We start from the raw sequence: 72,089 nt of genomic DNA on the forward strand, positions 1-72,089 counted from the left end.
CACACACATTAATAGTCCCCCACACCCCACACACAGTAATAGGACCCCCCCCATACACACACAATAATAGGACACACACACATTAGAACCCCCCACAGACTCACATTAATGGACTCCCCCACTGACACACACACACACACACATTAATAGTCCTCCACACCCCACACACAGTAATAGGACACACACACACACAAACACACACACACACACACACACACACACACACACACACACACACACACACACACACACACACACACACACACACACACACACTAGAACCCCCCACAGACTCACATTAATGGACTCCCCCACTGACACACACACACACATTAATAGTCCCCCACACACACACAGTAATAGGACCCACAGGGAAAAGATAGGAGAGGCCAGGAGATGCTGGAGATGAAATAAGAGGAAGCTACAAGCAAGAATGATAAACAGAAATTTGACAGGCTCAAACAGCGCCCCCTGACCTGTGGTGCCCTGTGCGATGACACCGGCCGCACTACCCTAACTACGGCCCTGATACTGGTAATAATTAGATATCCCTAATAGCAGCGCTGAACTAACAGCACTATGGGATAAACTGATCTGAATTTCTGTTACTGTGAGAACACATCAGGGATATTATATATTTTCCCTGCATAATGGATCCCTACTAAGGCCTTGGCCACTTCCTAGCTGTCACTGTTACATCACATGATGCATCACAGTGGGGCTGGAACTCAGGCTGATATCACAGACTTCAGCATTTGGAGTCTTTTGATAGGTAGTTTTCAGGAGAGATAGTTGCAAAATGGCTGTGTGGTGTTACAGAATAGTATTTCTACTAATACTGCTCCAATCAGGACATGGGATGCCCATACCGACAACCAAAGGTAAATTATACCTGTTATTTTCATTATTTTTATCAAGTGGAAATAAATATTTTTTTTCTGGCCAAGTAGAGACATAGGGGGAAATTATTCAAAGTGCGTTTTTACAAAAATGCTCGTTCTTTGGTAATTTTACTGCGATTTTGAAAATATTAGATTACTGAAAAGTAAAACCAGACAGAGGGGCCTATTCATTAAACATAAAAATTCTCTGGAGATAATTAGCTTTAGAACTCTCATGGAGTTCTAGCTAATTATAGATGGAATTCATCATTCCACCTCTCCATAAGTATCTATTCCGAAAAGCTGTCATTTTTGCGATGACAGCTTTTCGGGAAATAGATACTTTTCCCTGCCTACACTACCTTATCGCATCTGGAAACAGTGCTGCGCATGCGCTGTTACATCTGTAAAATCAGCGCATGCGCAGCACTGCCTACAGACAGATGCGTTAAGTTTCGTACACCCCCTCGACCCCCCCGACTTACCTGTCCGCGCAGCAGCCTCCGGCTCCGTCCTGCTGGTCTGTCATGTGGTTCCCCAGCAGACCACATGACAGATTAGAAAAAAAAAAAAAACCTTTTATTTTTTTGTCTAAACTTTCTTGTGCTCTGCTGGGGAGCACACATGTCCGACCAGCCTCCGGAGCCTGAGGACGGAGCAGAGCGCCGGAGGGACTCGTCGGGGGACCTGCACACGCGGATACAGGTAAGTTTCACCTGCTATTCGCCACCTCACAGTGGCGAATAGTAACTGCATCAAATTCCGAAAATTTATAATTTTCGGAATTTGATGAATACCACAATTTCCACATCCCCATACTAATGTATGGGGAGTGTGGAAATTAACGCAGGGGAACTTAGCAAGGAGATATCTGTGATATCTCCTGTGCTAAGTGGCTACATGAATACCAAAATAACTTTATTTAAGGAAAATGTCCTTAAAAACTTTATTTTAGTGTTGATGAATAGGCCCCAGAGTATGTTATAATTGCACATGTTTTGAAAACGCATCCTAACTTATTCACATAACTGCAATATAAAACGTGTGAGTAATGAATGTGTGCTTTTACAAACCACTAAAAGGCGGCAGGTTTTTTGTTCTTTAAACTGCTTGCCTTGCCTCGGCAAGAGCCCAAATCACCATACAGAAATCTCTGATTTATCCAGTGCTAACATTTGATAAATAGAGAAAGTTGAGTGATGTCATTAATTAGGCACCAGTGACAGCAGGACGGCCGGGTACATCCATTGTGCTCTTCAGCACTTACATAGCTGGCAGCATTTCCTGGGACACATTGCTGCTCAGCCACTGCATCTAAGCATGTCCTGTGCGGTACTGTCTCTGCGGAACTTGGACCTGAAGATAATGTAGATTTTTGTATATTAAATATTACTCTTACGTATTGACTTCCAAAGCCCATATTTTAAGAATAGATAATATTATTTACAAAGAAATCAATGAATATTAGTTATATAACAACATTTCCAGGACAAATTATTCCTGGGGATACAGCTTTTAGACCTGGGCCCTGGTAATTAGGGACAATTGGAAACTAAGCACTTGGGGCCTGATTCAGCTTGGATCACAGTTTCTTATATGCATGCAATTGGTCGATTGTTTTGTACTGCGCATGCGTATGCCTCGCTGTGCGCAAACTCGCCATTGCTAACGCATGGACACCAAGGACCCACGCAGTGCATTAGCAAATTGATTGACAGAGAGCATTTGGGGGTGGTGACGGGGGGGGGAGGGTGATTGCATGGGCGTACATAAATTAGCCTGAGCTTGACGTGACCTGGAAAGTTAGAAATTTGTGAGTAAGGTCTGACCTGCCGCAATGCAGAGTGTGGGTTCGATATCCATTGATGTGTCCGATGTTTGGGCGTTGTTATGAATATGAGCATATTTGCATATATTTGCCTAAGACCTGCCTACAGAATTGCACACAAGTTAGCAACTGCGATCCAAGCTGAATCAGGCCCTTGGGCTGGTCATGTTTAGTACAGGGGCAGGTAGTAGCTTATGCTGCTGGCCTCCTATATCAGGATAGCCGGATCAGGCTTTCTAGCTCAGGGATCTGGGTACAGAAATGATATAGCTGCCCCATACTGTCTTATATTACTTATTACCTACATTACCAGCCCTGCTCATGTTACAGGAGCAGCTCTACTGGTTGTATTATTGTTTCAAATTGGGAGTTTATATGTGTGACACGGCTGCATGTGATACCAAGTTTATTCACCTAACTTGTTCCTTTCTTGCATAGATGACCAGATGCCAGATGGATGGCTGATGGCTGCACTGGTCATGATGGCTGTAGGCGCTGTGGGAATAATAGGCCTGTACATTTACATCTGGTAAGTTACTGACTCCTACTGATCGTGTTATAGTTCACTTACCTAGATAAAAGGGTAATATTACTGTATTATTATTACCATAACCAATGAGATGGGTGACTGGTAGGTGCGTATGTCACTTATCTTCACCAGGGGCAGATTTAGCATTAGGTGCACCCTTGTCTCTGTATATACAGTGTTACCAACACTATCCCTGTATTTTCAGTGTTACCACCAGTAATGGATTTTTTAACCCATACTTGCCTACTTTTGAAAAAGCATTTCAGGGAGATTGTAAAAGCAGCACCTATGAGCACGGCAGTAAAGTGGGCGTGTACTGCTACATCTAAATGTAAACGAGCCCCAAAGCAGTAAGATCTACTTGTGGATGAAAACACACCGATACTTTTTATAAAAAATGCATGTAGCCATAGGGATCGTTGTGCCTTATAACAAATGCAGGGAAGTTATACTAATGATCCCATTTGAATGTATATATCTCTTGTTTTTTCTAAATATTAAGGTCCACACACACAATGCGATTTTTTTACACGATTTGGCTGTTTTTGGTCGCTTGGAATGACCAACCGCGTAAAAAGTGCCATGTGTGTGGATGATTATGATGGTCACTATGGTCAAGACCATCGCGACCATCGGGCTTGCGATGAGACCCTTGTGGTAAGGTCTCGTTGCCGCAAGCCCTGGAGTGCTTTTGGCTCTATCATACTTTGGCAAGTATGTTTTAACCCCCCCTCCCCCCAGTAAAATCCACCACTTGCAGGGACTGTTTAGCACTGGCAGTAACTTCACATTAGAAAAGCTCCATGCTAATCACAGTCAAACAGGCAGTGTCAGGGGGAGGTGCTTTCTTCCTTTGTAACTGCCAGTCCTGACTGTAATTAGCAGACAGAGGGGCCTATTCATCAACACTAAAATAACGTTTTTAAGTCCATTTTCCTTAATTAACATTATTTTAGTATTCATGAACACACTTAGCACAGGAGATAACTGATATCTCCGTGATAAGGGCTCTATTTATTAACATTATTTTTACTAAAATAAAGTGAAAAAGGGTGTTTTCACACCCTTTTCACATTATTTTAATATCACCTGTAGTTATTACAGGGCAATTGGAGTAGAATTCGTAAAATTCTACTCCAACCCCTAAGTACCACTTATTTTTAGTAAGCAGATCGCATTTCCCATAATTGTAATTGGAAATGTGATCCGACCAAGGTGGCGTTATCCAGGGTCTCCCCCGGTTACCGGACTCCTACTCTGTTCTAAAAGGCAGAGTAGAGCCCGGAGTCAGTCCCAGTGATCAGCTGTGTGGTCTAAACAGACAGCAAGCTGATATCTGCTAAAAAAAAAAAAAAAGTAAAAAAAAAAATTTACTTACCTGACTCCAGGGACCCGGTGGTCGGGGCTACGGTGATGACTCCCCTCCGGTCAGCTGGTCTCCCATGGTGCTCTGCGGCCCGGTCATCAGGTGATCGGGTCTCAGTGCAGTATGGGATATCAGCTGACCGGAGGCATGGAAGTCATCACCGGAGCACCGATGACTCCAGGTAAGTGCTATTAAGGGAGGGGAGGTCACGGGGGTAGACTGCGATTGCAGGGGGCGGGGCTTAATTACGGGGGTGGGGCTTAGCGCCGGGGGGGTAGCAGCGGCGGCCGGTCGGCGCATGCGCTGGCACTTTGTCACTGTATTTTTTGTGAAAATACCGTGACTAGTGTGCGGAGGGGATTTGCAGGGACAGAGCTTTATCGCAAGCTCTGTCCCTGCAAGGGATTTGTAGTAAATCCCTGTGATATTGCCTGAATGCGCACAATGCGAATTCAGTCGATAATATCACACTACAATCTGCATTACAAATGTAGATTGTAGTAAATAGAGCCCTAAGTCCCCCTGCGTTAATTTACACACTCCCCATACATTAGTACATTAGTATGGGGATATGGAAATTATGGTGTTCATCAAATTCCGAAAATTATGTATTTTCGGAATTTGATTGAGTTACTATTCACCACTGTGAGGTGGCGAATAGCAGGTGACACTTACCTGTGGTCAGCGTGTATAGGTCCCCCGGTGTCTTCCTCCAGCACTCTGGTCCGTAATCTGCCTCCGGAGGCTGGTCTGACAAGTGTTCTCCCAGCAGAACACAATAAAGTTTAGAAAAAAAACAAAACTTTTTTTTAAACTACTGTGGTCAGCTGGAAGAACACGTGTCAGACCAGCCACCGAAGCCGGAGGCGCTGCAGCGGGCAGATAAGTGTGGGGACGGGGGGAGGTGAGCGGAGGGGGTTGGGGGGGGACACAAAATTACCGCAGCTGTAGGTAGTGCTGCGCATGCGCTGGTTTTACGAATGTAACAGCGCATGAGCAGCACTGATTACAGCTGTGGTAAGTTAGTGTAGATAGTAATCCCTATCTATTTACTGAAAACCTGTCATCGCAAAAATTACAGTTTTTCAGAATAGATAGTTATGGGGAGGAGGAATGATGAATTCCTCGGGTATATTAGGTAGAACTCCATGTGAGTTCTAAACCTAATTACCTCCAGAGAAAGTTTAGGTATGATGAATAGGCCCCAGAGCAGTGGCGTAACTATAGAGGGTGCAGGGGGAGCGGTTGCTATGGGGCCCGGCAGCTTAGGGGGCCTGCCGGCCCAGCAAACAACCCCCTGCACCCAGAGCGGTATTAATGGGGCGAGTGGGCAAAATGCTGGTCCCTGCTGCAGTGTTGCCCAGGCCCGGCGACAGGGAGGTACACCTATGCCGGGCCCCGTGAATCTGAGGGGCCCCGAGGGCTCAGGGGCACGAACAGCAGCTGCGGGTCGCGGCTGATATTAAATTATTAAAATTACCACCCCGCCGGCTTCCAGTCTGGCACGTAAGTATGTGTTCACCACCGGACCTCCTCAGTCCCCATCCTAAGTGGCCGCGGCGCTGCGCATAGTGCGTCATGATGTCACTGCGCATGACATGGCTGCGCCGGCCCTCCTGTGTTCCTGGCCTGCCACTGCAACATCCATCCATCGAGGAGCGGGGAGGCAAGAAATCGGAAACGAATGCCGCCGGTCACACAGACTGCCCAGCGCCAATGTGCTCCTCACCTCCAGTCTTCCACTGTCTGTCCACCGGATAATTGTAGGGGTAAGTGCCCAGGGAGAGGGGTTAGCTGCTTAGTTATGAGGCCGCGGGTGAGAGGGAAGGGGTTGTTTGCCCGGGGTTAGCTGCTGTGGAAGGGTAGTTTGCATAGGCCCGGGGTACCCTGTTAGTGATGTGGCCCTGGAGGTTGGTTGCCTGGGGGGTAGGTTAACTGTTCAGCAATGCGGGCGTGGTAGTGTGGGGGTGTCTGGGTCATACACTTTCATCCTGGCTCCTAAATTTTAAGTAAAATTTGTCAAGCTTTGAAATATATATATACTGTATATGTATGTGAATATGTATTTATGTGTATATATATATATATATATATATATATATGTATGTGTGTATATATATGTATATATGTGTATTAGGGGTGAGCGGGTTCGGATTTCTGAAATCCGAACCCCCCCGAGCCCCCCCGATCCGAGTCCGATCCGAGTCAGGCTCGACTTTTCCCGCCTGACTCGGATCTGAAATCGAGGCAAAACGTCATCATCCCGCCTTCCGAGTCTTGTGGGTTTTGGATCCTATATAAGGTACCCGCGTCCGCGCCATTTTCTCACTCGGCTGTGGACAGTGAAGAGGGAAGGTGGGAGTTAGGGCTGTGTAGTGTAGTGTAGTGTAGTGCTGCTGTTGTCCACTACTTCAAAGTCCATAGGGGCTGGCTGTGTTGTGCTGTGCTGCTGTTGTTAATAGGGGCTGTGTCCACTACTTCAAAGTCCATAGGGGCTGGCTGGACTGTGTTGTGCAGTCAGTTCTCCATAGGGGCTGTGTCCACTCCAAAGTCCTGTGCAGTGTCCCAGTCCTAAAGGGGTGCTGTAGTGTTGTCCAGGGGGTGCTCTGTCCATCAGGGGTGCTACCCCCAAGTGCTAAAAAAAAAATATATGTTCTGTGTTTGTGAATTGTGTGCGCAGTAGCCGCACGTGCATCAACAAAGTAGTGCCAAGCGTGCGCCTGTGTCATAAGTAAAGGGCCGGCTGGCTTGACCGTTAAAGGGTGCTGTAACCCCCAAAGTACACTCCAGTCCAAACAAACAAAAAAATAATTTTCTGTGTTTGTGAATTGTGTGCGCAGTAGCCGCACGTGCATCAACAAAGTAGTGCCAAGCGTGCGCCTGTGTCATAAGTAAAGGGCCGGCTGGCTTGACCGTTAAAGGGTGCTGTAACCCCCAAAGTACACTCCAGTCCAAACCAAAAAAAAATTATTTTCTGTGTTTGTGAATTGTGTGCGCAGTAGCCGCACGTGCATCAACAAAGTAGTGCCAAGCGTGCGCCTGTGTCATAAGTAAAGGGCCGGCTGGCTTGACCGTTAAAGGGTGCTGTAACCCCCGAAAGTACACTCCAGTCCAAACCAAAAAAAAAATTATTTTCTGTGTTTGTGAATTGTGTGCGCAGTAGCCGCACGTGCATCAACAAAGTAGTGCCAAGCGTGCGCCTGTGTCATAAGTAAAGGGCCGGCTGGCTTGACCGTTAAAGGGTGCTGTAACCCCCAAAGTACACTCCAGTCCAAACCTAAAAAAAAATTATTTTCTGTGTTTGTGAATTGTGTGCGCAGTAGCCGCACGTGCATCAACAAAGTAGTGCCAAGCGTGCGCCTGTGTCATAAGTAAAGGGCCGGCTGGCTTGACCGTTAAAGGGTGCTGTAACCCCCGAAAGTACACTCCAGTCCAAACAAAAAAAAAAAATATTTTCTGTGTTTGTGAATTGTGTGCGCAGTAGCCGCACGTGCATCAACAAAGTAGTGCCAAGCGTGCGCCTGTGTCATAAGTAAAGGGCCGGCTGGCTTGACCGTTAAAGGGTGCTGTAACCCCCAAAGTACACTCCAGTCCAAACCAAAAAAAAAATTATTTTCTGTGTTTGTGAATTGTGTGCGCAGTAGCCGCACGTGCATCAACAAAGTAGTGCCAAGCGTGCGCCTGTGACATAAGTAAAGGGCCGGCTGGCTTGACCGTTAAAGGGTGCTGTAACCCCCAAAGTACACTCCAGTCCAAACCAAAAAAAAAATTATTTTCTGTGTTTGTGAATTGTGTGCGCAGTAGCCGCACGTGCATCAACAAAGTAGTGCCAAGCGTGCGCCTGTGTCATAAGTAAAGGGCCGGCTGGCTTGACCGTTAAAGGGTGCTGTAACCCCCGAAAGTACACTCCAGTCCAAACCAAAAAATAAATAATTTTCTGTGTTTGTGAATTGTGTGCGCAGTAGCCGCACGTGCATCAACAAAGTAGTGCCAAGCGTGCGCCTGTGTCATAAGTAAAGGGCCGGCTGGCTTGACCGTTAAAGGGTGCTGTAACCCCCAAAGTACACTCCAGTCCAAACAAACAAAAAAATTATTTTCTGTGTTTGTGAATTGTGTGCGCAGTAGCCGCACGTGCATCAACAAAGTAGTGCCAAGCGTGCGCCTGTGTCATAAGTAAAGGGCCGGCTGGCTTGACCGTTAAAGGGTGCTGTAACCCCCAAAGTACACTCCAGTCCAAACCAAAAAAAAATTATTTTCTGTGTTTGTGAATTGTGTGCGCAGTAGCCGCACGTGCATCAACAAAGTAGTGCCAAGCGTGCGCCTGTGTCATAAGTAAAGGGCCGGCTGGCTTGACCGTTAAAGGGTGCTGTAACCCCCGAAAGTACACTCCAGTCCAAACCAAAAAAAAAATTATTTTCTGTGTTTGTGAATTGTGTGCGCAGTAGCCGCACGTGCATCAACAAAGTAGTGCCAAGCGTGCGCCTGTGTCATAAGTAAAGGGCCGGCTGGCTTGACCGTTAAAGGGTGCTGTAACCCCCGAAAGTACACTCCAGTCCAAACAAAAAAAAAAAATATTTTCTGTGTTTGTGAATTGTGTGCGCAGTAGCCGCACGTGCATCAACAAAGTAGTGCCAAGCGTGCGCCTGTGTCATAAGTAAAGGGCCGGCTGGCTTGACCGTTAAAGGGTGCTGTAACCCCCAAAGTACACTCCAGTCCAAACCAAAAAAAAAATTATTTTCTGTGTTTGTGAATTGTGTGCGCAGTAGCCGCACGTGCATCAACAAAGTAGTGCCAAGCGTGCGCCTGTGACATAAGTAAAGGGCCGGCTGGCTTGACCGTTAAAGGGTGCTGTAACCCCCAAAGTACACTCCAGTCCAAACCAAAAAAAAAATTATTTTCTGTGTTTGTGAATTGTGTGCGCAGTAGCCGCACATGCATCAACAAAGTAGTGCCAAGCGTGCGCCTGTGTCATAAGTAAAGGGCCGGCTGGCTTGACCGTTAAAGGGTGCTGTAACCCCCGAAAGTACACTCCAGTCCAAACCAAAAAATAAATAATTTTCTGTGTTTGTGAATTGTGTGCGCAGTAGCCGCACGTGCATCAACAAAGTAGTGCCAAGCATGCGCCTGTGTCATAAGTAAAGGGTCGGCTGGCTTGACCGTTAAAGGGTGCTGTAACCCCCAAAGTACACTCCAGTCCAAACCCCCAAAAAAATTATTTTCTGTGTTTGTGAATTGTGTGCGCAGTAGCCGCACGTGCATCAACAAAGGAGCAGCGCCAAGCGTGCGCCTGTGTCCCATAAGTAAAGAGCCGGCTGGCTCATTTCTTAAAGGCTGGTGTAACCCACAAAGTGCACTACTCTCCAGCAAAAATAAAAAAATATTTTCTGTGTTTAGCCGCACGTATATATCAAATCGATATAACATAAATGGAGGACCAAACTTTCTCCGATAAAAATAAAATAGAGAAAGATCAAGAACCACTTCCTCCTAGTGCTGAAGCTGCTGCCACTAGTCATGACATAGACGATAACATGCCATCAACGTCGTCTGCCAAGGCCGATGCCCAATGTCATAGTAGAGGGCACATACAATCCCAAATGACAAAGTTCAGGAAAATGACCTTGAAAAAAACATTTAAATCAGCTGAAGAGAAACGTAAACTTGCCAATATGCCATTTACGACACGGAGTGGCAAGGAACGGCTAAGGTCGATCCCTAGTATGTTCATGACTAGTGGTTCAGCTTCACATGACGATGGAAGCCCTCCTCCCACTAAAAAAATCAAAAGAGTTAAGCTGGCAAAAGCACAGCGAAGAACTGTGCTTTCTAAGAAGATATCACAAATCCCCAAGGAGAGTCCAAGTGTGGTGGTGGTTGCGATGCCTGACCTTCCCAGCACTGGATGGGAAGAGGTGGCTCTTTCCACCATTAGCACACCCCCTGCAAGTGCTGAAAGGAGCACCCACAGTCCACTTGCTGATATGCAACTTGAAGATGTCACTGTTGAAGTACAACTGGATGAGGATACTGGTGTAGCTGGCGCTGAGGAGGAAGTTGGCGAGGAGGATTCTGATGGTGATGTGGTTTGTTTAAATCAGGCTCCAGGGGAGACAGTTGTTGTCCGTGGGATGAAAAAGCCCATCACGGTCATGCCTGGGCAGAAGACCAAACATTCCACCTCTTTGGTCTGGCAATATTTCTATCCAAATCCGGACAACAACTGTCTTGCCATATGTACCATATGTAAAGGTGAAATAAGTAGGGGTAGGGACGTCAACTACCTAGGAACATCCTCCCTTATACGGCACCTGCAGCGCCTTCATAAAAAGTTACTGTCAAGTTCAGAAACTTTGGCTAAGACCGTAAGCAGTCCAGGGACACCTAAATCCCGTTGTCCTGTTGTATCCAAGCGCCTTCAAACCACACCGTCAACTCCCTCCTCGTCAATTTCCTCCTTAGTCAGGATCGGAAGTCCTGCAGGCCATGTCACTGGCATGACTGACTCTCCTATCTGGGATTCCTCCGGAGGATCCTGCATTGCTACGCCTACTGCTGCCGCTGCTGCTGTTGCTGCTGCTGGGAGTCGTTCATCATCCCAGAGAGGAAGTAGGAACACCACTACTTTTACTAAACAATTGACCCTCCAACAGTCCTTAGCGAGGAGGATGAAGTACGACAGCAGTCATCCTGAAGCAAAACGTATAACTGAGGCCTTGACTGCTATGTTGGTGCTAGACGTGCGTCCGGTATCCGCCATTAGTGCAGTGGGATTTAGACAATTGATGGAGGTAGTGTGTCCCCGGTTCCAAATCCCGTCTAGATTCCACTTCACTAGGCAGGCGATACCGAGACTGTACAGAAACGTCAGAAAAAGTGTCCTCAGTGTCCTGAAAAATGCCGTTGTACACAATGTCCACTTAACCACGGACATGTGGACAAGTGGAACAGGGCAGACTAAGGACTATATGACTGTGACAACCCACTGGGTAGATGTATCACCTTACGCAGCAACAGCAGCAGCGTCACCAGTAGCAGAATCTCAGAAACGCCAGCTCGTTACAAGGCAGGCTACGCTGTGTATCACCGGTTTCAGTAAGAGGCACACCGCCGACAACCTCTTAGAGAAACTGAGGGAAATCATCGCCCAGTGGCTTACCCCACTTAGACTCTCCTGGGGATTTGTGATATCTGACAACGCCACCAATATTGTGCGGGCATTACATCTGGGCAAATTCCAGCACGTCCCATGTTTTGCTCACACAATAAACTTGGTGGTGCAGAATTTTCTGAAAAGCGACAGGGGCGTGCAGGAGACGCTTTGGGTGGCCCGAAAAATTTCTGGCCACTTTCGCCATTCAGCGACTGCGTGCCGAAGACTGGAGCGCCAGCAAACACTCTTGAACCTGCCCCGCCATCACCTGAAGCAAGAGGTTGTGACGCGGTGGAACTCAACCCTCTATATGCTTCAGAGGATGGAGGAGCAGCAAAAGGCCATACAAGCCTATACATCCACCTATGACATAGGCAAAGGAGGGGGTATGCACCTGACTCAAGTGCAGTGGAGAATGATTTCCGTGTTGTGCAAGGTTCTCCAGCCCTTCGAACTTGCCACACGTGAAGTCAGTTCAGACACTGCCAGCTTGTCAGGTCATTCCCCTCATCAGGCTTTTGCAGAAGCAGCTGGAGAAAGTGAAGGAGGAGCTAAGACGGAGCGATTCCGCTCGGCATGTGGGACTTGTGGATGAAGCCCTTCATTCGCTTTGCCAGGATTCCAGGGTGGTCAATCTGTTGAAATCAGACCACTACATTTTGGCCACCGTGCTCGATCCTAGGTTTAAAGCCTATGTGGTGTCTCTCTTTCCGGCCGACACAAGCCTGCAGAGGTGCAAAGACCTGCTGGTGAACACACTGTCAGCTGAAGCGGAACGTGACACGTCAACGGCTCCTTCTTCATTTTCTCCCGCAACTGGGGCTGCCAGGAAAAAACTTAGGTATCCTAAACAACCCGCTGGCGGTGATGCAGGGCAGGCAGGACCAAGTTTGGACATCTGGTCCGGACTGAAGGACCTGGCAACAATTTCTGACATGTCTACTGTCACTGCATATGATACTGTCACCATTGACAGAATGGTGGAGGATTACATCGGTGACAGCATCCAAGTAGGCATGTCAGACAGTCCATACCTGTACTGGCAGGAAAAAGAGGCAATTTGGAGGCCCCTGTACAAACTGGCTCTATTTTACCTGAGTTGCTCCCCCTCCAGTGTGTACTCCGAAAGAGTGTTTAGTGCAGCCGGGAACCTTGTCAGCGAAAGGCGTAGGAGGTTGCTTCCACAGAATGTGGAGAAGATGATGTTCATCAAAATGAATTATCAGCTCTTCCAGGGAGACCAGCCTCCAGAAGGTACAGAGGGACCTGTGGTGGTGGATTCAAGTGGGGATGAGTTAATACTTTGTGAGGATGAGGATGTACACACTGAAGAGGGTGAGGAATCGGTGGATGAGGAGGATAAGGATGACATCTTGCCTCCGTAGAGCCAGTTTGTGCAGGGACACATTAATTGCCAGCTTGTTTTGTGGGGGCCCAAACGAACCAATCATTTCAGCCACAGTTGTGTGGCAGACCCTGGCGCTGAAATGATTGGTTTGTTAAAGTGTGCATGTCCTGTTTATACAACATAAGGGTGGGTGGGAGGGCCCAAGGACAATTCCATCTTGCACCTCTTTTTTTTCTTTGCATTATGTACAGTTTGGGGCCTAGGTTTTCTAACTGCCATCCTGTCTGCCACTGCAGTGTCACTCCTAGATGGGTCACGTGTTTGTGCTGCCCACTCGTGTCGCTTAGCATAGTCATCCAGCTACCTCGGTGCAACCTTTTGGACATAAAAACACTATTGTGAGGTGTGAGGTGTTCAGAATAGACTGGAAATGAGTGGAAATTAAGGTTATTGAGGTTAATAATAGCATAGGAGCAGAAAAACACACAAATTCTGTGATTTTAGCTGTTTTTATGCTTTTTTTCAAAAAAATACAGATCCAAAACACAAAACCCAGAACCCAAAACACGGAAGGGTGGTTTTGGCAAAACCAATCCAGATCCAAAACACGAAGAAAGATCCAGATCCAAAACCAAAACACAAAACACGAAAAGTGGCCGGTGCACACCCCTAATGTGTGTATATATATATATATATATATATATATATATATATATATATACACAGTCAGGTCCATAAATATTGGGACATTGACAGAATTTTCAGATTTAGGCCTCTATTCACCACCACAATGGCTTTGAAATGAAACAAACAAGATGTGACTTAACTGCAGACTTTCAGATATAATTTGAGGGTAATTACATCCAAATCAGGTGAACGGTGTAGGAATTACAATGGTTTCTATATGTGCCTCCCACTTTTTAAGGGGCCAAAAGTAATGGGACAAACTAAACAATCCTAAATCTAACATTCACTTTTGAATACTTTATTGCAAATCCTTTGCAGACAATTACAGCCTGAAGTCTGGAACGCATAGACATCACCAGACGCTGGGTTTCATCCCTGGTGATGCTCTGCCAGGCCTCTACTGCAAATGTCTTCAGTTCCTGCTTGTTCTTGGGGCATTTTCCCTTCAGTTTTGTCTTCATCAAGTGAAATGCATGCTCAATCAGATTCAGGTCAGGGGATTGACTTGGCCATTGCATAACATTTCACTTTTTAGCCTTAAAAAACTCTTTGGTTGCTTTTGCAGTATGCTTCGGGTCATTGTCCATCTGCACTGTGAAGCGCCGTCCAATGAGTTCTGAAGCATTTGACTGAATATGAGCATATAATATTGCCCGAAACGCTTCAGAATTCATTCTGCTGCTTTTGTCAGCAGTCACATCATCAATAAATACAAGGGAACCAGTTCCATTGGCAGCCATACATGCCCACGCCATGACACTACCACCACCATGCTTCACTGATGAGGTGGTATGTTTTGGATCATGAGCAGTTCCTTTCCTTCTCTTCTCTTCCCATCACTCTGGTACAAGTTGATCTTTATCTCATCTGTCCAGAGGATGTTGTTCCAGAACTGTAATGGCTTTTTTAGATGTTGTTTGGCAAACTCTAATCTGGTCTTCCTGTTTTTGTGGCTCACCAATGGTTTGCATCTTGTGGTGAACCCTCTATATTCACTCTTGTGAATTCTTCTCTTCATTGTTGACTTTGACACATATACATCTACCTCCTGGAGAGTGTTCTTGATTTGGCCAACTGTCGTGAAGGGGTTTTTCTTCACCAGAGAAATAATTCTTTTGTCATCCACCACAGTTGTTTTCCATGGTCTTCCGGGTCTTTTGGTGTTGCTGAGCTCTCCGGTGCATTCTTTCTTTTTAAGAATGTTCCAAACAGTTGATTTGGCCACACCTAATGTTTTTGCTATCTCTCTGATGGGTTTGTTTTGATTTTTCAGCCTAATGATGGCTTGCTTCACTGATAGTGACAGCTCTTTGGATCTCATATTGAGAGTCGACAGCAACTGATTCCAAATGCAAATGTCACACCTAGAATCAACTCCAGACCTTTTACCTGCTTAATTGATAATGAAATAACGAGGGAATAGCCCACACCTGTCCATGAAATAGCTTTTGAGTTGATAGTCCCATTACTTTTGGCCCCTTAAAAAGTGGGAGGCACTTATTGAAACTGTTGTAATTCCTACACCATTCACCTGATTTGGATGTAATTACCCTCAAATTAAATCTGAAAGTCTGCAGTTAAAGCACATTTTGTTTGTTTCATTTCAAAACCATTGTGGTGGTGAATAGAGGCCAAAATCTGAAAATTCTGTGAATGTCCCAATATTTATGGACCTGACTGTATATATATATATATATATATATATATATATATATGATACATACAGATATATGTATATATTGTATCTATCTATCTATCTATCTATCTATCTATCTATCTATCTATCTATCTATCTATCTGTATATGTGCATTTCTTATCATTTACGAGCGGACTGCCGGACCTTTTTTTTACTGCTGTATACTGTAAATAGAGATTGATAGCACAATTACAGTGTATTTTATTTGGTGAGACATGTATTGGGAGGGATGTGTGTGTTGTGTAGTGGGGGGCCCCTTAGATATCCGTGTAACGGGCCCCAAGATTTCTGTTGCCAGCCCTGGTGTTGCCTAAGGGGAGGGGACCTGGGGAGTAAGTACCCCTGAGCCCCCCTCTCTAAGAGTTCCCCCACACCACAGATCGGATCTCTATTAGCGATCTGGTCTGCAGCGTAGCGCACCACACTGACCCTAAGATCTTGCAATCACACCCTTGGGAATGTCATATATATTTATAATTTAACACCTTAGGGCCCTCTGGTTAAGACCTGAGTTGGGGGCCCCTTAAAAATTTTGCTATGGGGCCCACAAAGTTCTAGTTACGCCCCTGCCCCAGAGGTTGTTCAATGGGAAGCCACTTCCCTGCAATAACAATAATAAGGGAGGGGGGGTGCAGCGGACCCTTGCCTCTCCATCAAGCTGGGACCCGGGTAATTCCACATCACCTGCCCTTAGCCACAGCTATATATATACAGTACACGGCTGATCACTTATGTTTCCCATTTTATTATTTGTTACTTCTAGGAAGAAACTGAAGGACATAGGTGACTCTGTGAGCATCCTAAAGAGATCATTTATCATCATTACACCAGGTAATATTAGCTAGATTACTATGCAATAAGTACTGACCACAGCACAGACAAAGTCATCTCAGGATCTCAGTATATTGCAGCATATTGTGTCTATAAATTGGCCACATTAATAATGTTATTGCTGGTGACAACGGCCAATCACCCCACAATGAGCAAGATGTCTGATAATAATTTGACAACTATAAGTCTTATACAGACAAGTCCTTGGGGAAATTACAGTATCACCATGCCGCAGGCTTACGTTTGATCAAATTAATTAAATCTTCAATGGCTCAAACTACATTTGTGTGATACAAGCCGGGCCTACTGGGCATGTTCCCGGTCCTCTAGGACTAGGAGGAAGACATGTTGTGTACCATGGTAAAGCTGTCCAATTATACTACAAGTGGCACTACAAGCGCCAGCATACACTGGCAGACAATTCTACATATTGATCCGTGATAGATGTAGAACCGTTCTTTTCTCAGATGAATTCTAGGACTTTATTGTAGATGCAGATTTGTAATGTCTTTAGTCTTGTTCCTCTGTGCCTCCCCCTGTACATATATCCTCCCTCCCTTGTGCCCCCACCTCACCCACCCTATCCCTCACCCTGGACCTGCGCACTTACAATAACTAGGAAGTTAAATATCCTATAGAGAATTACAAATGTATAGGGGCTGCCATACTTCTCATTAAACGCTTGCCGCTACTAGATATATTTGATCAAGCATTTACAATTGTTCTTATATGCTCCCAAACAGAGTCACCAAGCGTCTTGTGAAGAACATATTATGGATGAGAGAGAGGCTGGCACATATAAACAACATTCAGGGTGGCACATCAGATGGAAACTTGCTTGATATGCTCATGGCTGAAGTCCTTTTGGCAGGGAGACACTCACCCCCAGTGGGGATTTTATTAAAATACTATCTGTATTTTAAAACATACTGTATGTGAGTGCATATTGTTTTAGTTTTTATTAAACTTGGTTTGGAGGTAATGGACTAGTTGCTCCCTTCTTCCATTACTTTTGTATATGACACCATGTTGCAAGGACACCATATGAACAGATGACCGTCCATTTTAAAGATGTACCTGACATTTCATCCTGGAATAACACAGCTCCCGGCTCACACTGATATGTGGTATTATTATATAGGGGAGAGAGGACCGTACAGCAGTGGTGTAACTAGGGTCTTTGGAGCCCAGGGCAAGTTGAAGAATGGCGCGTGCCCCCCCCCACACCCCCCCCACACACACACAAACACATAGCCTTCGGCACGCAGCAAAAAAAATTGGCATGGTCACATACCAAAGGGGCATGGCTATTTAAAATTGGGCGTGCCAGCATGACACGCCACTCATTTCTCGTCACTCTGGGAACATTCCTTTCCATTCTATATGCACCTTTCCTATATGGTAGTTTCTCACAATGTGGAACCTCTGGAGAAATGTATCCTGCCTGGGAAGATGGCGTCTTCAGTCGGTATTCACTATTCATGTAGGTCACATCGTCCGGAAGATGCCTGTTTGTGTAGGAAAATTAAGAAGGTCATCATCATACAACAGCGGTTCACCCAGACACGTTCCCCCTGTGTAGCTTCCTTCCCGCTGCGTCTCTCAGCCACACAATCTCCCACTGCGTCGTCTCTCAGCACGCAATCACCTCCCCCTCTGCGTCTCGTCCCTCTCAGCCGCACCATCACCTTCCCACCTGTGTCATCTCTCAGCACACCATCACCTCCCCCCTTATGTCATCTCTCAGCCACACCATCACCTTCCCCCCTGCATTGTCTCTCAGCTACCCCATCATCTCCCCCCTGTGTTGTCTCTCAACCACACATTCACAGATAAACACACATACTGACACAGATACTCACACACACTGACACAGATACACACTGACACACACACTGACACAGATACACACACACACTGACACAGATACAGACACACACACACACACTGACAGACAGATGCACTGACACAGATTCACACACCTCTTTCACACAAATGCAGTCTGCCCCCCCCCACCCAGGCAAAAAAGTAATGGTGGGTACACACTACACGATATGCTCCCTGAGCGATATCGTGTAGTGTTGTCCCCGGCAGGCTGTGCTCAATGTCGTTCATGACATTGAGCACAGCCGCTGTACGATATCATTAACGATATCGTTCAGCGCCGGGCTCTCTCCCCCATTCCCTGACATGCAGCAACCTGACGAGATCGTCAGGTTGGCCTGCATGTCAGCCCGATGAATGATAATGACGAATGACCCGCAGGGAACGCGCATCGTCGTCATCGTTCATCTTTTTGGGGTTAAAAATGGACGATAAAGTGGACGACTGAACGATAACGATATCGTTATCATTCAGTCGTCCACTTTATCGCCCAGTGTGTACGCACCTTAAGACACACCTGGGTGCTCTGGAGCTGAGAGAGCACCGGAGAAGGAAGAGAGACTCTGTCACCTGCCAGCTCTCAGGATGTGAATGACTGCCTGGGAGAGGCTGCACACTTCTGCTGCAGCTCCCCCTACAGTCAGCACCAGCAGGCACAGTTGCCTGCTCATTACATGATTAGACAAGTATTTGGTCCAGGCGCAATGGTGGTGGGCGGGGGCAGTGCGGGTATGATGCCCTGGCCGGTGGCACTCCCCTCTGCTGGGCCTGCTGTGGTGCCCAGGGGATGTGCCCCGCTCAACCACCCTTAGTTACGCCACTGCCATACAGTGATATATTAGGGGGAAATACACATCTCCCGACACACACTGATACGTGGTACTATATAGGGGAATGGGGACAAATATGAGGGGGAATAACACAGCTCCCAGTTCACACTGATATGTGGTATTATATAGGGGAGAGGGGACTGTACAGTGATATATGAGGGGGAATAACACAGCTCCCAGCTCACACTGATATGTGGTATTATCAGTGTTTAAAGTGGTCTTAGAGAAGTGGTGGACCCTCCCCCTCTACGTTTTTGTAAAAAAAGGGGGGTGGTCACACAATAGTATTCCCAATTCAAATTATGCCACACAGTAGCACAATCTTGATTCACCCCTGGTTCAAACTACACCACATAGTAGTGTCCCTTATTCATGTATAACACACAGCACTGTCCCTTTTACACAATGCCCACATTTGTGCCCCTTATACACAATGCCCACAATGGTAGTGCCCCTAATACACATAATGCACACAATTCTGTGAATTAGCAGCTCCACCATTTTGTGAGTGACAGCAATCTCACACTGTGCAGTTAACCGCAGGGTGTGATGGCATACCATATCTGTATTGCGCAAGGAACACATCCATTAAGGCGTCAGCCTTAATGATCGTAATTTCATTGCTTTTTTAAGTTTGAGTATCACAAATTCCGTAGGTTTTGTGAAATTTCAGATCATGTCTAAGAAGCCTTAATGGGACATGTGAAACCATAAGGATTTTTTGTCTATGGAATATATATATATATATATATATATATAGTTTTTTATCTGAAACTCAATAGCGAATGTGTATTTCACAAGCAAAAATATATGTGCAGGTCTATGTGACATATGCTAGTGTGCATGGCACTGTGGAAAACATGTAAACCATTGTGGTAACTCTGCAGATGCTGCTTTATTAGGGAACACAATTTATATGTGCGATTTGGGGTGCAATTCCAACTTAGCATCAGTCCCTTAGAATTTCTTTCTTCTTCAGTTTAGTAAAATAGGAAATATATATACGATGCAACTGAATACGTATGCTATAGTATAGGTTTATTTGTATAAAATGAAGATTTCTAGTAGGCCTTGCCTGGGATTATCTTTGGGAAACATGGCATGCCTGTCGCAGAGCTGGATTAAGGCTTTGGGGGGCCCGGGGCACTTAAGACAGGGGGGCCCTAAAGTCTAAAATTAAAATCATTCATCATCAATCACTAGAGAGAGAATTACGGTACAATTCGGTGGTAAATATTAATATTATATATAGCATATAGGTATCCTGTAGAAAGGAAAAAGCTGCACTCCACAGACTTTTAAAATAGTTCAAATTTGTTTAAATAGTTACCGATATTTCAAGACCTCTATGAATCTTTTCCTCAGGGTACATATTTACACTAATTTAAAAGTATGTGGAGTGATGCTTCTTTCTTTCTACAGGATACTGTACCTATTTGCGTCTACTAAAGTAGGAGTGCACTCCGGCATACTGTTTCTTTTCCAGAGTGCCAAACTTCACATTTAAAAAAAAGTGACTTACCGATAACCTACATCTCCAACTCATTTAGCCAACTGAAGCCATGTCACTTTTGTGGCATCATAGGCATTGTATAACACAGCGCGGTTGCTGCGTGCTGAACAGCGATGCGTTCCACCCACGGCACGCAAACCCCTGCGCACGTGACCAGTGTGTGTTAACCAATGGGCGCTTCAAAAGAGAGTTGCTATGCAACATGATAAATACACAATCTCGGTATAAAGAAGCAGGGATAAGCACTCAAAAAAAAACCTGTATAATCCAGGCAGACTATCTTGTCCAGGGGGTAAAATAATATAGGGACTTGGCCATAGGGACACACAAACCAATCTCCAATTATTGTGTTAAAGTACAAGCATATCACTTCTAGCTATACCAGATACATTATATATATATATATATATATATATATATATACACACACACACATGTACATATACTGTGTGTGTATATATATATATATATATATATATATATAATTATATATATATATATATACACACACATCTATCTATCTCTCTCTATAGATCTATATATAGATATATATGTATAATATATAGATATATATATATCTATATCTATATATATATATATATATATATGGAGAGAGAGATTTATATATAGATTTATATGTATATGATATAGATCTATATATATATATATATATCTATGTATATATATATATCTATGTGTATATATATATATATATATATATATATATATACACATAGATATATATATACATAGATAGATATATATATATATATATATATATATATAAATCTATATAACAAAAATTGAGCTGCCTAAATGAATAAGGTTTGTCACTGACTTACCCTAACACTGGGACAGACAGTGCACAGACCAGGCTCCCTGCTGTCTTTGTTGAGCCCAGTGCCCGCTCCTCAGTGGTGAATAAGAAAGGAGGCCAGGGTGGAGGACCGGCGCAGGCAGTCGCGCAGCGTCATGAGATGGGATTGAGTTCATGACGCTGACGCGGCGCCGCGCATAATGTATGCACAGTGCAAGCATCTGACCTCTGCCGGCGGCGCCCACAGCCCATTCAAGTAAGAAAGACGGGGGCCAGGGCGGTGGAGGCGATGCAGATTCTCCACCTGGAGCCTGGCTTTCTGCCGCGGAAACGCGGCAGAAAGGTGCTTGGTGCCCTGAGCACTCGGGGCCCCTCTGAACTTCGGGGCCCAGCACAGATGTGCCCCTAGTCCCCCCGTCGCTGGGCCTGGTGGCAGGGGGCCCTCTCCGAGAGGGGGGCCCGGGGGTACATGCCCCCAATGCCCCCCCCTTAATCCGGCCCTGGCCTGTCGCAGCTATCTCTCAGTGATGTCCTTGGATTGAGTAAATTGTCTAAAGGAAGTAGATTTTGTATATACTGTGCGAGTAGGCGTTAAGATTGACTTTTATTATACTTTATTAGCAATAAGAACTGAAACATTTATAGCTATAATGTATTTGAGATTAGTATACCTTGATGTACGCAGTACAATTTAGTACACCTACAGGTCCAAAAGTACAGTCACATTCCAAAGCAACATGTTACACAGATTACAGCCTTAGGACTGTAAATTCTACAGGCGTGAGTGCTTGACTTTGTCTGAAACATTTATACCTTTATCACCATGTATTTGTACTTTGTTGGGGCTGACATAAGGTTATGAATATATTTCTTGCTTTGGAGTATATAAACATACTGTACAATAACCTGTCAGAGTCCCATAAGCCATCAGTAGTTTTTATTTTAATTTAATTGACATCATACTTGCCAAGTCTCCCTCATTGTCAGGGAGACTCCCTGAAATAGTAGCAATCTCCCGGTCTCCCTGAGGAGTCTAGCAATCTCCCTGATTGCACCTTACCCCCATTATGAAGCTGTTATATTTAAAAAAAAATAATAGAAATATATACATTCAAATGGATCATTAGTATCATTTCACTGCATTGGTTTTAAGACACAATGGGCCTCATTCAGACCCACTCGCAAGCGGCTGTCCGCTCGCAAGTGGGTCGATGGTGTGCACTGCGCATGCGCACGACGGAGGGAGCTCCGTCGTGCGCATGCGCCAGACGCGACGAGCGAAGGACTTTCCTTCGCTCGTTGTGTCTGATCAAAGGGGGCGTGCTGTCGATGTTGATTGATCATCCTGCACGCTCGTATGTGCTGTGGATGGTGACCCACAGCTATACGAGCGTCCAGGAGGACGCTCCATTTTTATGGAGGGCGGCCCTCATTCAGAGCGAGCGCTCTGCTCAGAGCGTCCGGCTCTGAATGAGGGCCAATGATCCTTATGGCTACCTGCATTTTCTGAAAAGCATTATGGTGCATACACACGGTCAGATTTTTCCTTCAGATATGAACGATAACGATTTAAAAATCGTTTAGTCGTTCATATCTGAAGGAAAATCTGACATATCTGACATGCCTGAACGATGGACAATGAACGATGCGCGTTCCCGTTTGTCAGATAACGATATCTGACATCTGATGTGTTTGCAGTCAGACTTGGACGATTCCATTCATTCTAATGCAGTCAAAAATCGTTCAAATCGTTCAAAACTTTGGTCAAATCGTTCAAATCGTTCAATCGTTCATCTGACAAATCTGACCGTGTGTATGCTCCATTAGTGTGTTTTCACAAAAAGAGATACAAATTAACAGTTAATTTGGAGTTGTGCACTTGTATCTCTTTTTGTGTATATATCAATTGTCTCCACAGGTAGCACCTCCAATTATATATATATTTATATATATATATATATATATATATATTAGGGGTGTGCACCGGCCACTTTTCGTGTTTTGTGTTTTGGTTTTGGATCTGGATCTTTCTTCGTGTTTTGGATCTGGATTGGTTTTGCCAAAACCACCCTTCCGTGTTTTGGGTTCTGGGTTTTGTGTTTTGGATCTGTATTTTTTTGAAAAAAAGCATAAAAACAGCTAAAATCACAGAATTTGTAGGTTTTTCTGCTCCTATGCTATTATTAACCTCAATAACCTTAATTTCCACTCATTTCCAGTCTATTCTGAACACCTCACACCTCACAATAGTGTTTTTATGTCCAAAAGGTTGCACCGAGGTAGCTGGATGACTATGCTAAGCGACACGAGTGGGCGGCACAAACACGTGACCCATCTAGGAGTGACACTGCAGTGGCAGGCAGGATGGCAGTTAGAAAAACTAGGCCCCAAACTGTACATAATGCAAAGAAAAAAAGAGGTGCAAGATGGAATTGTCCTTGGGCCCTCCCACCCACCCTTATGTTGTATAAACAGGACATGCACACTTTAACAAATCAATCATTTCAGCGCCAGGGTCTGCCACACAACTGTGGCTGAAATGATTGGTTCGTTTGGGCCCCCACAAAACAAGCTGGCAATTAATGTGTCCCTGCACAAACTGGCTCTACGGAGGCAAGATGTCATCCTCATCCTCCTCATCCACCGATTCCTCACCCTCTTCAGTGTGTACATCCTCATCCTCACAAAGTATTAACTCGTCCCCACTTGAATCCACCACCACAGGTCCCTCTGTACCTTCTGGAGGCTGGTCTCCCTGGAAGAGCTGATAATTCATTTTGATGAACATCATCTTCTCCACATTCTGTGGAAGCAACCTCCTACGCCTTTCGCTGACAAGGTTCCCGGCTGCACTAAACACTCTTTCGGAGTACACACTGGAGGGGGGGCAACTCAGGTAAAATAGAGCCAGTTTGTACAGGGGCCTCCAAATTGCCTCTTTTTCCTGCCAGTACAGGTATGGACTGTCTGACATGCCTACTTGGATGCTGTCACCGATGTAATCCTCCACCATTCTGTCAATGGTGACAGTATCATATGCAGTGACAGTAGACATGTCAGAAATTGTTGCCAGGTCCTTCAGTCCGGACCAGATGTCCAAACTTGGTCCTGCCTGCCCTGCATCACCGCCAGCGGGTTGCTTAGGATACCTAAGTTTTTTCCTGGCAGCCCCAGTTGCGGGAGAAAATGAAGAAGGAGCCGTTGACGTGTCACGTTCCGCTTCAGCTGACAGTGTGTTCACCAGCAGGTCTTTGCACCTCTGCAGGCTTGTGTCGGCCGGAAAGAGAGACACCACATAGGCTTTAAACCTAGGATCGAGCACGGTGGCCAAAATGTAGTGGTCTGATTTCAACAGATTGACCACCCTGGAATCCTGGCAAAGCGAATGAAGGGCTTCATCCACAAGTCCCACATGCCGAGCGGAATCGCTCCGTCTTAGCTCCTCCTTCACTTTCTCCAGCTGCTTCTGCAAAAGCCTGATGAGGGGAATGACCTGACTCAAGCTGGCAGTGTCTGAACTGACTTCACGTGTGGCAAGTTCGAAGGGCTGAAGAACCTTGCACAACACGGAAATCATTCTCCACTGCGCTTGAGTCAGGTGCATACCCCCTCCTTTGCCTATGTCATAGGTGGATGTATAGGCTTGTATGGCCTTTTGCTGCTCCTCCATCCTCTGAAGCATATAGAGGGTTGAGTTCCACCGCGTCACAACCTCTTGCTTCAGGTGATGGCGGGGCAGGTTCAAGAGTGTTTGCTGGCGCTCCAGTCTTCGGCACGCAGTCGCTGAATGGCGAAAGTGGCCAGAAATTTTTCGGGCCACCCAAAGCGTCTCCTGCACGCCCCTGTCGCTTTTCAGAAAATTCTGCACCACCAAGTTTATTGTGTGAGCAAAACATGGGACGTGCTGGAATTTGCCCAGATGTAATGCCCGCACAATATTGGTGGCGTTGTCAGATATCACAAATCCCCAGGAGAGTCTAAGTGGGGTAAGCCACTGGGCGATGATTTCCCTCAGTTTCTCTAAGAGGTTGTCGGCGGTGTGCCTCTTACTGAAACCGGTGATACACAGCGTAGCCTGCCTTGTAACGAGCTGGCGTTTCTGAGATGCTGCTACTGGTGACGCTGCTGCTGTTGCTGCGTAAGGTGATACATCTACCCAGTGGGCTGTCACAGTCATATAGTCCTTAGTCTGCCCTGTTCCACTTGTCCACATGTCCGTGGTTAAGTGGACATTGTGTACAACGGCATTTTTCAGGACACTGAGGACACTTTTTCTGACGTTTCTGTACAGTCTCGGTATCGCCTGCCTAGTGAAGTGGAATCTAGACGGGATTTGGAACCGGGGACACACTACCTCCATCAATTGTCTAAATCCCACTGCACTAATGGCGGATACCGGACGCACGTCTAACACCAACATAGCAGTCAAGGCCTCAGTTATACGTTTTGCTTCAGGATGACTGCTGTCGTACTTCATCCTCCTCGCTAAGGACTGTTGGAGGGTCAATTGTTTAGTAAAAGTAGTGGTGTTCCTACTTCCTCTCTGGGATGATGAACGACTCCCAGCAGCAGCAGCAACAGCAGCAGCGGCAGCAGTAGGCGTAGCAATGCAGGATCCTCCGGAGGAATCCCGGATAGGAGAGTCAGTCATGCCAGTGATATGGCCTGCAGGACTACTTCCGATCCTGACTAAGGAGGAAATTGACGAGGAGGGAGTTGACGGTGTGGTTTGCAGGCGCTTGGATACAACAGGACAACGGGATTTAGGTGTCCCTGGACTGCTTACGGTCTGAGCCAAAGTTTCTGAACTTGACAGTAACTTTTTATGAACGCGCTGCAGGTGCCGTATAAGGGAGGATGTTCCTAGGTGGTTGACGTCCCTACCCCTACTTATTTCACCTTTACATATGGTACATATGGCAAGACAGTTGTTGTCCGGATTTGGATAGAAATATTGCCAGACCAAAGAGGTGGAATGTTTGGTCTTCTGCCCAGGCATGACCGTGATGGGCTTTTTCATCCCACGGACAACAACTGTCTCCCCCGGAGCCTGATTTAAACAAACCACATCACCATCAGAATCCTCCTCGCCAACTTCCTCCTCAGCGCCAGCTACACCAGTATCCTCATCCTGTTGTACTTCAACAGTGACATCTTCAATTTGCATATCAGCAAGTGGACTGTGGGTGCTCCTTTCAGCACTTGCAGGGGGCGTGCAAATGGTGGAAAGAGCCACCTCTTCCCGTCCAGTGCTGGGAAGGTCAGGCATCGCAACCACCACCACACTTGGACTCTCTTTGGGGATTTGTGATATCTTCTTAGAAAGCACAGTTCTTCGCTGTGCTTTTGCCAGCTTAACTCTTTTGATTTTTTTAGTGGGAGGAGTGCTTCCATCGTCATGTGAAGCTGAACCACTAGTCATGAACATACTAGGGATCGACCTTAGCCGTTCCTTGCCACTCCGTGTCGTAAATGGCATATTGGCAAGTTTACGTTTCTCTTCAGCTGATTTAAATGTCTTTTTCAAGGTCATTTTCCTGAACTTTGCCATTTGGGATTGTATGTGCCCTCTACTATGACATTGGGCATCGGCCTTGGCAGACGACGTTGATGGCATGTTATCGTCTATGTCATGACTAGTGGCAGCAGCTTCAGCACTAGGAGGAAGTGGTTCTTGATCTTTCTCTATTTTATTTTTATCGGAGAAAGTTTGGTCCTCCATTTATGTTATATCGATTTGATATATACGTGCGGCTAAACACAGAAAATAAATTTTTTTTTGGTTCGGACTGGAGTGTACTTTGTGGGTTACAGCACCCTTTAACGGTCAAGCCAGCCGGCCCTTTACTTATGACACAGGCGCACTCTTGGCACTACTTTGTTGATGCACGTGCGGCTACTGCGCACACAATTCACAAACACAGAAAATAATTTTTTTTTGGTTTGGACTGGAGTGTACTTTGGGGGTTACAGCACCCTTTAACGGTCAAGCCAGCCGGCCCTTTACTTATGACACAGGCGCACGCTTGGCACTACTTTGTTGATGCACGTGCGGCTACTGCGCACACAATTCACAAACACAGAAAATAATTTTTTTTTGGTTTGGACTGGAGTGTACTTTCGGGGGTTACAGCACCCTTTAACGGTCAAGCCAGCCGGCCCTTTACTTATGACACAGGCGCACGCTTGGCACTACTTTGTTGATGCACGTGCGGCTACTGCGCACACAATTCACAAACACAGAAAATAATTTTTTTTTAGGTTTGGACTGGAGTGTACTTTCGGGGGTTACAGCACCCTTAACGGTCAAGCCAGCCGGCCCTTTACTTATGACACAGGCGCACGCTTGGCACTACTTTGTTGATGCACGTGCGGCTACTGCGCACACAATTCACAAACACAGAAAATAATTTTTTTTTTGGTTTGGACTGGAGTGTACTTTCGGGGGTTACAGCACCCTTTAACGGTCAAGCCAGCCGGCCCTTTACTTATGACACAGGCGCACGCTTGGCACTACTTTGTTGATGCACGTGCGGCTACTGCGCACACAATTCACAAACACAGAAAATAATTTTTTTTTAGGTTTGGACTGGAGTGTACTTTCGGGGGTTACAGCACCCTTAACGGTCAAGCCAGCCGGCCCTTTACTTATGACACAGGCGCACGCTTGGCACTACTTTGTTGATGCACGTGCGGCTACTGCGCACACAATTCACAAACACAGAAAATAATTTTTTTTTTGGTTTGGACTGGAGTGTACTTTCGGGGGTTACAGCACCCTTTAACGGTCAAGCCAGCCGGCCCTTTACTTATGACACAGGCGCACGCTTGGCACTACTTTGTTGATGCACGTGCGGCTACTGCGCACACAATTCACAAACACAGAAAATAATTTTTTTTTAGGTTTGGACTGGAGTGTACTTTCGGGGGTTACAGCACCCTTAACGGTCAAGCCAGCCGGCCCTTTACTTATGACACAGGCGCACGCTTGGCACTACTTTGTTGATGCACGTGCGGCTACTGCGCACACAATTCACAAACACAGAAAATAATTTTTTTTTTGGTTTGGACTGGAGTGTACTTTCGGGGGTTACAGCACCCTTAACGGTCAAGCCAGCCGGCCCTTTACTTATGACACAGGCGCACGCTTGGCACTACTTTGTTGATGCACGTGCGGCTACTGCGCACACAATTCACAAACACAGAAAATATATTATTTTTTTAGCACTTGGGGGGAGCACCCCTGATGGACAGAGCACCCCCTGGACAACACTACAGCACCCCTTTAGGACTGGGACACTGCACAGGACTTTGGAACTGACTGCACAACACAGTCCAGCCAGCCCCTATGGACTTTGAAGTAGTGGACACAGCCCCTATTAACAACAGCAGCACAGCACAACACAGCCAGCCCCTATGGACTTTGAAGTAGTGGACAACAGCAGCACTACACTACACTACACTACACAGCACTAACTCCCACCCTCCCTCTTCACTGTCCACAGCCGAGTGAGAAAATGGCGCCGACGCGGGTACCTTATATAGGATCCAAAACCCGCGAGACTCGGAAGGCGGGATGATGACGTTTTGCCTCGATGTCAGATCCGAGTCAGGCGGGAAAAGTCGAGCCTGACTCGGATCGGACTCGGATCGGGGGGGCTCGGGGGGGTTCGGATTTCAGAAATCCGAACCCGCTCACCCCTAATATATATATATATATATATATATATATGTGTGTTCAGGGTGTGCAGTCTGAGGCCCATTTTCTGTATAAATCAATGCATTGCTTTGCACACCTGAAAGCTTGAGACACTTTCCACTCAGACTAGCACCCCATATACATTGGTTTAGAGCAGGGATGGGGAACCTCAGGCCCAGGGGCCGTATAAGGCCCCCCGGAATCATTTGGTCTGGCCCTCTGAGTTTTTTCTGCTAGCCTCATCTGGCTAGCAGGGTGCATAGAATGGCACCCTGCAGCCAGAATCTATGCAGTAGTGCCGCCTGTAGCGTCCTTAGGACGCTTCAGATGGTCACACCGCTGCCCTTACAGCTCCTGTGGATGCTCCGGGCATTGCTGTAATCACCAGCGATTGTGACCCCGCCCCTGTGTGACATCACATGGAGGGGGCATGTCCTGCACTGGGCACACGAATAATGTTATATATATATTGCCCTCGGCAGAAAAAAGGTTTTCATCAACAAGTAGTTCTTACTAACTGCTTTGGGATTCGTTTACATTTGGATGTAAGTACATTTTATGACACGCCTCTCAAATGTAGCAGTACACGCCCACTTTACAAAAGTAGGCAAGTATGCTTTACATGTATTTGTTAGGACAATGGATCAAAACCATAAAACCAACGCTTACCTTGGACACATTTTTGTAATGCAATTTTAATGCTTTTCATGTGTGTTTTTATAATGTTTGCACTTTTAATAATCTATTGTATTGATAATGAGTGTTATTGCATGGATGCACTTTGTTTTAAAACTTCAAATATATTACAGTGGAGGTAATAATATCTTATTTTTTAAAACTTTAAAAGTTTAAATACATTACAGTGGTGGTAATAATATCTTATTTGTACCTTATTTGTCCTATTTTAATGCTCTATTACTAAAACAAGAAAAGGTATGGGGACTCTTATACAGAAAACCTAGTACATAGCACATATCGAGTTACAATATATGTATTAACATTACGCACAAGCTCTTGTTGATGACCATATAAGATTCCATCATTGCCTAAGCATATCTTGCTATGACTCAAGTGGAGTTGATTAATTAGGCAAAGTTAATAAGGATGCTAACATTTTCAAGGCACACCTTCACATATTTAAGGAGAGATTTTATCAATACAGTAACCCCAGTTGATATTATGGGATGAGTACAGGATACCGGCGCTCGGGATTTCGGGAGTCAAAATCCCGATGCTGGCATCCTGACAGGGTTAGGATACCGACACCTGTCGATAGGTATCTTAACCCTTCCCCTCTCCCTACCCTAACCCTCCCTCCCCGGACCCTGAACCTAAGCTCCCCCCTAGTGCCTAAAGCTAACCTCCCCCTCCCCGCACGCAAACCTAACCTTCCCCCCTATTGCCTAACTCTAACCATCCACCCAACCCCCGCTACTTACCTTCGGGATACCGGACGTTCGAGATGCCAGCGCCAGGATTCTGACAGGTGTCGGGATTCCGGTGCTGGTATTCTGAGTTCTGGCATCCCCTGTACTGGGATACTGAACATATTCCGATATTATATTCCACACTGTAGTGGCCCCAGTTCACATTATATTCCACACTGTAGTGGCCCCAGTTCACATTATATTCCACACTGTAGTGGCCCCAGTTCACATTATAGTTCACACTGTAGTGGTTCCAGTTCACATTATATTCCACAATGAAGTGGTCCCAGTTCACATTAAGGTAGCTGAAGGCAGCATATGCCTGATGCTACAGAAGAATCTGATTATGTTGGTTACAGAAGTTCAGTGGGTGTTTTTGTTGTCAATCCGCCTTGTTATTGACAGGTCTAGGCTGGTTTAAACAGCCTATCACAGGTTTTGGTAAGGGAGGGTCTTAGCTCCCATACTTAAAGAGAGGAAACAGAGTTCACTTCCTTTTTTGTGACTGGAAAATTCGCACCCGTCCCTACCCAATTGTTTGATGTCTTGTTTTTGTTAATTAACTTCTTTTTCAGTTCTATTGCTTCTCAGCGGCCCAATGAAAGTGGTAGTTGCGGAGCACCTTCCTTTCCCAGGGCAAGCTGTCTCTGCCCTTAAGGGGGGACCTGGGCTTCTTCCTAGAGGTTGGGCCCAGTATTACTAAGCCAAATAAAGGGGGGTGTAACCTATCGTAGCTCAGGTTGCGTCAGAGGCCTTCAGGTATGTCAGAGAAATAAAAAGAAACCATGTTTGATTAATAAACACTTGTGGGGGAGATGTATCAAGCCTTGGGGGTTTATTTACTAAAGTGCATGTTTTTAGAAGTGGAGATGTTGCCCATAGCATCCAATTAGCTTAAACTTAACATCTATCTAGCACCTTCTACAAGATAATAGCTAGAATCTGATTGGTTGCTATGGGCAACATCTCCTCTTCTAAAAACCCACACCATAATAAATATACCCCTTGGAGAGAGATAAAGTGAAGAAGTTTTGCACGGTAACCAATTAGCTTCTAGCTGTCATTTATCTAGCACAGTCTTTGAAATGACAGATGCTAATTATTTGGTTTGAGCAACTGCTCCACTTTACATCTCTCTAAGGAGTCAATCCTATTAGCCGCGATTATCTCACCAATGCGAGTCATCGTGGCAATGGGCGCATTTTATGGCAGCCCGGATTTCCTGAATTTTGCTCACAGTCCCATAGGGTTCCGAACAAAATTCAGCTAATTTGAGCTCGAAGCAGGTGCTGATCCATTGCCGGTGCTTTAACGCCGTTGCACGGCAACTCGCACCCTTCGCAAATAATAAGATTGACTCCTAAAGCTTGATACATCTCCCCTTTGATGGAAAGAGGAGAGAAAGAAGCCAGCACACAAAAACTATTTATTTAGTAAAAGTTACACAGGGAAATGTTGCAGAAAATCAATGAGCCCTCTGAAAGCGGACAGCCCCTATAAAATGGAGATAAGTAACAAATGGCATTCCAGTTGTTGTAGAACTTAAAGCTCATTGGGCAGCTTCAAGATCCACAATAGTTTGGGAGTCACAGGTTGTAACTAGGGCTTATGATTTATCAGAATGTGCTACAGTATTAATGGCCTAGGTAATATAATAGTAGAAATTTTAAATCTGTGACTCTCCTCTGAAATGAGGTTACCAATCAGGTCTGCTGCCTTCTTCAGATATAAAGGCAATTGAGAATCCTTTCAGTATGGAAAGTATAAGGATAGGTATCCCATAAGTTCAGGTGTGCCTGTAAATATATATTAACAAAACGAACTGTAAATCACACAAAACTACACCTCTAGATAAAACCCCCCGTCAGTTAGGGTCAAATACAATACAATATCACAAACAATATCAGAGGGTGCTAATATTCAGATTCCAAATAGCCTCTGTAGATGTTACTTAAATAGTGATCCTTATTTACATGCCAGTGAATTAATGTATTTTTATTCACTGGTATGTAACCTTAGATAATTACAGTCAGGTCCATAAATATTGGGACATTGACAGAATTTTCAGATTTTGGCCTCTATTCACCATCACAATGGTTTTGAAATGAAACAAACAAAATGTGCTTTAACTGCAGACTTTCATATTTAATTTGAGGGTAATTACATCCAAATCAGTTTCAATATGTGCCTCCCACTTTTTAAGGGACCAAAAGTAATGGGACTATCAACTCAAAAGCTATTTCATGGACAGGTGTGAGCTATTCCCTCGTTATTTCATTATCATTAAGCAGGTAAAAGGTCTCTAGTTGATTCTAGGTGTGACATTTGCATTTGGAATCAGTTGCTATCAACTCTCAATATGAGATCCAAAGAGCTGTCACTATCAGTGAAGCAAGCCATCATTAGGCTGAAAAATCAAAACAAACCCATCAGAGAGATAGCAAAAACATTAGGTGTGGCCAAATCAACTGTTTGGAACATTCTTAAAAAGAAAGAAAGCACCGGAGAGCTCAGCAACACCAAGAGACCCGGAAGACCACGGAAAACAACTGTGGTGGATGACAAAAGAATTATTTCCCTGGTGAAGAAAAACCCCTTCACAACAGTTGGCCAAATCAAGAACACTCTCCAGGAGGTAGATGTATATGTGTCAAAGTCAGCAATCAAGAGAAGACTTCACAAGAGTGAATATAGAGGGTTCACCACAAGATGCAATCCATTGGTGAGCCACAAAAACAGGAAGACCAGATTAGAGTTTGCCAAACAACATCTACAAAAGCCATTACAGTTCTGGAACAACATCCTATGGACAGATGAGACAAAGATCAACTTGTACCAGAGTGATGGGAAGAGAAGAGAAGGAAGGAAACTGCTCATGATCCAAAACATACCACCTCATCAGTGAAGCATGGTGGTGGTAGTGTCATGGCGTGGGCATGTATGGCTGCCAATGGAACTGGTTCCCTTGTATTTATTGATGATGTGACTGCTTACAAAAGCAGCAGAATGAATTCTGAAGTGTTTCGTGCAATATTATATGCTCATATTCAGTCAAATACTCAGTGGACGGTGCTTCACAGTGCAGATGGACAATGACCCGAAGCATACTGCATAAGCAACCAAGGAGTTTTTTAAGGCTAAAAAGTGGAATGTTATGCAATGGCCAAGTCAATCCCCTGACCTGAATCCGACTGAGCGTGCATTTCACTTGATGAAGACAAAACTGAAGGGAAAATGCCCCAAGAAAAAGCAGGAACTGAAGACATTTGCAGTAGAGGCCTGGCAGAGCATCACCAGGGATGAAACCCAGCGTCTGGTGATGTCTATGCGTTCCAGACTTCAGGCTGTAATTGCCTGCAAAGGATTTGCAACAAAGTATTAAAAAGTGAAAGTTAGATTTAGGATTGTTTAGTTTGTCCCATTACTTTTGACCCCTTAAAAAGTGGGAGGCACATATAGAAACCGTTGTAATTTCTACACCGTTCACCTGATTTGGATGTAATTACCCTCAAATTAAATCTGAAAGTCTGCAGTTAAAGCACATCTTTTCTGTTTCATTTCAAAGTCATTGTGGTGGTGAATAGAGGCCAAAATATGAAAATTCTGTCAATGTCCCAATATTTATGGACCTGACTGTATATGTTCCATTAAGAATTTAATAATATGCTTGTTCCCCATTCATATTATATATATATATATATATATATATATATATTATTATCAACCAGCTACAAAATATTTGCCCCTGAAGAACTCCTATTGGATGAAATGTTTAGGGTTGTGTTTGGCGCAGTGTCCTCATGTGCAGTGGAAAAGACCTGCCATCCTGAGCTTGTACCCATAAGTGTGGTAGCGGGAAATATCCATCTCCTTCTCTATCAATTGGGCATACTTTGTCATTCTGTATGCTTGTAAGCTTTTTCTTAATATGTAATATCTGTTTTATATGTAATAAAACATTGTTCTTATACTGATGCAGCCTATTGGCATTCTCTGTTGGGTGAATTCTGGTGAGAGGGTATACCCTACAGGTAAAATTTGGAACACCAAGCGTTTTAGAAGGATTGTCGTGGGAATTCAAGCAACCAAGGATCACTATTTAAGTAACATCTACGGAGGATATTCGGAATCTGAATATTAGCACCCTCAATATTAGCGTCCAACACTGTAATAGTTCAATGCTCATTCTCCTATGACAGCTGCAGCACCATTACTGTATCTGATATGTAAATAAGTTTCCCATGCACACCAATATTTTATACCATGTATAATTTAAGACACGCATACATATAATATGTAACATATTATTAGCTTTCACCATTATCAACAGCTTCTGAATTTAACCTTGAATTCTTCCTTTGTAACTTCTAATCACCTTTCGGTATCCTCAATAGTCCTATATAGTGGTTTAAGATGTTTCACCGTTACCCTTTCCAGGCTAGTGTTGCTCAGCAGCAGCTGTGTCACTGGGGAAAGCATTGCACAGCTTTGTCTCAACTCAACCAGATTGGGCATTGACACACACTTCTGGCAGAGCTGTTGTTTCCATGGCAAAGCGTCTACAATGTATAGCGGCTTCCCCAAGAATTAAAATTGTGAATGGCTGGCTGAGCTGGCAGCAACCCCCAATCAATCGGCACAACTGGTGAGTGTTATCCTGGCCAACAACTAATTGCAGCCCTGGCTATACTTAGTGCTTAAACAAATGTTCAGAGCCATGTCTGGTATCAAGATTAATATGCAGGTATACTGTATATCTGGTGTCATGAATAATGAAAACACCGTGTCTGGTGCCAAACATATATACATGCTGCAGTGACCTCTCCTGCTCTCTAGCTCTCCAAGCAGTAATTCTCTCAGCAACCACCTTAAAACAATAGTGGTTAATGGGCAAAGAACACAGTAGTTAAGATAAATCAAGTTTTCTGGTTTCTACTGGTGCAGATAAGAGAGGCTATTAAATCTTTAAAATCTGAGGCACTCACCATAGGTTAATATTTTGAGCTAGGTTTATGGTTAGACTTGGATTAAAGTTGAGCTAGTTTTATGGTTAGACTTGGATTAGAGTTGAGCTAGGTTTATAGTTTAACTTGGATTGAGGTTAAGATAGGTTTATGGTTAAACCTGGATTAGATCTTGAGCTAGGTTTATGGTTAGATTTAGATTAGAGTTAAAATATGTTAATGATTTGATTTGGATTAGGGTTAAACTAAGTTTATGGTTAGACTTGGATTAGATCTTGAGCTAGGTTTATGGTTAGACTTGGATTAGATCTTGTTCTAGGTTTATGGTTAGACTTAGCTAACAGTTGAGCTAGATTTATGGTTAGAATTTTATTAGATCTTGAGCTAGGGTTATGGTTTGACTTGGATTAGGGTTGAGCTAAATTTATGGTTAGGCTTGGATTAGGTCTCGAGCTAGGTTTATGGTTAGATTTAGATTGCAGTTGAGCTAGGTTTTGAACTAGGTTTATGGTTAGCCTTGGACTAGATCTTGAGCTAGGTTTATGGAAATACTTGTATTAGAGTTTCAGTTAGGTTTATAGTAAAGCTTGGATTAGATTTTGTCTAGGTTAATGGTTATAACTGGATAAGAGATTTACATGTTTTTCAGGTAGACTTGCGGAGGGACTTTATATTGGTTTATCGTTAGACTATGATTACATTTTAAACTAGGGTTATAGCTAGATTACATATTGAGCCAGGGTGGTTTATGATTAGACATGTATTAAGAGCTAAGTCAAATGCGATGTTTGGATTTAGGACTTGATAGGATAATGCATGTGTCAGCTTTGGATTATAACATTGGTTCATTTATTTTGCTTGCACTTCGGAAAGAGCAGGCTATCCACTATGAAACAAGGATTTCAGGGAGCTGAGGTAGATATTCTCTAATCCAGACTCCAAATCTACAGTATTTTCCATTACTAAGTTGCAATGGAGACTGCAATAATTGGTCAGTAATTAGTCATTAAGTCATGTTTGAATAAGCGTGCCTGGCGAAAGAAATGAGCAATTCAACACTGACATCTAAAATATTAGAAAACTCATAAATGTCACTAAAATGATGTCTCAATTTCTCATTGACTAGATTATAGTTACATTTAACAATGGTTGGTTGATAACATTAGAGGTGGTTGTTTATCTTCAGATGATATTTGTTTCTGTGTACATGTCTTCCTCATAATTCCCAACATTAATTCAGGCAAACTCGGTACCAAATAAATCCCTTCCCTGAAAAATCAAAATGCGGAGATCCTTCAGCAGGACCTCAGGATTAAGCAGTCAGTCACTACAGCAGCAGCCCCTTTGTCCAAGACCGATGAAGTTACAAAATGAGGGAGACTTGTAATGGTTGTTGGGACACTGCTGATTGGATGAGCTGAGCCATTCATCACAATTATGGGTCTATCACTATGGACTTTCTATATGACAACAGAAATGAATGATTGTATTTATATACCTCCATGTAGGGCAATCCAGATTTTAGGGTATGTCCCACCGTCCCAACAGTCAGGATTTTGACCAAATGAGGGAACTGTTGAGAATATGTGTCCCTGTTTTTTCGTGTGCCTCTGCCAATGTTACATGTGTATCAGTTGTATAAGGGCTATTATAACCATTAAAACACAGATGTAATAATTAAAAGAAAACAAGCAGAATTATATAACACAAAAATATTCTATACCTATATATCCAAAACATATATAACAAAACACAAGCATATAACAGCGTGAATTTTTTTTTTTTTTATTACTATCCTTTAGTTATATGGCGCCACAAAGTTTCCATAGTGATGTACAAGGAAATTACAAAAAACACAGTAATTATCCAATTAATTCAAACATGGGGCGGGGGAATCTAATGGGAGCACTTGGACAATGTGGAAATATCACAAAACATTCTGACTTACATCTCTGATTACTGCGGCCACAACGTTAAACGTTTTGTCAGAATGTATCAAAGGTCTTTGGCTGGGACAGCTCTTGCAAAAAACAAAAACTGCTTCCGATGATGAATGTTTTCTCCTGCATCCTTTTATTTTGCTCGGATAAGCCTGACCATGTCCACTTGCCTAGAAGACACCGGATGCATGAACGTCACAATGATCAAGGTCATTCAAATTTATTGCAGCATTCTAATCATAATACTGCCATAGTGTCATATCTTGTCTTATCTTGTAAAGGAAATAAAAAAAATATAACAAAGTGCTTTACTTGGAGCAGGTATAATAATTTGTGTTAAGTAACACACAGTACACAGTTCCACTAGCATCATTTCAACTTCCACGTATGTTAAACATTTTTAAATGCATTATCTCATTTATATATCTTTACTTTATGTAGTCAACAAAGGAGTTACTTGAGCTTAATCTCTCTTGCAAGGAGAAATGTGTTGGCAGGATGGAAGAGGACCATACATACAATAAAAACATAGTACTGCGCTTATAGTAAAATCATACTTAACATGGCAGATGTTAAAGTAAAAAACATTTCAAGTTGATAAAAAAATGCTCATGGAGCTTGATGCATTCCAAAAAAATCGCTGTTCCTATAGAGGAAATGAGAGCAGCGAAATTCTACCACACAAACGATAATAAATTAGTAATGCAGGAGAAATTTGCAAAATCTCCATTGTTATCTCCTAATTCATATAGACCACACTTTTTGCGAAACATTGATAAAGTTGGTAAAGGTTGATAAATAAACTGTAAAGTATACTTGCCTACTTTAAAAAGCCTGGAGAGGTGGTAGATACAGGTGATCGGTAATGGGGACGGGGCCGGAATATTCTCATCAGTCCCCACCATGAATCGCCTGTATATAAATAGGGGACGAGGCATGGATAACCATGGAATTGTGTCACTAGGCCCCACCCCCTATTCACAGACTACGATTCCAGGTATTATTCTCCCCATCCTGCCCACTTCACTAGGAAATGGGCAGGATGCAGCAGGAGTACCCACACTCCTGGGAGCCTGTCGGCCTACCAGAAAAATTAGTAGTCTCACGCAGGTTCTTGGAGAGTAGGTAAGTATGCTCTACAGTGAGATTTCTATCTGAGTGTAGAGACAGATTTAGACCTCATGGGGCCCTTAGCAAGAGGGCCCCACTTCCTCAAACAGTACATAGCACTATATTTTTGTTCCTGATTTATGCCCCTTACATATACCATCTATACAATACAGACACAGCTGTTGTATCAGCAACTAAAATTAGTCATGGATTTGCTTACGTTGCTTGCCATGAGTTTTTGATCTCCAATGCTTCCCTATGACATGCAAAAGGTTCATTACAACACCTGTGAATCTTTACATGGGACATTAAAGACAAACAAGCCCTTCCATAAAAGCCTAGGTAATAGGAGAAAAATAATAACAGAATTACAAACAGATTTAGCAAAATTCACCTCCAAGCTATTAAATGTGTATTATTTTAGAAAGCAAATTGCATTTCCCATACTTGTAATGGGAAAGGTGATCTGCTCAAATTTACTAAAATAAAATTGTTCAAAAATAACGAAGGGAGCCCTGTTATAATAACACTATCTGAATATGGCGTTATGCAGGCTTCACCCCGTTTTCCCTACTCCTGCTCAGCCTTTCCTGCAGCCTGCTGACAGAGAAAGCAGTGCCAGGAGTAGGTTTCTGTGATCAGTCTGTGTGTCTAAATAGACCACAGGCTGATCAGATAAAAAAAAAATAGTCAAAAAAGTAAATTTAAAATACAAAAGTACCCCCATTCAGTGATTGGTGATACGGTAAGTTGCCCCAGTCATCTGGTCTCTGTGAACAGAGATGCAGTGAAGACCCAGCCGACATCTCACTTTACAGTTCAAACTAGATGACAGAGCAGAGCAGGAGCCGAGCCCAGCAATTAGATGACCACAGATAATGCAAGTGTAATCTTAGCAGGGAGGGAAAGATTTAGGGCTCTATTTACTACAATCCGCATATTGAATGCGGATTGTAGTGTGATATTACCGAGTGAATTCGCATGGCGCATTCAGGCAATATCACAGGGATTTACTATAAATCCCTTGCAGGGACAGAGCTTGTGATAAAGCTCTGTCCCTCTGGATCCCATCCGCACTCTAGTCACGGTATTTTCGGAAAAATACAGAGACTAAGAGCCCGCGCATGCGCTGACCCACCGTCGCTGCTACCCCCCACAGATGCTAAGCCCCGCCCCCCGCAATCGCAGACCCCCGCGACCCCCCCCTCCCTTCATTACACTTACCTGCATCCTCCTGGCCTCCGGTGATCTTCTCCGGGCTTCCTGATCTGGTGATCTCCCATACTGCACTGGGACCCGATCACCTGATGACCGGGCCGCAGTGCACTATGGGAGACCAGCTGACCGGAGAGGAGCCATCACCGGAGGCCCGATCACCGGTCCCTGGATTCAGGTAAGTAAAAAAAAAATGGGGGGATGTGTCCCTGTTTTTTCGTGTGCCTCTGCCATTGTTACATGTGTATCAGTTGTATAAGGGCTATTATAACCATTGGCACAGAAACAGACAAATCTCAGGTGCACAACTCCAAGGAGTTGTGCACCTGAGATTTGTCTGTTTCTGTGTCTGCAATTAGTCTCATCAGGTAGCACCTCCCATCATATATATAGTCAGGTTGTGCAGTCCAGAAATCTTTCCCATATACTATTATAACCATTAAAACACAGATGTAATAATTAAAAGAAAACAAGCAGAATTATATAACACAAAAATATTCTATACCTATAAATTCAAAACATATGTAACAAAACACAAGCATATAACAGCGTGAATTATTATTTTTTTTATTACTATCCTTTAGTTATATGGTGCCACAAAGTTTCCATAGTGATGTACAAGGAAATTACAAAAAACACAGTAATTATCCAATTAATTCAAACATGGGGCGGGGGGGTGGAATCTAATGGGAGCACTTGGGACAATGTGGAAATATCACAAGACATTCTGACTTACATCTCTGATTACTGAGGCCACAACGTTAAACGTTTTGTCAGAATGTATCAAAGGTCTTTGGCTGGGACAGCTCTTGCAAAAAACAAAAACTGCTTCCGATGATGAATGTTTTCTCCTGCATCCTTTTATTTTGCTCGGATAAGCCTGACCATGTCCACTTGCCTAGAAGACACCGGATGCATGAACGTCACAATGATCAAGGTCATTCAAATTTATTGCAGCGTTCTAATCTTAATACTGCCATAGTGTCATATCTTGTCTTATCTTGTAAAGGAAATAAAAAAATATAACAAAGTGCTTTACTTGGAGCAGGTATAATAATTTGTGCTAAGTAACACACAGTACACAGTTCCACTAGCATCATTTCAACTTCCACGTATGTTAAACATTTTTAAATGCATTATCTCATTTATATACCTTTACTTTATGTAGTCAACAAAGGAGTTACTTGAGCTTAATCTCTCTTGCAAGGAGAAATGTGTTGGCAGGATGGAAGAGGACCATACATACAATAAAAACATAGTACTGCGCTTATAGTAAAATCATACTTAACATGGCAGATGTTAAAGTAAAAAACATTTCAAGTTGATAAACTTTTCATTTCATTTGATAAACACTTCATTTCAAGTTGCAGGGACAGAGCTTGTGATAAAGCTCTGTCCCTCTGGATCCCATCCGCACTCTAGTCACGGTATTTTCGGAAAAAATACCGCGACTAAGAGCCCGCGCATGCGCCGACCCACCGTCGCTGCTACCCCCCACCGACGCTAAGCCCCGCCCCCCACAATCGCGGACCCCCACGACCCCCCCCCTCCCTTCATTACACTTACCTGCATCCTCCTGGCCTCCGGTGATCTTCTCCGGGCTTCAAGATCAGGTGATCTCCCATACTGCACTGGGACCCGATCACCTGATGACCGGGCCGCAGTACACTATGGGAGACCAGCTGACCGGAGAGGAGCCATCACCGGAGGCCCGATCACCGGTCCCTGGATTCAGGTAAGTAAAAAAAAAATTTTAACATTTTTTTTTCTTTTTTTTACTGCAATCAGCTTGCGGTCTGTTTAGACCACATAGCTGATTACTGGTACCAGCTCCCGCCTCTGCTCTCCCCGTTAGAGCAGAGTGGGAGCCCGGTAACCGGGGGAGACCCTGGATAACGCCACCTCCAGGTGGTGTTATTATCACAGGGCTTCCCCCGGTATTTTTTTTACAATTTATTTTTAGTAACTCTGGTCGGATCACATTTCCCATTACAATTATGGGAAATGCGATCTGCTTTACTAAAAATAAGTGATACTAGGGGTTGGAGTAGAATTTTACTAATTCTACTCCAATTGCCCTGTAATAACTACAGGTGAAACTAAAATAATGTGAAAAGGGTGTGAAAACACCCTTTTTCACTTTATTTTAGTAAAAATAATGTTAATAAATAGAGCCCATAGTGTGAGAAGTGCGGGTAGAGGATTCACAGGGACAGAACTTTCTCACAAGCTCTTTTCCTGCATGCAACATTTGATACATTCTTGTTATGTATTGAAGAATCACATTGCAAATTTGAAGCAATTTATCACATACCATCCACATCTGAGATGCGGATTGTGAGAAATATGCCCCTTGGACTGCAAACTCTAACAGCCATCTGATGGAGCAATAGGTGAAAGGTGGTTTAACTAAAAATATCCACTCCCAATATGAATCTGTTCCAGACCTGCACAAGCTGTTACTTATACTGTAAGCTGACAACCTCCTACAGCTGTCTGCCACATATTAATCATGACATTTCCAATATATCTGAACAACTTACTTCTCTATGGCACTGTGTTGTATTAGCAAGAGGATAATTGTTTGTTTGAATTATCTTTGGCAATTTCCTGTTAAGAAACTCTATATACATGTCAATGTCACATTTATTTACATTACATTTATTGTATTTTCCTTGGTATATATATTGCTCACTCACTGGCAGTATTAGTCAAGTCATGTGGAGACTTTAAACGTTTTTAAAGGGCAGAGATACTGTATACAAGAAAAATGGGGTTCCGTAACAGGGGCTGCAAGCTTAAACGTTTTGATCAAAATGTGAACTAAATCCCCATGTGAAGGGGCAGATTGGGATGGAAAACCAGCCCGGGATATTTTTGGAAGCAGCCCTGATGGGGGCGGGCTCTGTTAAAACGGCGGAGTCTGTTGAGGGAATAGGATACGCCCTCCTTATAGAGCCTGATTTTAAATTTGATGCAGTTGCAGCTACTACTAACCCATTGCATGGTGCACAGCCGTACAAACAAATGTGCAAGGGCTGAGACACCCACTTTTGTCTTTAGACATTACCATCAGATGAGTCATCTGCTAGGTGCAGATTATCCATCAAGTATGGCCTCCAACATGCGTGATTCAGCGTCTCTGCACGCACCTACTTTCAGCAACACTCCTGTGTCACTCCAATAATACACCTATCATTGTAGTGATAATATATATATATATATATATATACACACATAGTATATAGCAAGTGAATGGGCGGCACTTTAGGTGTGCGTGTATATATGTATATATATATATATATATATATTCAGACAGGCAGACATATGTTAGGTATAAATAAAATTGTTTACTTACTGACTGTCACAGTCACAGGCTGTCGGTGTGCAGGTTGCTGCTGTGCCGTCTGTGTACTCTGTATGCCAGCTGCTTGTTGTTGGAGACAGTGCCAGTGTGCCGTGCATGGTACAGAGATGATCCTGGAGGCACTGAGGCGGACCACAGACAGTATGGAGGTGGAGCCGTCAGTAGTGACTGACAGGCTCCGCAAAGGCTTATGGGTGAGCTGCAGCGGCTGGGCGTGCGCAGCAGCTCCCCCATTGCCCATTTTTGTTTAGGTCTGTAGGCTTAACGCTGAGCTCCGATTGCGGCAGCTGGGTCGGAAATGGGGTGACTGAAGGAAGGGTGGCTGCCGGCGTGTGCAGTAGAAGCGGTAACGCTGTCCGCAGGGCCAAATTAAGGTCTGTGGGCAATAATCTTGTGGGGGCCCCTATATATATATATATATATATATATATATATATATATATATATATATATATATTAGGGGTGTGCACCGGCCACTTTTCGTGTTTTGTGTTTTGGTTTTGGATCTGGATCTTTCTTCGTGTTTTGGATCTGGATTGGTTTTGCCAAAACCACCCTTCAGTGTTTTGGGTTCTGGGTTTTGTGTATTGGATCTGTGTTTTTTTGAAAAAAAGCATAAAAACAGCTAAAATCACAGAATTTGTGGGTTTTTCTGCTCCTATGCTATTATTAACCTCAATAACCTTAATTTCCACTCATTTCCAGTCTATTCTGAACACCTCACACCTCACAATATTGTTTTTATGGCCAAAAGATTGCACCAAGGTAGCTGGATGACTATGCTAAGCGACACGAGTGGGCGGCACAAACACGTGGCCCATCTAGGAGTGACACTGCAGTGGCAGACAGGATGGCAGTTTGAAAAACTAGGCCCCAAACAGTACATACTGCAAAGAAAAAAAAGAGGTGCAAGATGGAATTGTCCTTGGGCCCTCCCACCCACCCTTATGTTGTATAAATAGGACATGCACACTTTAACAAACCAATCATTTCAGTGCCAGGGTCTGCCACATGATTGTGGCTGAAATGATTGGTTCGTTTGGGCCCCCACAAAACAAGCTGGCAATTAATGTGTCCCTGCACAAACTGGCTCTACGGAGGCAAGATGTCGTCCTCATCCTCCTCATCCACCGATTCCTTGGATAAAACAGGAAAAAGGGATTTAGGTGTCCCTGGACTGCTTACGGTCTTAGCCAAAGTTTCTGAACTTGACAGTAACTTTTTATGAATGTGCTGCAGGTGCCGTATAAGGGAGGATGTTCCTAGGTGGTTAACGTCCCTACCCCTACTTATTTCACCTTTACATATGGTACATATGGCAAGACAGTTGTTGTCCAGATTTGGATAGAAATATTGCCAGACCAAAGAGGTAGAATGTTTGGTCTTCTGCCCAGGCATGACCGTGATGGGTTTTTTCATCCCACGGACAACAACTGTCTCCCCCGGAGCCTGATTTAAACAAACCACATCACCATCAGAATCCTCCTCGCCAACTTTCTCCTCAGTGCCAGCTACACCAGTATCCTCATCCTGTTGTACTTCAACAGTGACATCTTCAATTTGCATATCAGCAAGTGGACTGTGGGTGCTCCTTTCAGCACTTGCAGGGGGCGTGCAAATGGTGGAAAGAGCCACCTCTTCCCGTCCAGTGCTGGGAAGGTCAGGCATCGCAACCGCCACCACACTTGGACTCTCCTTGGGGATTTGTGATATCTTCTTAGAACGCACAGTTCTTCGCTGTGCTTTTGCCAGCTTAACTCATTTGATTTTTTTAGCGGGAGGAGGGCTTCCATCGTCATGTGAAGCTGAACCACTAGTCATGAATATAGGGAAAGACCTTAGCTGTTCCTTGCCACTCCGTGTCGTAAATGGCATATTGGCAAGTTTACGTTTCTCTTCAGATGATTTAAATGTTTTTTTCAAGGTCATTTTCCTGAACTTTGTCATTTGGGATTGTATGTGCCCTCTACTATGACATTGGGCATCGGCCTTGGCAGACGACGTTGATGGTATGTTATCGTCTATGTCATGACTAGTGGCAGCAGCTTCAGCACTAGGAGGAAGTGGTTCTTGATCTTTCCCTATTTTATTTTTATCGGAGAAAGTTTGGTCCTCCATTTATGTTATATTGATATATATGTGCGGCTAAGGCGCACACAAACACAGAAAATAATTTTTTATTTTTGCTGGAGAGTAGTGCACTTTGTGGGTTACACCACCCTTTAAGAAATGAGCCAGCCGGCTCTTTACTTATGGGACACAGGCGCACGCTTGGCGCTGCTCCTTTGTTGATGCACGTGCAGCCACAGTGCACACAATTCACAAACACAGAAAATATTTTTTTATTTTGTTTGGAGTGCCCTTTGGAGGTTACAGCACCCTTTAACGGACAAGCCAGCCGGCCCTTTACTTATGACACAGGCGCACGCTTGGCACTACTTTGTTGATGCACGTGCGGCTACTGCACACACAGTTCACAAACACAGAAAATATTTTTTTATTTGTTTGGAGTGCCCTTTGGGGGTTACAGCACCCTTTAACGGACAAGCCAGCCGGCCTTTTACTTATGGGACACAGGCGCACACTTGGCGCTGCTCCTTTGTTGATGCACGTGCAGCCACAGTGCATACAATTCACAAACACAGAAAAAATATTTTTTTTTTACCACTTGGGGGGAGCACCCCTGATGGACAGAGCACCCCCTGGACAACACTACAGCACCCCTTTAGGACTGGGACACTGCACAAGACTTTGGAGTGGACACAGCCCCTATGGACAACTGACTGCACAACACAGTCCAGCCAGCCCCTATGGACTTTGAAGTAGTGGACACAGCCCCTATGGACAACAGCAGCACAGCGCAGCACAGCACAACACTACACTACACTACAACACTACACTACACAGCCCAGCCAGCCCTAACTCCCACCCTCCCTCTTCACTGTCCACAGCCGAGTGAGAAAATGGCGCCGACGCGGGTACCTTATATAGGATCCAAAACCTGCGAGACCCGGAAGGCGGGATGATGACGTTTTGCCTCGATTTCAGATCCGAGTCAGGCGGGAAAAGTCGAGCCTGACTCGGATCGGCCTCGGATCGGGGGGGGGGGGGGGCTCGGGGGGGTTCGGATTTCAGAAATCCAAACCCGCTCACCCCTAATATATATATATATATATATTTGCTTTAGGGGTGTGCACCGGCCACTTTTCGTGTTTTGTGTTTTGGTTTTGGATCTTTCTTTGTGTTTTGGATCTGGATTGGTTTTGCCAAAACCACCCTTCCGTGTTTTGGGTTCTGGGTTTTGTGTTTTGGATCTGTATTTTTTTTAAAAAAAGCATAAAAACAGCTAAAATCACAGAATTTGTGGGTTTTTCTGCTCCTATGCTATTATTAACCTCAATTACCTTAATTTCCACTCATTTCCAGTCTATTCTGAACACCTCACACTAGTGTTTTTATGTCCAAAAGGTTGCACCGAGGTAGCTTGATGACTATGCTTAAGCGACACGAGTGGGTAGCACAAACACGTGGCCCATCTAGGAGTGACACTGCAGTGGCAGACAGGATGGCAGTTTGAAAAACTAGGCCCCAAACAGTACATAATGCAAAGAAAAAAAAGAGGTGCAAGATGGAATTGTCCTTGGGCCCTCCCGCCCACCCTTATGTTGTATAAACAGGACATGCACACTTTAACAAACCAATCATTTCAGCGCCAGGGTCTGCCACACGACTGTTGCTGAATTGATTGGTTCGTTTGGGCCCCCACAAAACAAGCTGGCAATTAATCTGGCCCTGCACAAACTGGCTCTACGGAGGCAAGATGTTGTCCTCATCCTCCTCATTCACCGTTTCCTCACCTTCTTCAGTGTTGTGTACATCCTCATCCTCACAGAGTATTAATTCGTCCCCGCTGGAATCCACCACCACAGGTCCCTCTGTACGTTCTGGAGGCTGGTCTCCCTGGAAAAGTTGATAATTCATTTTTATGAACATCATCTTCTCCATATTTTGTGGAAGCAACCTCCTACGCCTTTTGCTGACAAGGTTCCCGGCTGCACTAAACACTCTTTCGGAGTACACACTGGAGGGGGGCAACTCAGGTAAAATAGAGCCAGTTTGTACAGGGGCCTCCAAAGTGCCTCTTTTTCCTGCCAGTACAGGTACGGACTGTCTGACATGCCTACTTGGAAGCTGTCACCGATATAATCCTTTAACAGACAGACGCACGCTTGTCGCTGCTGCTTTGAGGATGCAGGTGCGGCTACAGCCCACACAATTCACAAAGACAGAAAAAAAAGAATTTTTTATTTTTTGTGGAGCGCACTTTGAGGGATACACCACCCTTTAAACAGACAGACGCACGCTTGTCGCTGCTGCTTTGAGGATGCAGGTGCGGCTACTATGCATACATTTCACACACAAAAACAGAAAAAAAGAAGATTATTTTATTTTGGTTGGAGAGCACTTTGGGGGTTACACCACCCTTTAACAGACAGACGCACGCTTGTCGCTGCTGCTTTGAGGATGCAGGTGCAGCTACAGCCCACACAATTCACAAAAACAGAAAAAAATTTTTATTTTTATTTTTTGTGGAGCGCACTTTGAGGGTTACACCACCCTTTAACATACAGACGCACGCTTGTCGCTGTTGCTTTGAGGATGCAGGTGCGGCTACTGCGCATACAATTCACAAAGACAGAAAAATAAAGAATTTTTTATTTTTTGTGGAGCGCACTTTGAGGGTTACACCACCCTTTAAACAGACAGATGCACGCTTGTCGCTGCTGCTTTGAGGATGCAGGTGCGGCTACAGCCCACACAATTCACAAAGACAGAAAAATAAAGAATTTTTTATTTTTTGTGGAGCGCACTTTGAGGGTTACACCACCCTTTAAACAGACAGATGCACGCTTGTCGCTGCTGCTTTGAGGATGCAGGTGCAGCTATAGCCCACACAATTCACAAAGACAGAAATAAAAGGGAGAATGTTTTATTTTTTGTGGAGCGCACTTTGAGGGTTACACCACCTTTTAACAGACAGACGCACGCTTGTCACTGCTGCTTTGAGGATGCAGGTGCGACTACTGCGCATACATTTCACACACAAACACAGAAAAAAAGATTATTTTATTTTGGTTGGAGCGCACTTTGGGGGTTACACCACCCTTTAACATACAGATGCACGCTTGTCGCTGCTGCTTTGAGGATGCAGGTGCGGCTACAGCCCACACAATTCACAAAGACAGAAAAAAAAGATTTTTTTATTTTTTGTGGAGCGCACTTTGGGGGTTACAGCACCCTTTAACGGACAAGCCATCCGGCCCTTTACTTATGACACAGGCGCATACTTGGCGCTGCTCCTTTGTTGATGCACGTGCAGCCACAGTGCACACAATTCACAAACACAGAAAATAATTCCTCCACCATTCTGTCAGTGGTGACAGTATCATATGCAGTGACAGTAGACATGTCAGAAATTGACATTGTTGGCATGTCCTTCAGTCCGGACCAGATGTCCAAACCGGCCCTTGACTTATGACACAGGCGTATGCTTGACGCTACTTTGTTGATGCATATGCGGCTACTGTGCACACAATTCACAAACACAAAAAAATATATTTTTTTATTTTTTTTGGAGTGCACTTTGGGGGTTACAGCACCCTTTAACGGTCAAGCAAAGCCGGCCTTTACTTATGACACAGGCGCACGGTTGGCGTTACTTTGTTGATGCACGTGCAGCTACTGCGCACACAATTCACAAACACAGAAAAAAAAAAAAATTTTTTTTGGAGTGCACTTTGGGGGAGCACCCCTGATGCACAGATCACCCCCTGGATAACACTACAGCACCCCTCTAGGACTACAGACTTTATGAGACACTGCACAACACAGTCCTGCCAGCCCCTATAGACTTTGGAGTGGACACAGCCCCTATGACTGCACAACACAGCCCAGCCAGCCCCTATGACAGCAGCACAACACAGCCCAGCCAGCCCCTATGGACAACAGCAGCACAACACAGCCCTGTCAGCCCCTATGGACTGAGTGGTCACAACCCCTATGGACAATAGCAGCACAACACAGCCCAGCCAGCCCTAGCTCCCATCCTCCCTCTTCACTGTCCACAGCCGGAGTGAGAAATGGCGCCGACGCGGGGACCTTTTATAGACACACACAGATATATATATACAGTATATATTTATATATATACACACACAGATATATATATATATATATATATTAGGGGTGAGCGGGTTCGGATTTCTGAAATCCGAACCCCCCCGAGCCCCCCCGATCCGAGTCCGATCCGAGTCAGGCTCGACTTTTCCCGCCTGACTCGGATCTGACATCGAGGCAAAACGTCATCATCCCGCCTTCCGAGTCTCGCGGGTTTTGGATCCTATATAAGGTACCCGCGTCGGCGCCATTTTCTCACTCGGCTGTGGACAGTGAAGAGGGAGGGTGGGAGTTAGTGCTGTGTAGTGTAGTGTAGTGTAGTGCTGCTGTTGTCCACTACTTCAAAGTCCATAGGGGCTGGCTGTGTTGTGCTGTGCTGCTGTTGTTAATAGGGGCTGTGTCCACTACTTCAAAGTCCATAGGGGCTGGCTGGACTGTGTTGTGCAGTCAGTTCCAAAGTCCTGTGCAGTGTCCCAGTCCTAAAGGGGTGCTGTAGTGTTGTCCAGGGGGTGCTCTGTCCATCAGGGGTGCTCCCCCCAAGTGCTAAAAAAATAATATATTTTCTGTGTTTGTGAATTGTGTGCGCAGTAGCCGCACGTGCATCAACAAAGTAGTGCCAAGCGTGCGCCTGTGTCATAAGTAAAGGGCCGGCTGGCTTGACCGTTAAGGGTGCTGTAACCCCCGAAAGTACACTCCAGTCCAAACCAAAAAAAAAATTATTTTCTGTGTTTGTGAATTGTGTGCGCAGTAGCCGCACGTGCATCAACAAAGTAGTGCCAAGCGTGCGCCTGTGTCATAAGTAAAGGGCCGGCTGGCTTGACCGTTAAGGGTGCTGTAACCCCCGAAAGTACACTCCAGTCCAAACCTAAAAAAAAATTATTTTCTGTGTTTGTGAATTGTGTGCGCAGTAGCCGCACGTGCATCAACAAAGTAGTGCCAAGCGTGCGCCTGTGTCATAAGTAAAGGGCCGGCTGGCTTGACCGTTAAAGGGTGCTGTAACCCCCGAAAGTACACTCCAGTCCAAACCAAAAAAAAATTATTTTCTGTGTTTGTGAATTGTGTGCGCAGTAGCCGCACGTGCATCAACAAAGTAGTGCCAAGCGTGCGCCTGTGTCATAAGTAAAGGGCCGGCTGGCTTGACCGTTAAGGGTGCTGTAACCCCCGAAAGTACACTCCAGTCCAAACCTAAAAAAAAATTATTTTCTGTGTTTGTGAATTGTGTGCGCAGTAGCCGCACGTGCATCAACAAAGTAGTGCCAAGAGTGCCCCTGTGTCATAAGTAAAGGGCCGGCTGGCTTGACCGTTAAAGGGTGCTGTAACCCCCGAAAGTACACTCCAGTCCAAACCAAAAAAAAATTATTTTCTGTGTTTGTGAATTGTGTGCGCAGTAGCCGCACGTGCATCAACAAAGTAGTGCCAAGCGTGCGCCTGTGTCATAAGTAAAGGGCCGGCTGGCTTGACCGTTAAAGGGTGCTGTAACCCCTGAAAGTACACTCCAGTCCAAACCAAAAAAAAATTATTTTCTGTGTTTGTGAATTGTGTGCGCAGTAGCCGCACGTGCATCAACAAAGTAGTGCCAAGCGTGCGCCTGTGTCATAAGTAAAGGGCCGGCTGGCTTGACCGTTAAGGGTGCTGTAACCCCCGAAAGTACACTCCAGTCCAAACCTAAAAAAAAATTATTTTCTGTGTTTGTGAATTGTGTGCGCAGTAGCCGCACGTGCATCAACAAAGTAGTGCCAAGAGTGCCCCTGTGTCATAAGTAAAGGGCCGGCTGGCTTGACCGTTAAAGGGTGCTGTAACCCCCGAAAGTACACTCCAGTCCAAACCAAAAAAAAATTATTTTCTGTGTTTGTGAATTGTGTGCGCAGTAGCCGCACGTGCATCAACAAAGTAGTGCCAAGCGTGCGCCTGTGTCATAAGTAAAGGGCCGGCTGGCTTGACCGTTAAAGGGTGCTGTAACCCCTGAAAGTACACTCCAGTCCAAACCAAAAAAAAATTATTTTCTGTGTTTGTGAATTGTGTGCGCAGTAGCCGCACGTGCATCAACAAAGTAGTGTCAAGCGTTCGCCTGTGTCATAAGTAAAGGGCCGGCTGGCTTGACCGTTAAGGGTGCTGTAACCCCCGAAAGTACACTCCAGTCCAAACCAAAAAAAAAATTATTTTCTGTGTTTGTGAATTGTGTGCGCAGTAGCCGCACGTGCATCAACAAAGTAGTGCCAAGCGTGCGCCTGTGTCATAAGTAAAGGGCCGGCTGGCTTGACCGTTAAAGGGTGCTGTAACCCACAAAGTACACTCCAGTCCGAACCAAAAAAAAATTTATTTTCTGTGTTTAGCCGCACGTATATATCAAATCGATATAACATAAATGGAGGACCAAACTTTCTCCGATAAAAATAAAATAGAGAAAGATCAAGAACCACTTCCTCCTAGTGCTGAAGCTGCTGCCACTAGTCATGACATAGACGATAACATGCCATCAACGTCGTCTGCCAAGGCCGATGCCCAATGTCATAGTAGAGGGCACATACAATCCCAAATGGCAAAGTTCAGGAAAATGACCTTGAAAAAGACATTTAAATCAGCTGAAGAGAAACGTAAACTTGCCAATATGCCATTTACGACATGGAGTGGCAAGGAACGGCTAAGGTCGATCCCTAGTATGTTCATGACTAGTGGTTCAGCTTCACATGACGATGGAAGCACTCCTCCCACTAAAAAAATCAAAAGAGTTAAGCTGGCAAAAGCACAGCGAAGAACTGTGCTTTCTAAGAAGATATCACAAATCCCCAAAGAGAGTCCAAGTGTGGTGGTGGTTGCGATGCCTGACCTTCCCAGCACTGGACGGGAAGAGGTGGCTCTTTCCACCATTTGCACGCCCCCTGCAAGTGCTGAAAGGAGCACCCACAGTCCACTTGCTGATATGCAAATTGAAGATGTCACTGTTGAAGTACAACAGGATGAGGATACTGGTGTAGCTGGCGCTGAGGAGGAAGTTGGCGAGGAGGATTCTGATGGTGATGTGGTTTGTTTAAATCAGGCTCCGGGGGAGACAGTTGTTGTCCGTGGGATGAAAAAGCCCATCACGGTCATGCCTGGGCAGAAGACCAAACATTCCACCTCTTTGGTCTGGCAATATTTCTATCCAAATCCGGACAACAACTGTCTTGCCATATGTACCATATGTAAAGGTGAAATAAGTAGGGGTAGGGACGTCAACCACCTAGGAACATCCTCCCTTATACGGCACCTGCAGCGCGTTCATAAAAAGTTACTGTCAAGTTCAGAAACTTTGGCTCAGACCGTAAGCAGTCCAGGGACACCTAAATCCCGTTGTCCTGTTGTATCCAAGCGCCTGCAAACCACACCGTCAACTCCCTCCTCGTCAATTTCCTCCTTAGTCAGGATCGGAAGTAGTCCTGCAGGCCATATCACTGGCATGACTGACTCTCCTATCCGGGATTCCTCCGGAGGATCCTGCATTGCTACGCCTACTGCTGCCGCTGCTGCTGTTGCTGCTGCTGCTGGGAGTCGTTCATCATCCCAGAGAGGAAGTAGGAACACCACTACTTTTACTAAACAATTGACCCTCCAACAGTCCTTAGCGAGGAGGATGAAGTACGACAGCAGTCATCCTGAAGCAAAACGTATAACTGAGGCCTTGACTGCTATGTTGGTGTTAGACGTGCGTCCGGTATCCGCCATTAGTGCAGTGGGATTTAGACAATTGATGGAGGTAGTGTGTCCCCGGTTCCAAATCCCGTCTAGATTCCACTTCACTAGGCAGGCGATACCGAGACTGTACAGAAACGTCAGAAAAAGTGTCCTCAGTGTCCTGAAAAATGCCGTTGTACACAATGTCCACTTAACCACGGACATGTGGACAAGTGGAACAGGGCAGACTAAGGACTATATGACTGTGACAGCCCACTGGGTAGATGTATCACCTTACGCAGCAACAGCAGCAGCGTCACCAGTAGCAGCATCTCAGAAACGCCAGCTCGTTACAAGGCAGGCTACGCTGTGTATCACCGGTTTCAGTAAGAGGCACACCGCCGACAACCTCTTAGAGAAACTGAGGGAAATCATCGCCCAGTGGCTTACCCCACTTAGACTCTCCTGGGGATTTGTGATATCTGACAACGCCACCAATATTGTGCGGGCATTACATCTGGGCAAATTCCAGCACGTCCCATGTTTTGCTCACACAATAAACTTGGTGGTGCAGAATTTTCTGAAAAGCGACAGGGGCGTGCAGGAGACGCTTTGGGTGGCCCGAAAAATTTCTGGCCACTTTCGCCATTCAGCGACTGCGTGCCGAAGACTGGAGCGCCAGCAAACACTCTTGAACCTGCCCCGCCATCACCTGAAGCAAGAGGTTGTGACGCGGTGGAACTCAACCCTCTATATGCTTCAGAGGATGGAGGAGCAGCAAAAGGCCATACAAGCCTATACATCCACCTATGACATAGGCAAAGGAGGGGGTATGCACCTGACTCAAGCGCAGTGGAGAATGATTTCCGTGTTGTGCAAGGTTCTTCAGCCCTTCGAACTTGCCACACGTGAAGTCAGTTCAGACACTGCCAGCTTGAGTCAGGTCATTCCCCTCATCAGGCTTTTGCAGAAGCAGCTGGAGAAAGTGAAGGAGGAGCTAAGACGGAGCGATTCCGCTCGGCATGTGGGACTTGTGGATGAAGCCCTTCATTCGCTTTGCCAGGATTCCAGGGTGGTCAATCTGTTGAAATCAGACCACTACATTTTGGCCACCGTGCTCGATCCTAGGTTTAAAGCCTATGTGGTGTCTCTCTTTCCGGCCGACACAAGCCTGCAGAGGTGCAAAGACCTGCTGGTGAACACACTGTCAGCTGAAGCGGAACGTGACACGTCAACGGCTCCTTCTTCATTTTCTCCCGCAACTGGGGCTGCCAGGAAAAAACTTAGGTATCCTAAGCAACCCGCTGGCGGTGATGCAGGGCAGGCAGGACCAAGTTTGGACATCTGGTCCGGACTGAAGGACCTGGCAACAATTTCTGACATGTCTACTGTCACTGCATATGATACTGTCACCATTGACAGAATGGTGGAGGATTACATCGGTGACAGCATCCAAGTAGGCATGTCAGACAGTCCATACCTGTACTGGCAGGAAAAAGAGGCAATTTGGAGGCCCCTGTACAAACTGGCTCTATTTTACCTGAGTTGCCCCCCCTCCAGTGTGTACTCCGAAAGAGTGTTTAGTGCAGCCGGGAACCTTGTCAGCGAAAGGCGTAGGAGGTTGCTTCCACAGAATGTGGAGAAGATGATGTTCATCAAAATGAATTATCAGCTCTTCCAGGGAGACCAGCCTCCAGAAGGTACAGAGGGACCTGTGGTGGTGGATTCAAGTGGGGACGAGTTAATACTTTGTGAGGATGAGGATGTACACACTGAAGAGGGTGAGGAATCGGTGGATGAGGAGGATGAGGATGACATCTTGCCTCCGTAGAGCCAGTTTGTGCAGGGACACATTAATTGCCAGCTTGTTTTGTGGGGGCCCAAACGAACCAATCATTTCAGCCACAGTTGTGTGGCAGACCCTGGCGCTGAAATGATTGATTTGTTAAAGTGTGCATGTCCTGTTTATACAACATAAGGGTGGGTGGGAGGGCCCAAGGACAATTCCATCTTGCACCTCTTTTTTTCTTTGCATTATGTACAGTTTGGGGCCTAGTTTTTCTAACTGCCATCCTGCCTGCCACTGCAGTGTCACTCCTAGATGGGTCACGTGTTTGTGCCGCCCACTCGTGTCGCTTAGCATAGTCATCCAGCTACCTCGGTGCAACCTTTTGGACATAAAAACACTATTGTGAGGTGTGAGGTGTTCAGAATAGACTGGAAATGAGTGGAAATTAAGGTTATTGAGGTTAATAATAACATAGGAGCAGAAAAACCTACAAATTCTGTGATTTTAGCTGTTTTTATGCTTTTTTTCAAAAAAATACAGATCCAAAACACAAAACCCAGAACCCAAAACACGGAAGGGTGGTTTTGGCAAAACCAATCCAGATCCAAAACACGAAGAAAGATCCAGATCCAAAACCAAAACACAAAACACGAAAAGTGGCCGGTGCACACCCCTAATATATATATATAAAGCCCCCACACCTTGCCCGGACACTTACTATAAAGATCCGGAGGACAGCATTTAGCTGTGTCAGCTCCGGTCCTTGGTCTCCTCCTCGGCGGCTCAGCTGTTAGTACCTGTTACCGCGGCCGCTGAGGAGCTGTCACAGTACCAGTCTCGCGAGATTTGACTCCTCTCGCGAGACTGTGACAAGGCGCAGTAATAGGTAATAGCAGCTGAGCCGCCGAGGAGGAGACCAAGGACAGAAGGTGACACAGCTAAACGCTGTCCTCCGGATTTTTATAGTAATGTCGGGGAAAGGGTGTGGGGACCTCGGGGTTGCCGTCCCGCCTATAGTAAAGCCCTGGCTGCCCGGTCGGAGCTGAGCTCCGATTGCGGCACCTGGGCCATCACTGGGTGGTAAGGGGAGATTAGTTGCCGGCCCTTAAAAGATATAAAAAGAGACCGGCCCAGCGGGAACCAACCCGGCGTCCCGGCGCCCCAATCCGCCCCTGCCCGTGTGTATTATGGTGAGAGCAGAACCTCTGAGATATATTATATATAAACAAAAGCCGGCACTCCACTAATTACTAGCAACCACTTATCTTTTACCCACTTCGGGTGGGTAAAAGATAATTACTATTACAGGGATCATCGGGCACTTCAGGAGATTTGACAATAATGACCCGGACCACCGAGTGATCTGTCGACGATCCCTGTAATATATATATATATATATATATATATATATATATATATATATACAGTACAATATATGTGTTATATATATAAACAATCTGCAATCTGCCGGAAAACTTCTGTGGTGGTGCACATTGTAAAGTACATTGTAAAGTAACATACAACCTGCAGAGTGGGATGTAGTTATGAGAAAGGGGGCCGTGATGCCTGACAAGGGACTTAAGATTGGCGTCAAAATACGGATGCCTATATTAATCACAATGCTGGAATGCAGAACAACGGCTGCCCAAATTAGGTAAGTCCGGGGTGCCCTTAGCATTAGCCGCTGGGGGGAGGGTTAGGTGTAGGTAGCACATCAGGGTTAGCATTAGGCTTTTGAGGGTGGTGGTTAGGGTTAGGTAGCCCTAGGGGGGATGGTTAGGGTTAGGCACCACTGGGGGGTTAGGGTAAGGCACGAAGGGGGGAGGGTTAGGTTTAGGCAAGAAGAGGGGAGAAATACAGTAGGTTTAGGCACTAACGGGGAGGGTTAGGGTGCGGGGTGGGGAGCGTTAGGGTTAGGATACAAGTAGGGAGGGATAGGGGAGAAGGGGGGAGGGTAAGTATACTTACCTGACCCCTGTCGGGATACCAATCATCGGGATGCCGTTGTCTGTATATATATATATATATATATATATATATATAGGTTTTTTGAGAAATATTTATATGCTAGTGTGCATAGTAAATTGACATTTCCCTGTCCTCAGGAATACAGCATGAAACAAGAACAATTCATATCAGTGCAGGGGATAAAAGGTAAGCATTTTCACTGTTTTTGTTTCATGCTATATTCATGAGGACAGGGCTCTGCACAGCCCAGAAACGTTGATTTACTATACACACTAGCATATAAATATTTCTTAAAAAAACCTTGGAGTGCCGTGCCTTGGTTTGTACATATTGTACACCATAGGACTTTGTGTTATTATTTGGCAGTGGCACCAAGGTAATTGCTTCATATGTATAGAGTGCCGGCTTCTGAATTGATCAGGGCTGGACTAAGGCTTGTGGGGGCCCTGGGGCAACTAAGTTGTGGGGGCCCCCCCTCCAAGCCACACAGTGCCTGTGCCTACATCCCTTCCCCCCCTCCATCCCCATATGGAGCCTCTCTTACCAGATGTGTCCCGGCTGGCAGAGCTGCTCCTGGGTTTACTCCTCAGCGTCATGGACATATGTCACATGACACTGATGAGTTGACTCAGGAGCCGCTCTAAGTCTGTTCCCATCCAGGAACAGGTGCGGCTGGACAACTGTTCTCAGCAGGGTCACATCGACCCTGTGTGGGGGCTCCTCTGTGTGTGGGGCCCCTGGGACAACTCCCCCTGTCAACCTCCCTTAATCCGGCCCTGGTATTGATATGTATGTGTATATATATATATATATATAGAGAGAGAGATGTGCTGGTACGGTTTTCAGAGAACCGACAACTGAATTTAAGGGTTCTGAGCTGAACCGAGTCAGATTTCGGAATCACTTTGATGTACCAAGTCGAACTGATTCCCGGTTCAGATCTTCCCATGGTTCAGAAATCGGATTTAATAAACCGGACTTGGGTTTTGGATTGCCTGCTAACAGGTCAACCAAAACACGTGAGGGTGGTTTTGCAAAACCAAAACCAAAACACGAAAATTAATACAGATACAAAAAAAGCACCAGGGTCGGCACGCACACACACACATTTGGAGGTATGCAGAATGTCAACAAGGCCTTAATGTTGATGTGATAAATGGTGAGGGTTAGGCTGTGTGGGGGAGTGTTAGGATGTGGATGGAGGATTAGGCTAATGACGTGTATCCACTAGATGATGTAATGGACGATTGAACGATATCATTCAATCGTTCATGATATCATGCAGTGGATATGTCGTCAACGATCAGTGATGTGCTCTCCCGCTGGTCATTTATGACGTCGCTCATTGCCCGAACCTGTTGTCCAATATCGTCAGTTTGTGCAGGTTCGGGGATGAGGGAAGGTGCCGGCACTGAACTATGTATCATTCAGTGTGGGCTCAATGTCCACTGCACAATATAATGAACGATCTCATTATCGTTCAATCGTTTATTATATTGTCTAGTGGATACGCAGCATTAGAGATAGGAGCTACCATACCAACGGCTGGAATTGCTAGATCAGATGACACCGCCAGAACTCTGCATTACTTGACACCGATGGACCTGGAAGACGCCGCTGGACAGTCGGAGTTGAGGTAAGTGATCGCCATACCACCCCAACCCACTATTTTGTCGACATTTCATCAGTGTTTGCATGCTGAATGTCAACATTAGGACCATGTTGACATCAGGAATGACAACAAAACATACCGCACCCCTACATTGCTGCTCCCTGCATTATACATTTTATTATCCCAGTAGCATATGTATGTGATCTCATCGCCAGGCTCTTACCCATGCTATGCCAAAAATCACCTTAGACTTTAGTAAACCATTTAAAAGCACAAAACTCCTTGGTCTGGTGATTATTTGGGATCTTCTAATATCCTGGTGTCCAACTGGTATCTCACAGAACTGTCATGGCTCCTAGGACATCACCTGGGCTCATTATGGCACAGCGCTCTCACATGGTGAAGGAGAGGAGTTTTACTGACCACTTGTCAGCTTCAATTCAGACAGTCATCATGGTGTTATTGTCAGCAGGGATCTGTGATTACATGGGAGAGGAGTCCGTCAATATATGTTGCTAAGTGTTATCAATCATTTTAACCATATAACTGACGTGGTCACATGGAATGCAAGCGCAGCCAACTGTGCTTCAGCTGATAAGGTGAGACCGCACTGCCCCACTGTGTTATTGAAGAGGAAATCCATTCTACACATGTGCAGAACGGATCTCCACTGACTCCTTGAATCTCCTGCGGACCCGGCAATTTCTCACCGGTCTTGCTGGAAAAAAATTGTCAGTTAAGTGGTTAAAGACAGTTGGCGGATTTCAGCTGGGTATAAATTAGAGATGTGCCTGTGTTTTGGTTTTGGATCTGTATCTCCTCGTGTTTTGGATCTGGATTGGTATTTCCAAAACTGCCCTTGCGTGTTTTCGTTTTGGATCTGTATTTTTTTTTTATTATAAAACCAGCTAAAATCACATAATTTGGGCCAATTTTATTCCTGCAGTATTACTAACCTTAATAACATTAATTTCCACTGGTTTTCAGTAAATTTTGGCCACCTCACAGCTCACAATATTGTTTTCATCAAGTTTAGGCCCAAAATTTGCACCAAGCTAGCTGGCTGACTAAGCTAAGCGGCAGCAGTGGGCAGCACAAACACGTGGCAGTTCAACTTCCAACATGGCACATCAGGAAACAAACATTTTTATTATTCAAGAAGCCTGAGGGAGCTGGAGTATGTATGTAGTTGGCAGGGACAGGAAGGGTTGATTGGTAGTAAATTTAATTTAATTTTTTGATTCCAAAGTAAATTTATGAGAGAGAAGGGGAGGGGAGGAGGGGAGGCATTTACAAAAAATATATTTTACTCATTCATATCAGTCCTTGCCCCAGAAGAATCCTTGAGAGTCATGCCTACTGCTGCTGGGAGTGGATTTTCAGCCCAGAAGGGGACCAAGAAGACTTTTAGTAGTGCTTTCCAAAACAATTGACTGTTAAATAATCCTTTTCAAAGATTAAACTTGAAAAGCATTTCCCAACCTGTACAGGGACATTAAAAAAAACATAGTTAGTTAGTGGCCTTTATACTGCTGTTGTACCCACTGTCCACTTAACCAGCACATATATGTGGACAAGCGGAACAGGGCAAATGGAAGATTTAAGGTTTGTCTTACGTTGTGTCTTTCTTGAAAATCCTTGAGCGCCATGTCTGCTTCTGCTGCTGGGAGTGGAAAATATATCATCCCAAAAGGGGACCAGGAAGAGTGCTTTCCAAACCAATTGACTGTTAAATAATCCTTTGCAAAGATTCCACTTGAAACATATCCCAACCTGTACAGGAACATTAAAAAAACATAGTTAGTGGCCTCCAAACTGCCATTGTACCCACTGTCCACTTAACCAGCACAGATATGTGGACAAGCGGAACAGAGCAAATGCAAGACTTAAGGTTTTAAGCTGGCCACACACATAATGATTCTTTACCCGATTAGGCCGATTTAGACGAATCCTGATGACAAATCATGAAAAATATGCCCAAATTGTGGGTTTCCACTCACGATGCCAATGCGCATTCCCGCTCATCGTACATCGCATCTTCAGATCTGCCATGCTGTAGGGCAGATTTTCCAATCTGGAACATAATGTGATGCAAATCGTGAGTATTTTTTACTCACGATGTATCTCATGATTCAACATACGTTGGGGAATTTGACTGACAGGACCCTGTACACGCCCAATCACCATCTTGTGCAGCATCATGGATAGAAGAAGGAAGCACGATAGAGCCTGCACACTGAAGTCTGGATTGCAGCACTTTGGTGAGTATTGGTACTGTCTTTATTGCAACCCCACTGCCCACCAATGTGTGCCACCCACATACCCACCAAGGTGTGCCACCCACTTATAAATGCATGACCCAGCCACCGACCGCTGGAATGAGGCTGGCAGTGGCTGGGTCATGCATTAACCTCCCACTGTCCACCAATGTGTGCCACCAACCTACCCACCAATGTGTGCCACCCACTTATAAATGCATGACCCAGCCACTGCCCACCAGAATGAGGTGGGTGGTGGCTGGGTCATGTGTTAACCTCCCACTGTCCACCAATGTGTGACTCCCACCTACCCACCAATGTGTGCCACCCACTTATAAATGCATGACCCAGCCACCGCCCGCCGGTATGAGGTGGGCGGTGGCTGGGTCATGCATTAACCTCCCACTGTCCACCAATGTGTGCCACCCACCTACCCTCTCACCGGCCACCAATGTCAGAGGCCACCTAATAAATAACTGTAAAATCATAAAACATTCTAAATAAAATAAAATGGCAAAAACAAATTTAGGACAACAACAAAAAATAAAAACATTACAACAACATCAATACATATATAAAATTTGTTTTTATTCTTGTGATATACCACCATAAACAAATGTATGTTAACCACATAAACAAATACATTGCAACAACAAAAATAAAACATATTATAATACTTATAAAAACACATAACATTCCTGTAAAAAAAAATGACAATACATTCAAAATACATTAAAATCCTGAAAAAAAACATATTACAATACAATAAAAATACATTAAAATCCTGAAAAAAAACCATATTACAATACTTATAAAAACACATAACATTCCTGTAAAAAAAACATATTACAATAAAATAAAAATACATAAAAATCGTGAAAAACACATTACAATACTTATAAAAACACATAACATTCCTGTAAAAAAACAAACATAAATTACAAATAAAAACATATTAAAAACCTGGAAAAAAAAACATTTTAAAAAATCTAGAAAACTGTAGAAATATATACAGAAAATGTAGAAAACAATTTACAATTCTAGCTCACTAAAATGTCTTTATTATTTTTTCTTCCTAGCAATGTCTATGGATAGTGAACGCGAGTTTGTGATGGGATTCCTCAAGATCCTACAGTCAAAGGAGTGTCTATGGTGGATATCCTGTCGACAGTACCACAACAAGTCGCAGAAATTGGCAGCTTTGGGGGTGTTGTTGGACTACACCAAAAAGTTAATTGCTGATGCTGACCTTAAAACAGTACGCCACAAAATCCAGAACCTGCATATCATCTACATAAAGGTAAAGAGAAAAGTGGACGAATCAAAAAGCTCCGGTGCAGGCACCGATGATGTGTACCAGCCAACACTGTGGTACTATCATCTCATCGATGGCTTCTATGCAGTAAGGAAAATTCCAACGTTGTTCAAATTCTTCAGCGATGCTCTTCCACTCATTCAGAGGTATTGGTTTACATGCATGATAACAGTACATGTATGAGCTGAGAGCTAACTTACCTTGGAGGTACCCCAAAATAACCTCCACATGGCACTATAAGGATCAGCACCTCCTCCTAATGCTGACTCCCTTCATGCCTCCAAACTGCAAGCAAAAAATATGGTAGTTGCTCAATCAGCTTAATGATATGCTACAGGTGCTTGTAAAGGGCGGGGTTTACACTGAACACAGAAAAAAGAAAATTGCCCCCCAACACACTGCAGATAATTCAAGAATACTTGAATCCTACATGATAATAGAAATTCAGAGGTATTGGTTTACATACATTTGCAAATATATGAATAAGCGCTGGGCCAACGTCAAGGCTCCTCTATACCAGCGTCCCTAACATTAAGGGGTTCACGTCCGAGAAGCAAGGCACCCCACAAAATTCCAGCCAAGGACCATCCCCAGGGCATCAAACAAAAAGGGGAAAAAAGGTGATAGTGAAGTGTAAAAGGATAGATGTGTAAAGATAAATCAATAAGTGTTAATGAAATGTAAAAGAATTAAAATGACATACATAATATACAAATGAATAGAGAAGTGAAAAAATATTCTATGTGAATTACAAATATGTGAGGGTTATTTTGGGGTACCTCCAAGGTAAGTTAGCTCTGAGCTCATACATGTACTGTTATCATGCAGTACATCAATTGGTAAATATATAACCCAGAGTGGGTGCTACTATTATGTAGCATTAATTATTTTGGGGTGAGCGTTTGGGAGTGGGGCCCCCGGGGTTGTTCTGGCTGGACCTTTCTCATGGCATCACCACTTAATTCACATAGAATATTTTTTCACTTCTCTATTCATTTGTATATTATTTATGTCATTTTAATTCTTTTACATTTCATTAACACTTATTGATTTATCTTTACACATCTATCCTTTTACACTTCACTATCACCTTTTTTCCCCTTTTCGTGTGATGCCGTGGGGATGGTCCTTGGCTGGAATTTTTCAGGGTGCCTTGCTTCTCGGACGTGAACCCCTTAATGTTTGGGACGCTGGTATAGAGGAGCCTTGATGTTGGCCCAGCGCTTATTCATATATTTGCAAATGTATGTAAACCAATATCTCTGAATTTCTATTATCATGTAGGATTCAAGTATTCTTGATTTATCTGCAGTGTGCTGGGGGGCAATTTTCTTTTTTCTGTGTTCAGTGTAAACCCCGCCCTTTACAAGCACCTGTAGCATATCATTAAGCTGATTGAGCAACTACCATATTTTTTGCTTGCTCTTCCACTCATCCATGTTATTAGGAAACTGGAAAAATAGTAAAAAATGGGTTAAAACATGACTATAAATAGTTTTTCTTTTTTTTTTATATAGACTCCCACCCAAGAGCCTGATATGTCCTCCACACCAGACCTAAGTTTCGTGGACAGTGAGGTGGAAATTTTGACCCCAATACCAACACACATTCTACCAGGACCATCATCTTCTTCGGTACCACCCCAAAAAAAAAAAAAAAAACAGGGAAGAAACCAGCAGCACACAGAACAGGAGGACTTGTTTCTCCAGCAAACTGAACGCATCCTTCAGAAACCCTTTGAAGATTTTACTGCATATATTAATAGTCGCATGAGAAAAATGGATGAGGTCACTAAGAAAAATTTCCACGGGCTCGTCTATGAGCTTTAATTAGGTCACTCAACAGCAATTTACACGACTCCACCTACATTGCAGACCCATTGCTTTATTCGCCTGCCCCAAGTGTTTATGTCAGGCCTTCCCCCCAGCCCAGTTGGAGATTACTCCCCCACCCAACACCCCAACCACAAGGCAGACCATTTATATTGCTCTGCTGGAGTCAGAGGAAGATTTGCCACGTTGCAGTTAATTTGTCTTTCTTCTTCTTGCCTGTACTATCACCAAATTTTATCACTCCCAATAGGTGCTGGCTGTATGTTATATGTTGGTGTTGACACTAATTGGACAAGGTCACTACATACATGGCGCAAGGACAGATTGCTGGAAGTCAGGGCCACAATCTGTACTTGTGCCATGTGTGTATTGGCCTGTTCTGACCCACCGTACAACATACAGCAGCCTACCTATTGGGATTGATCAAATTTGGTGATAATGCTGTTCTGTACAATTAATATACATGTTTATTTTATATATTAAAAAAAACAAAAAATATGTTATTGCCTACAGTTCAGTGCACAGTCTGGTTTATGCAGCATTATTTGTTGTCTTATAATAAAGAGTTTAACAAAAAACACGGAAAAAATGTTATTGACACAGTGCAGAGCAGTGTTATTGCCAAAGTGGCTGTCAGTTTTTAGAATGAGTTAAAAAAAAAAAAACTTTACAAAAATATGTAATTGACTACTATGTAGTGTTGTTGCCACACAAATGTTAATGACTGCTATGCAGCACAGTCTTGTTAATGCTGCCTTATTGACTGTCACAGTTATGATAAAGAGTTAAATTTAAAACAAAACAAAGAAAAAAAACAAAACTTTTCTTTGACAAGAAACAAATGTGTAGTGTGTTTTCTTTCTTTACCTTGCAATACTGGTACTGCAGCACTTTAACGATAGCCTTGCAGTGTCCGGGATGATGACGCCCAAGGACTGAGATGAGATGAGTGTCCCAAACTTCAGGTCTTCAAATGACCTTCCTGTAGCCAGGTACCTTAGGGTAGCCACCAGCCTTTCGTCAGCAGGGATTGCCCTCCGCCACCTTGTCTCTTACCTCCGGATGTGGGGGGTCACCAGATGCAGCAACTCCTGGAAGGTGGCAGCATCCATGCACAGGTAGTCGTCCAGGTTGTTCTCCTTGATCTCCATCAGCAGGGACATGTGAGAGCGAGTATCCCTTTGCTGCAGCCACTCCTTGGTCCAGCATGTTCTTCTGCTCCTTCGCTGGGCCCTATCCTGGATCACCTTTACCCCATCTTGGGCGACCAACACTCTATACCAATAGGGATCCATCAGCACAGAATTCAAGAACAGGATAGAATGCATTTGCAAACACTTGCAGGTAGAAGACACTTTGTAAAAGGCAAGCCACATACAAAGAGCACAGTAGCAATTTACAGGGTTCAGCAGGTATACACCTAGTCTCACTAGTATCAGAGCAGAATGTGCACAGGGTTAAAATGGTGCCTGCTTTTTATACCCCCTGGCTAGCCCCTCCCATTGTTATTATTTAAATTTCCCACCAATCATGAAGAGCCTCTTCTGTTGTTTTGGGAAACTCACGATTTATCATGCAGAATCTCATGATGCATACAATCCGATAGATCGTGAGATCGGTTGTCAAATTGGCAGCTTTTTTTACCTAATCGTGCTCACGACTGCCGGGGAGCTCCCGGGGAGAGTTCAAGGGAAATCGTACACGATGTCGGATCGTGAGCACATCACTATGTCTGTGGGCATCTTAAGTCTTACGTGCTGCTGGGAGTGGATTTTCATCCCAGAAGGGATGAAGATGTTGTTTCTTTCTTCCCAACGGACACAGATCTGAAGAGATGTAAAGAGCTGTTGATAAGCAAATTGTCAGCTCAAGTGGCACATGATGCAGCGTTGGCTTCTCCTTCAGTTTCTCCAGCAAGTGCATCTGCCGAGAAAAAACTAAACTTTCAAAACACCGACTGATGCAGACGAGTCAACACAACCAAGTTTTGACATCTGGTCGGGTCAGAGAATTGCCTACAAATAATGACACCTCTACCGTGACTCCATCTAATACGGTCAAAGAATGGTTGAGGACTATTTAAAAATTTGTAATGATAGCATCCAAATAGGCATGTCAGATAGTCCATTTGACTACTGGCAGGAAAAATAGGTAGTTTCGAGGCCCTTGCACAAACTGGCTTTGCTTTACTTGAGCTACCCACCCTCCAGTGTTTACTCAGAAAGAGTTTTCAGCACAGACGGGAACCTTGTCAGTGATCGGCCTATGAGGCTACTTCCCCAAAATGTGGAAAGATGATGTCCATCAAGATTAATTACAAATTCTACGAGAAAGACCTTTACCATCAATTACATGCAAAAATGACAGAGGCACCTGTAATGGTGGATTCCAGCGGGGACAAATTAATATTGTGTGAAGATGTATACACTGGTGAAGAATTGGATGATGATGATGGTGACAACATCTAGCCTCTGTAAAGCCAGTTTGTGCGCATAGAGATCATCGCCAGTTATGTCAGCTGCCCATTGGTAGCTTGTTTTATGGAGGCCCAAAAAAACCAATCGCTTCATGATTGAGGATATTGTTGATGAAGGTGTTGGTGGTGAAAATGGCATGTGCTTGGATCTAGCAGAGAGAAGGGAGCTAGCTGACGCTGAACTGCTTGATACTTTTTAAGGCAAAGTTTCTGAATTTTGCAAAAACATTTTTGATGGATGCGCTGCAGATGACGTAACAGGGTGGAGGTTCCTAGATGGTTAAGGTCCCTATCTCTACTAATTTGGGCTTTACAAATGGTACAGATGTCTTCACAATTGTTGTCAGGATTTGGGTTCAAATAATTCTACACCCAAGATGTGGCTTTTCTGGTCTTATGCCCAGGCGTCACACCAGCCTATAACCCCAGTTTATATCGTTACCCCAGCCTATACCATCGCTTAAGATTATACTAGCACCCAAGCTTATATCGTCATCCCATCCTGTGTTGTGTATAAATTACAGCTGCGCTCCCTGTTAGATTGGGGATTCATTGTCCACTTTAGTGTATGTGAGCTCCATTTTAGTCCATATCACCACACCCCCTACACATCTTCTGACCTGGGCTACAGGAGGAGCAGTTGCACTCTGGAATACGGTTGCATGGAGTTGCGCTACCATTTACAGTGTCACAAGATTTTTTATGAATAAGACAAGAATAAGTTAATAACACACTGCGCTACCACTTGGTGTCACAAGATTTTTTATGAATAAGAAAAGAATAACACTGCATTTTCCACTAACAGTGTCAAAATGGGGCAGATGTATGAAACTCTGGAAAGTGATCAAGTGCACAGTGATAAACTATCAGCCTCTCAGCTCCCAACTGTCATGTTACAGGCTGTGTTTGAAAAATGACAGTTGGGAGCTGATTGGTTGGTCATTTATCACTCTCCACTTTATCACTTCCCAGAGCTTCATACATCTACCCCAATATTTTTTACAAATACACTGCGTTTCCACTAACAGTGTGACAATATTTTTTACAAATACACTGCATTTCCACTAACAGTGTGACAATATTTTTTACGAATACACTGCATTTCCACTAACAGTGTGACAATATATTTTAGGAATACACTGTGTTTTCCACTTACAGTGTCACAATATTTTTCACGAATACACTGCATTTCCACTAACAGTGCAACAATATTTTTTACGAATACACTGCGCTTTCCACTTACAGTGTGACATTATTTATTATACAGTGCGCTACCACTTACAGTGTCACAAACAATACATGTATGCATGAATATTACACTGTGGTCTGACAGGCAGCATCACAGTAAAAAATAATAATAATAAATATAGCACACTGGGGTATAGCACAAAAAAATAATAATATATTATTTCTTTATTATATTATTTATTAGCTTTTATTTTTTGATATGCTGGGCACCCTAAGAATGGACAGAGCACCCCTGGTTGGACACAGCAGCCCCTGCCCTGGATGGACACAGAAGCCCCTGCCCTAGATGGACACAACAACCCCTGGATGGACACAGCAGCCACTGCCCCTGGATGGACATAGCAACCCCTGTCCTGGATGGACACAGCAACCCCTGCCCTAGATGGACGAAACAACCCTGACAGCACGGGACTCAGCAAGCAAATGGCGCCAATGACCGTGGGGAGGGACTTTATACAATCCAAAACCCGTGAGAATCCGACAGCATGATGATGAAGTTTTGCCTCGCTTTGAGATCCAAGTCAGGCGGGAAAACCCGAGCCAGACTTGGATCTCGCCTCGGATCTGCAAGTTCGGGTGGGTCCGGTTCTCGGAGAACCGGACCCGCTCATCTCTAGTATAAATGTGCCTAATGGAAAAAAGAAGCGTTCTAAATAATTTCACACTGTTCTCTATGCCTGTCCCTAAAGACAGGGCCAGCACAATGCAGTAAGCGGGGTAGGCATTACATGGAGGCGTCTTCCCGGCTCCACTGCGACGGCCATTGCTTCATGTAGCTTCCTGCTCTCAGTATACTGTATATCCCAGCTAATAACCTTCCCATAGTCCTGTATGTGAATGTCGGTCTACTGCAATTTAACAAGTTTCCAAAAGCAATGTTCAGTTTCAGGTGGTTTCCAATTGAAAGATTGCTCTTTCTTTCCTATTTGAGTGCAGTGAAGGCAATCTCACTATCAGGGCAGTGATAGTGAATCACAGAAACAGTTTAATTAACACTATCTGATTAGTAATATCAAGTATCATTCATGAAATACTGATACTAAAGGGTGTAATGGAGCAGATCATAAATGTCAGCAAGACAGCTTACAGTGGGTCCAGACCCCAGGCAAATGGTGCTATCAATACATAAAGCAGCCATAATTTGCTGTGATGCAGGGCCATAATTAAGGTTGTGCAACCGCAACCACAACCACCCAGGGTGCCCAGCTATGGGGGTGGCACCGTTATTGTCTAGGTGGCATTTGTATTTGACTTGCAGGGTGCCTGGAACGGACCCTGAAGCCTGGAAAGTCACCTGCTGCATCCTTAGCATCCTTAGGATTGGTGATCAGCTTCCTGGTCCCGGCCTCCTCTTCATGACATCATGATGTCATTTGTGTGTGTGTGTGTGGTTTTTTTGCTGATTGGTAGTTGTTGCCGGGTAGTTTAGTTAGTGTCAGTTGGTCAGGGCTGTGGTTTGGGCCAATAGGAATTGGGTAGGTGTGGCTGGTGTCTTTAGTATTTTAAGAGAAGTTTTGCATAGGGTCAGCCTCTTTGGCAGGATATCTGAAACCCACCATCCCACCCTTATTCTGTTTGTTTGTTGTGCACTAACTTTTCTTTCCCAATATTAGGGGAGAGCAGCCAGATGGGAGTACGCTGCAGCTCAGTGGCTTTATGTGGCGCAAGAAAGCATTGTGGGGGTGCTTGCCCTCAATGTACGTGGCGAATGTCCTTTTCCGTGCGAGGGGACCCAGGTGCTTTTGTACGGAAGCATTTCGGATGGCCCAGGAGGGAAGCGAGACCCTCACCGTAAGTGCGTCTTGAGGGGGGGGGGCGTTTTAGTCGTCCCCCGAGTCATTTATATACGAAAGCTAGAACTGAGCTTGCAGCATCTCTTTGCCACCCTCGTTAGGTTCATTCATTAATTAACTAATTATGAATAAAAAGCTGTGACCTTTTTAGCCAAGCTGTTTTGGTGTCTGTGTCGTTATTTATTAGTCTAAGTTAAGTTAAATTAAGAAAGTTGGTTAAGGTTAAGAGGCAATAAACCAATGGATCGCTTATTGCTTTATACGGAACACTTAACTTTGTTAAAGTTATAAAAACAAGACTTTTGTTAAGTGCTGAAAATGTATTTTGGGAAAGTGGATAACACAGGAATTTAGGAGATAATGCTGCTATAATTTTCTACACTCAACTATTGGGAGTTGTTTAAGTAGACAGTATCTCTATGGATACATCAAAGAAGATCTCAGCACATTTAATTGTGAAGCAGTGACAGTTTAATGATATGAAATTGCAATGCACCTTCACTTTGAAGAAATAGCAACGAATGGGGAGAAAAACAACATATGACGAAACAACGTCTTTGTATTAATTTTATGGCAAAGTAAAAAGCAAAATGCTTTGTTTGCTCCTTGGCTGAGCAGCTAAAATACTTAAATTGGCCAAAAGCCAGACGGAGCAATTCAAGCAATTCAGTTGTTGCTCCGCTCGGACGCCTAAAGCCACGTGCAAAGTCCGTTGTTTGGGCGCCCTAACCACTTCTTTAGACGGGTTTAGTCACTTTGTGCAGCTGAAACCTGGAGCTTTTAGGTGTGTAAATACTTATGGGCGCCCGAATGGGGAAACAATTGAATTGCTCCATCGGGCACCTATTCGTATAGACGTCCAGCAGGCGGCGTGCAATTCAATTGAATTGCTACCAAAGTGATCCATTGCAACTGGTGGAAAATAATGTGTGCATTTAGGGCATGATTCAGTTCAGCACTTAATCTACACACAGTGCTCATGTAGTTAAGCAATGCTTTGAATCTGCGCATGCATGAAAATTTCCAAAGACTCATACAGCGCATGCGTTGTGATTGAGAAAGGCGGGATCATAAATAGGTAGACAAGTGATTTGAGTCTCTGGCCGATGACTGGGAGGTGGCTAGAAATGCATGCAAATAATGGTCAGTTTAGTGGGCGTGTTATGGGAGTGTCGTGGGAGTGTTATGGGAGTGTCAGGGGCGTGTCAATGCAAGTGACTGCGTTCACAGACGCACACCCGTAGGAGGCCGTGGTCAGATGGAAAAACTGCATCTGCCATAGGGCAGGTGCCAGTTTCAATGGTGTGACCGATAGTATCGCATAAGGACATGCATAGATGCTGAAAGTGGGCATTTCAGACCTGACACATTCGGTTACACCGATGTGCACAAAGGAAGGAATGTGATGTGGCATTTGCATAAAGATATAGACGGGCGAGCGCCAATAGACTCAGAATCAGGCCCTTCATGGCCAACTTCATTGATTGGGAACCAAAGGATATGTAGGAATGTGTGTGAACTAGATCTGGATCCTTGGTAGTCGGGACAGAACGGACAAATCTGCCTGTGTATGGGCACTACACACACAGTGAGTGTATGTGGGGTGGGCTTTGCCTTGTCTTCTGGGCCATGTGCTGCAATGATGAATGCTGCCCTATTACAGTGACTTGGGGTATGGAGTATACATATCTGTTCACTCACTGTACGTTGATCTTCCACCCTCTTCATTCAGTGCAATGAAAGCCGCGCAGAAGCACGTCAACCCTTAAGGCACACACAAAACAAAATATCGGTATTGTATAATGAAGAAAAAAATGTTGGAGAACAAAGGTTTTAGGGAGCTACTATGTGTAATATGTATTTTTATTTCGGACTTGGGTGCCTTGTCTATTAAACTGGAACCACTTTGTTAATCACAGTGGCCCGTGGCCTCTGTGTACTGTAATAGTGGTGTCTGGGAGGGGAGGTACACTTTCTTTTGCATCTCTTTGGCCTGATTCAGTGATGTACGCAAACCCGAAGGTTTCCGTACATCTCCCATGTTTGTCGTTCTGCGCATGCGCAGTGTCTGTCTATTACAGATGCGTCCTAATGATTTTACATATTTTCAATCCTAAACGTTTGGTGTCTGGTTTTCACTATAGTATAAGGACCTCACACTCATGATTTCAATGTGTCATAGTGGAAACCAGCCCAGGTTATTGTCAGGTACCAGGGCTGTATGCAGGGGCATATTAAGAGAGGAGGGGTCCCATGTGTATTCCCCATCTGGGACCCCCTCCTCTCTCCCCGGCGGCCGCCAGCAAACTGACAACAGTAGTATACTCCGAGCACTGGTCTGTACGCGTGCGCAAAACGCCGGGAAAATGGCCACGGTGACCGTTTTCCAGGCATTTTGTGGAGCGTTACTGCGGCCGACATAGGACTTCGGAGAGGTAAGTATAAAAATTTATGGGTCAGGGCCCCATGTGCACTGCACACCCTGAACCATTATAAATACGCCCCTGGCTGAATGAAGATTTAGGGGGTGACACACTGCTTGGCTTTTATGTATAAATTACTGTTTGCTGAGCTATTTTGCTGAGCTTTTTGTCTCATTAAAGTATAAAATTCTACCCAATTCTACCAAAGAGCTGGAACAAAGGCCCTCATTCAGACCCAGACGCAAGTGACCGTTCGTACGTTCGGCGTACGTAAAAAAATATTTAAATTCAAGCACACGCTCGTATTTTCGCTCGCAGCCAAACATCCTCCCCAAACTCAGGCGACCCCTCCTCTAACTAACGAGCGTGCCAAATAGCGAGCGTACATCCCCGAAGTGGCTTGAAGGGAACGCACGCACTAGTACTACCCGGAAGTTGGACTGTCAGATTTCGATTAACTGCTC

This window comes from Taudactylus pleione, unplaced genomic scaffold (assembly GCF_031769625.1).
Source record: "Taudactylus pleione unplaced genomic scaffold, aTauple2 ptg000064l, whole genome shotgun sequence".
NCBI classification, from domain to species: Eukaryota; Metazoa; Chordata; class Amphibia; order Anura; family Myobatrachidae; genus Taudactylus; species Taudactylus pleione.